The 72089-nt window shown below is 40.0% G+C and overlaps 4 protein-coding genes across 4 annotated transcripts; 2 read left to right on the top strand and 2 right to left on the bottom strand.

Moving 5' to 3' along the window:
* The first annotated feature begins 21319 nt into the window (after positions 1-21319).
* Positions 21320-24282, top strand: LOC147857834 (5'-AMP-activated protein kinase beta-2 subunit protein). The gene is made up of 2 exons (XM_087327770.1): positions 21320-21455; positions 23894-24282. Exon 2 carries the CDS (start codon positions 23903-23905, stop codon positions 24215-24217), a length of 315 nt encoding a protein of 104 aa, XP_087183896.1. The 5' UTR covers positions 21320-21455; positions 23894-23902; the 3' UTR covers positions 24218-24282.
* A 1473-nt stretch (positions 24283-25755) lies between these two features.
* LOC147857833 (protein MEI2-like 5) lies at positions 25756-33129 on the bottom strand. The gene is made up of 14 exons (XM_087327933.1): positions 32849-33129; positions 32083-32427; positions 30815-31098; positions 30305-30723; positions 30051-30209; positions 29835-29951; positions 29604-29755; positions 29137-29228; positions 28610-28996; positions 27440-28109; positions 27246-27330; positions 27001-27069; positions 26620-26799; positions 25756-26439 (listed from the first exon to the last, which is right to left on the bottom strand). The coding sequence occupies exons 3-14, from the start codon at positions 31062-31064 to the stop codon at positions 26317-26319; spliced, it is 2703 nt and encodes a 900-aa protein (XP_087184059.1). The 5' UTR covers positions 31065-31098; positions 32083-32427; positions 32849-33129; the 3' UTR covers positions 25756-26316.
* A 10804-nt stretch (positions 33130-43933) lies between these two features.
* Positions 43934-51047, bottom strand: LOC147857832 (phosphatidylinositol-3-phosphatase SAC1-like). The gene is made up of 15 exons (XM_087326794.1): positions 50695-51047; positions 50187-50391; positions 49852-50017; positions 48794-49016; positions 48641-48720; positions 47954-48138; positions 47754-47848; positions 47079-47212; positions 46871-46999; positions 46336-46618; positions 46121-46242; positions 45929-46039; positions 45544-45765; positions 44317-44404; positions 43934-44183 (listed from the first exon to the last, which is right to left on the bottom strand). The coding sequence occupies exons 1-15, from the start codon at positions 50818-50820 to the stop codon at positions 44067-44069; spliced, it is 2286 nt and encodes a 761-aa protein (XP_087182920.1). The 5' UTR covers positions 50821-51047; the 3' UTR covers positions 43934-44066.
* Positions 51048-65885: 14838 nt separating this feature from the next.
* Positions 65886-68522, top strand: LOC147857831 (pentatricopeptide repeat-containing protein At3g09040, mitochondrial-like). Its single transcript, XM_087327567.1, has one exon. It carries the CDS (start codon positions 65886-65888, stop codon positions 68520-68522), a length of 2637 nt encoding a protein of 878 aa, XP_087183693.1.
* The last annotated feature ends 3567 nt before the right edge of the window (positions 68523-72089 follow it).

The following is a 72089-nucleotide window of genomic DNA, read 5'->3' as shown; positions in this document are numbered from 1 at the left end:
AGGCTGAAAAGGAGGATATGATGAAAGTGCCGTATGCCTCAGCCGTCGGGAGCTTGATGTACGCCATGGTGTGTACGAGACCGGACATCGGATATGCAGTCGGAGTGGTGAGCCGGTACATGAGCAATCCCGGCAAAGAGCATTGGAACGCGGTCAAATGGATACTCCGCTACCTGAAGGGCACAGCAAACCTGTGCCTCCGATTCGGCTCCGGTAAGCCCGAACTCGATGGATTTACCGATTCGGATATGTCGGCTGATGCAGACACCAGCCCGTCCACATCAGGGTATGTGATGACGTATGCAGGGGGAGCTGTTTCATGGCAGTCGAGGCTGCAGAAGACGGTTGCACTGTCAACCACGGAGGCGGAGTACATGGCGGCTGTTGAAGCCGGCAAGGAAATAATATGGATGAAGGACTTCATTAGAGAGCTCGGTATCCGGCAGGAGGAGTACCGACTCTACTGCGACAGTCAGAGTGCCATCCACCTTGCGAAGAACGCGGCCTATCACTCCCGGACGAAGCACATCCAGCGAAGATATCACTGGATCCGGGAAAGGATAGAAGACAAGGAGTTCGTGCTTACGAAGATCCACACGGACGAGAACGGGTCGGATATGCTGACTAAAGTACTTACACCCGACAAGCTGGAAGCATGCCGGAAGAGGATCGGATTGGAGAGACATCCCATGCCGAAGTGAAGGGGGAGTTTGTTGGGATTTACGGTCCCTCCGGATGGGATGTCCGGAGATGAATGACGGCAAGCCCGGTTGCGGTTACGGAACCGGAGGATGAAGAGTACCCGGCATGAAGCCGGATGAAGAGTACCCGGCATGAAGCCGGATGAAGAGTACCCGGCTACGGAGCCGGATGACGAAGACCCGGCTACGGAGCCGGATGATGTATGTACCCGGAGAGAGATCCGGATGCGGGGACATATTTGTGAATATGTTTGCCAAGGGCCCTTGTGGCTATATTTGTAAATAGCCGGAAAGTCATATGTGTATAAATATGACTTAGGGCAAACAGTTTTATGTTGCTGCTCATGTGTTCTGTTTTCACCGAGAGAGAGTGAAGAGAGCAGCCGAGAGAGAGAGAGAGAGACGAAGAGGTCGTTGCCTCTGTGTATTACCGCCGCCTGTGGCTAAGACAGTGAGCTCAAGGTTGTTGCCTTGTAGCTTCACCATTGTACATCTCTGTTCATAGTTTCAGTTGGAGTTTTGAGGACTCCCGTGGTTTTTTCCCATTTAGGGTTTTCCACGTAAAACATCCTGTGCACTCTTCTCTCTATTGCCTTCGTGCATTGTGTATTTCCTGTTTTCTGTGAGTTGATCCTATTCCTCGGTTGTGGCCGAGCACGGTTTTTTTTCAACACTACTGTCGGCGGAGGAGGACAAGTTTCGGAGAATGCTCGGAAGGCATGGGAAAGCCTTCACGTTCTCGCGGGACGAGATCGGGTGCGTGGACCCGACGATCGTCGAACCGATGGTGATCTCAAACCGATTCCGGTGCCGAGAGCTCACATCCCAAAGTTGATGGAGCTTCTGAAGCAAAAGGTGGAGATGGGCATCCTTGAACCGTCGAGTGCCCCATATTCGAGTCGGTGGTTTACGGTGCCGAAGAAGAACGGCACGTTGCGCTTCATTCAGGACCTGCAACCGGTCAACAAGGTGACCATCCGTAATGCAGGAATCGGACCGACTGTAGACGAGTTCGCGGAGGCCTTCGCTGGAAGGTCGATCTATTCGGTCGGTGACTTATACTCGGGGTATGACCAGTTCCAGCTAGCCGTGGAGAGCAGGGATATCACGACGATGCGAACTCCTCTCGGCCTAGTACGGATGTGTAGCCTACCACAAGGCGGGACGAATTTGGTGGCGAATATGGTGAACACAATGAACAAGGTGCTCAGGGATTGCATCCCGGACATCACCATGTCATTCGTGGATGACATCCCGATAAAGGGGTGTCCAGTGGAAGATGCGGACGAGACTATCGGGCCAGACGGATGCCGGAGGTTCGTCATGAACCACATTAACGACTGCGAGAAAGTGCTGCAGAGGCTCGAGAGCGCACGACTCACCTTCTCCGGAGAAAAATCAGCGTTCGGGAAGTCGGAGATCCTGGTGGTCGGACACCTATGCGGGCCTTACGGTAGGAAACCGTCTCCGGCAAAGGTAGAGGCCATCTCCGCGATGAGGAACGATTGCGGGTCGGTTACGGAGGTCCGCAGATTCTTGGGTACATGCGCGTTCTACCACATCTGGATCCCGCACTACGCACATGTCGCGGAACCCCTCTACAGACAATTGAAAGGGGGGCATAACTTTGAGTGGAGGACGGAGCACACAAAGTCGGTCTGGAGACTAAAGGAGGCGCTTACGGTAGCGCCAGCTCTCCGTAAAGCGGTTTACGGAAAGGGAGTCCCCATCTACATGACGGTGGACACGAGCCCGACCGGGATCGGGTGGGTGATCAACCAGGAGGACGAGGACGACGCACGGTTCCTGATCCGGTTCGGGGCGAAGGTATTGAGCGAGCGGCAACGAGGATATGCCCAAGTCAAGCGCGAACTATGGGGTATCGTTTCGGCAGTCAAGGCCGACAGGGACTACCTGATCGGGATGGAGGTAATAATCGAGACAGACTGCTTGCCGATACTCAGCATGGTTTCCGGATGCGCGATGCCGGACCTAGCAATGCTCCGGTGGATAGCATACATAAAGTCCCTGAACCCGGAGATATGGCACATCTCCGGAAAGGATAACGCCATGGCCGACATGCTTTCGAGAGCGAGGTTCAACGAAGAAGATGGCATGGTTTCAGATGACGAAGAAGTCGGTGAGGACTTCTTCGGTTCGGCTAACATGACGACGAAGAAAGGGGACACTCCGACGCTTAACGAATTCGACGAAAGCAGGTATGACGGGGAGTGGCTCCAAATCGGGAGGTTCCTACGGGCGATGACGTTGGACGCAGTGTGGACGAGAGAAGAGGGGAGCCGGGTACGGAAGAAGGCGTACCGATTCTTCCTACTAGACGGGCGCATATGGAGGCACCCAAAGAAAAGAAATGGCATCCCGCTCCGAGTAGTGGCAAAGAAAGAAGAACAAGAGGAATTACTGGCGGCATTTCACGAGAGTCCCTAGGCCGGGCACCGCGGAACGTGAGCCACATTTGAGAAGTTGAAGGAGAAGTACGGGTGGTTGGGGCTGTACCGGGACGTGCATCGGCTCGTAACGACTTGCGAAAGCTGTCAGATGCACTCCGTAGTCCGACATCGGGACGAGCTACACCCGACCTACACGCCTACGGTCCATTTCAAGTGGATGGTGGACTTGGTGACGATGTTGATGGCAGTAGGGTAGATGCGGTGGAAGGTCATGCACTGTAGAACAAGAAAACCGCGGCGGTATGCCGGTTCCTGATCGAAGAGGTAGTGTGTCGGTACGGGTGCGTCGGGAGGATCGTGGCGGACCGGGGAGAGCTGGATGCGCAGGAAGCTGAGGAGTTGTTCGACCGGCTAGGGGTCAAACTCTCCCTCACTACGGCGTACAATCCGGAAGCGAACGGGAAGGTAGAACGTGGGCATGGGCCGATTGTAAAGGCGTTGGTACGTGCATGCAGAGGGGAGGTCGGTAATTGGTCGCAGCTCCTTCCTTACGCACTATGGCTGGACCGAACTACATGTTAGGAAACAGGTCCCTCCGGATGGTGAAGACCCGGTGAGAACCGGATGAAGAGTACCCGGCTATGGAGAGCCAGATGGTGCAGACCCGGTGAGAACCGGATGACGAGTACCCAGCTACAAAGAACCGTATGATGAAGACCTGGTTAGAACCGGATGAGGAGTACCCAGCTAGCGCCGGATGATGCAGGCCCGGTGAAGAGTGCTCACCGGATAAAGGGACATATACGTAAATATGTTTCCTCAGAGACCATCCGGGCTATATTTGTAAATAGCCGAAAAGTCATATTAGTATAAATATGACTTAGGGCAAACTTAATCTGTGTGAGGTTGTTCTTATTGTTGGCGCAAGATTAGAGCGCGCAACTGTGTACACAGAGAGTGAGAGAGAGGAAGAGGTTGTTGCCTCTATTGTAACCGCCACCTGTGGCAAAGATAGAAAGCTCGAGGTCGTTGCCTCGGTGCTTTACCATTTTTGTACATTTTGACATAGTGATTGTTTGCAGTCTGTGGGCTGCTGTGGTTTTACCCGTATTTGGGTTTTCCACGTAAACATCCTGTGTAATTTTTCTCCTCACTGTGTCGTGCCTTCTTTCCCCGTTTTTTTGTGATTTATGATTCTAAGCTCGGTTGTGGCCGAGCGTTGTTCATCGGGAGCGTGTGTTCCTGTCAAAGTGGTATCAAAGCGAAACGACACAGAAAATGGATGATTCGTTGGGAGGCATGTTCAAGCTCACCGGCTCCAACTATTCGGTGTGGAAGTCGAAGATGAGGGACATGCTCGTGGTTAAAGATCTTTGGTTGCCGGTTCAGTTCCAGGACAAGAGACCGAACAAAATCGACGCCACGATATGGGAGGTGATGCACATGAAGACAACGGCGTACATACGGCGTACATCGACATGAGCCTATACAACAACTTCAATGAAGAGAGCAAGGCTCATGAGCTCTGGGAGAAGATCGGCATTATGTTTCGAAACAAAAATGTTGTTAATCAAGTTTCGGTATTCCGGAAGCTAGTAAGACTCTGGTACCAAGATGGCTCCAGCATGGCGGAGCACATGAATGCCTTCCAGGGGCTGATACACCAGGCAACATCATTGGAAGTACCTCTCGCCGATGAGGTACTAGCGCTACTCCTGCTCGGTTCCCTCCCGGATAGTTGGGAGACGTTGGTTGTCACCTTGGGCAACGCTGGGCCGGAAGGGAAACGGTTATCCCTAGCAAGAGTGAAGTCGAGCTTGCTAGATGAGGTGGCGTGTTGGAAAGATAAGGATACGAGCTCTGACACCAAAGCGCTCCTTACCGAATCGGAAGGCAGAAGACATAGAAACCGTAGTCCCCAGAACCGGGAAAAGTCGGGGACACGGTCAAAGTCAAGGGGGAAGCCTACTTGCTTCTATTGCGGCAAGCTGGGACACTTCCAGAAGAACTGTCGGCATTTCCGGAAAGACAAGGAAACCGACGGTACCGATTCGAAGCGGACACCGGACCGGAACGGTAAAGACTGGAGGGGGCCAGACCGGAAGGGATCGACGGCAATCGTGGCAAGTGAAGAAGAGTTGATGCTTGTTGAGAGACAAGCTCAACATGTTGAGAACACGACGTTCCTTATGTCTGACGCTCGGCCACAACCGAGATTCTTTTCATACACAGAAAAAACAGGTAATGAAACGCGACACAAAGGGGAGAAATGGTACACAGGAGGTTTACGTGGAAAACCCCAAAATAAGGGAAAAACCACGGCAGCCCACAGGCTGCAAACTGTCACTATGTAGGAATATACAACAGTGAGTTCACTGAGGCAACGACCTCGTGCTCACAGATCTTCGCCACAGGCGGCAGTTACAACAGAGGCAACGACCTCGTCTCTCTCTCTCTCTCTCTGTACAGTTACGCGCTCTCTCTTCTTCTTGCACCAACAAGGAAGAATAACAACAACAAAAAATAACAACACCCTAAGAGTTTGCCCTAAGTCATATTTATACTAATATGACTTTTCGGCTATTTACAAATGTAGCCTCGATGGGCTCTCAAAAACATATTTACGAATATGTCTCTTCCTCCGATTCATACCGGGCCTACACCATCCGGCTCTCCGCAGTCGGGTACTCCCCATCCGGTTCATACCGGGCCTACACCATCCGGCTCTCCGCAGTCGGGTACTCCCCATCCGGTTCATACCGGGCCTACACCATCCGGCTCTCCGCAGTCGGGTACTCCCCATCCGGTTCATACCGGGCCTACACCATCCGTCTCTCCGCAGTCGGGTACTCCCCATTCGGTTCATACCGGGCCTGCACCATCCGGCTCTCCGCAGTCGGGTACTCCCCATCCGGAGGGACCTGTCTCCCAACACTAGACGCAAAGGCCGAGAAATGCATCTTGGTCGGTTACTCAGACGAGCAGAAGGGTTATAAGTGCTATAACCCTTGCACCAAACAAGCACGTGTCAGTCGCGACGTTGTGTTTGACGAGTCCGCGTCCTGGTACTAGCCCCCGACTCCAATCCGAGCTCTGATGATGAGGTCAGAGAGGCCGAGATGCCTCCGGATGAGCCCGAAATCGAGACCCGCGAAGAGAGTCCGATTTCACTCCGTTTAAGTGGACCGATTGGACGACTGAGTCAGTAGACCAGTCCGATGAAGAGCCGGCGAGTAGTGGGGACTCAGCCGTGCATTCCCCGCGCAGGAAGCCGAGGAGACGGCTTACGCGCAAAGAGAAAGGGAAGAAGAAGGTGTCGAATTCCGGCACGGATAGGAACGAGTCAGACCGACGCGAGTCCGACTCCGAGGGAACCCGTGACGGGTCTTTAAAGGTGAAGCCTGCGTCGACCGAGAAGGCCTCGACATCGGCTAATGCTAGATTACGCCGATCTACCTGCTAGAAGAACCCTGTTTTGCGGTTCAGATACAACGAGTACATGGCGCATCATTATGCGTACATGATTTGTGTAGCGGAAGTGTGTGAGCCGGAGAGCTACGCAGAAGCGGCCAAAGACGCGAATTGGCGTGCCGCGATGGAGGAAGAGATGCACGCATTGGCGGAGAACGAGACTTGGGACCTAGTTGATGCCCCAAGAGGGGTAAAACCGATCGGGTGTAGATGGGTGTACAAAGTCAAGTACAACACTGATGGCTCGGTCAACCGGTACAAGGCTCGTCTAGTGGCAAAGGGCTACGCACAGAAACACAGCATTGACTACGATGAGACGTTTGCGCCGGTCGCGAAAATGACGATCGTCCGTGTTTTGCTCGCTGTAGCCGCGGCCAAGGGGTGGCACCTACATTAGATGGATGTAAAGAATGCGTTCCTGCAAGGTGACCTTGAGGAACAAGTGTACATGGTACAGCCCCCCGGATTTCACTCCGGAACGAACTCCTCAGCAGTATGTCGACTAAAGAAGTCCCTTTATGGACTGAAGCAAGCCCCACGTGCCTGGAACGCGAAGATCACGCAACAACTGCGTCGGATGGGCTTCGTCACGTCAAAATCGGACTCTTCCCTGTTCATCCGGAAAGGTCAACTCGGACCGGTTAGTATTTTACTATATGTTGATGACTTGGTCATCACAGGCGCCGACCTAGGTGAAATCGACCGCGTGAAGCTCCAGCTTGCGGCATCGTTCGACATGAAGGATCTGGGGGACCTTCATTACTTCCTCGGGATCGAAGTGATCCGTACCCCCGAAGGCATATTGATCAGCCAACGTCATTACGTGTTGAGTATGCTCTTCAAATTCGGGATGGCCGATTGTAAGTCCGTCTCGACTCCTCTGGACAGAACCGTCAAGCTTCGTCCTGATACGGGAAAGGTATGCGACCCGACGAGGTTCTGACAAATTGTCGGAAGCCTCATATACTTGACCATCACCCGACCCGACCTCAGTTATCCGGTTGGAGTGATCAGTCAGTTCATGGCGCGACCTACCGAGGAGCACCTTCAGTGTGCGCAACGCATACTTTAGTATGTCAACGGCACTAAGGACCGGGGGCTGCTATATCGGACCGGTGCAGCCGCGCAGTTAGTCGGCTACACCGATGCTGATTGGGTTGGCAACGCCGCCGATCGCCGATCCACGTCTGGATACGCGTTCTCCCTCGGGAGTGCCACGATCGCGTGGAGCAGTAAGAAGCAGCGGACAGTTGCACTGTCGAGCACCGAAGCTGAGTACCGAGGAGCGGCTGTCGCGACATGCGAAGCCATATGGTTGAAGCGGCTACTTAAGGACCTGCAAGAGGAGGTGTCCGATCCAACAACGATCTACTGCGACAACCTCAGCAGCATCCAACTCACGAAGAACCTCGTCTTCCACGCACGGACCAAGCACATTGAGGTGCACTACCATTTCGTCCGTGAGCGTGTCCTTTCCGGTGAAGTCGAACTTCAGTACGTTCCGACGGATCGGCAGACTGCCGACATCTTCACCAAGCCTCTTGGTCTGGACAAGTTGCGGCAATTCTCAGGTGCGCTCGGATTGCGTCACCTAGACGTGCCAAACTTGAGGGGGAGAACAGTCCCAAGGCAGCAGGAAAGGAGTAGAGACCACGACACCACCGAGTCGGTTGACGAGTTCGACTTCGGATCGGCTGAAGAAGCTGAGGGCGGACCCGCGGAAAAGTTCGGAAGAGGACAGAAGGGGAGCAACCGAAGGAGAGAGCCGAAGCCAACCACGCATGGGGAAGATGACGCCATCGAGGGCGAGAAGACCGAAGACGAGTTGGAGACAGCCAACTCGGACGGGAGCGAAAACCAATCGGAGGTAGCCGAGTCGGTTCGGATGTTTGATTCAGATACGCTAAATCAACCGAGGCCCAAGCGGAGGAAAAGGCAGCAGGAGAAGCGTCAACACCGCAACAGCAGAAGAGCTGATAAGGGCCGCATGAGCAGACAAGCCGACCGGAAGGGTCGAAGCGTGCGGAGTCGAACAGGTCGAGGAGCCCGAGCGAGGCGTGAAGCCAGGAGGAACCGGAGTTGTGAGCCCCAGGATCCCGAAGAGCCTCGAGTTGAGCTTGAGGGGGAGTGTTGAGAGACAAGCTCAACATCGGCCGGATCGGCTGAAGAAGCCGAGGACCGGATTGGTTGGGACCGATCGGTTAGGCCGAGTGCGTAAACCAGGAGGCCGTTAGGAAAGATATTCCATGAGGAATATATTTGGGAGTTAGTGTAGGAGCTCTTAAAGAGCATTGAAGTACGGTCAGTACTTCGGTCAGTCCTTTGAGGACTTGTATAAAAGTGTTCATAAAACACACATATGTATAGAGTGTGGTGAATAGAGTCTTTAATATAGTTCTTGTGTTTTCTCTCTCACTCTCTCTGTCTCTCCCGTGTATACTGCGTAAGCTCAAGCTCTCCATTAAACCTGATTGTTCTTCCTTCTGTTCTGTCTTCATACTTGCTTCCGCACGTTACTTTTTACAATGCTCATCACCGAGGAGAGTGAGATAAACCTTGCCGGCGACGAGATGACCTGGGTGGTCGACTCCAGAGCGTCGTTCCACCTTACCCCAGACAGGAAATGCTTCTCATCCTACTCAGTCGGTGATCACGGTTGTGTCCGGATGGGGAATGAAGGTACATGCCGAATTGTCGGCATAGGAGACGTGTGGTTGACAACACCAACCAGATGCAAGATGTTGTTGAAGGATGTCTGACACGTTCCGGAGGTTCGTCTAAACCTGATATCAGCCGGTCGGCTAGATGATGAAGGCTACACGGGTAGCATCTGGAACGGTGTTATGAAGTTCAGCAAAGGGAGCCTGATTGTGGCTCGGGCCCAGAAGGTAAACACATTGTACCTGATGAATGCCCAGTTATGTCCGGAGGAAGTGAACGTGGCATCTGACACTGCCGGTGAGCTGTGGCACAAGAGGCTGTGTCACATGAGCAAGAAGGGGATGAAGAGGCTTGCAGACGACAACCTCATTCCAGTGAAGAACGTGCACGTGGAGAAGTGCACTGATTGTCTGGCCGGAAAGCAAAACCGGACCTCCTTTCGACCAAGGCTACCGATGAGACGTAATGCACCACTAGAGTTGGTGCATTCTGATGTGTGTCAATTGGACACGAAGTCACATGCAGGATCGCAGTACTTCGTGACGTTCATAGATGACCACAACTGGAAGCTGTGGGCCACACCATTGAACACGAAGGATCAGGTGTTATCCTTCTTCAAAGAGTTCCACGCGAGAGTGGAAAGAGAAACCGGCCGGAAGCTGAAGGCGGTTCAAGCAAATAACAGAGTTGAATACCGAGGGTAGTTCGAGGAGTACTGTCGCACGAAGGGAATCCGGCTCGAATTTACCGTGCCGAAGACGCCGAAACTAAACGGGCTGGCCGAGAGGATGAACCGAACCATAATGGAGAGGGTCCGGAGTATATGCTAGCGCATGCAAAACTACCCAAGAAGTTTTGGGCTGAGGCACTATCAATGGCGACATATGTGATAAACAGATCACCCTCAGTACCCTTGAACAGAGACATGCCACAGAGAGTATGGACCAGTAAGGAAGTGTCCTACCGGCATCTGAAGGTGTTCGGGTGTCTCGCATACGTGCATGTAGCTAAGGACCGGAGAGGAAAGTTAGATCCAAAGACCCGGCCATGCATATTCCTCGGTTACGGAGACGATGAGTTCGGCTACCGAGTGTGGGACCCGGTCGACAAGAAGGTATTCCGGAGTCGAGATATTATCTTCATGGAGGACAAGACGCTCGCCGATTGGGAGTCGGAGAAGAAGATAATGAACTCCGAGTCGACCGGTAAGGATCGATTCTATGATGAGCAGACCCAACCGGCAAGAGACCGGTTAGCACTCGAGGAACCAGCCGGTTACGGTGAGGATACCGAACCGGCAGAAGAAGAAGTAGAGGAAGCTGAAACCGGAACCAGCCAAGACCTCGAATCGGATTCAGATGAAAAGCAAATGGAGGAGCCGGTTACCGAAGCCCAGAGACGGAGATATCATCTCAGAGAGAGAAGGCCCCCCCGGAGATTTTCGGATGCAGAGCATGTGCTGCTAACCGATGAGGGGGAGCCAGAAAGCTTCGAAGAAGCGAAGGATGACACCCACAGCCGAAAATGGTTAAGTGCCATGCAGGATGAGATGGATTCCCTGCATGAGAACCATACGTACGAATTGGTGGAGTTGCCGAAAGGAAAGCGGGCACTCCGAAACAAGTGGATGTACAAGATGAAATCGGGAGATGCCGGCAACCCCCTGAGATACAAAGCCAGGATCGTGGTGAAGGGGTTCCAACAGAAGAAGGGCGTGGACTTCGACGAGATATTTGCCTCGGTAGTAAAGATGACCTCCATCCGGACGGTGCTGAGTATAGCAGCAAGCATGGACCTCGAGGTAGAACAGCTGGACGTGAAGACGACATTCCTTCACGGTGACCTCGAAGAGGAGATCTAAATGCAGCAACCGGAAGGATTCGTGGAGAAAGGGAAGGAGCACCTGGTATGCCGGTTGAAGAAGAGCTTGTACAGACTGAAGCAAGCTCCCTGACAATGGTACCGGAAGTTCGACTCCTTCATGACCGATCAAGGGTACCACAAGACGCAGGCCGATCACTGCGTGTTGTGAAGAAGTTCGAAGGAGGCGACTTCCTGATACTCCTTCTATATGTGGACGACATGTTGATCGTCGGACGGGACCAAGCCAAAATACGGATGCTGAAGAAGACTCTCGACCGGACCTTCTCAATGAAAGACTTGGGTTCGGCAAGACAGATGTTGGGGATGCATATCATCCGGAACCGGCCAACGAAGCAACTGTGGTTGTCACAGGAGAAGTACGTGACAAAGGTACTTCATCGGTTCAACATGTCATATGCGAAACCGGTCGGATCGACACTTCTAGAAAGCTGCAGGTTATCCGGTATGCAAAGCCCGAAGACGAAAGCAGAGAAGGCGGATATGATGAAGGTTCCATATGCCTCTGCTGTCGGGAGCTTAATGTACGCAATGGTGTGTACCCGACCAGATATAGGATACGCAGTCGGAGTGGTGAGCCGGTTTATGAGCAATCCCGGCAAGGAGCACTGGAACGCAGTCAAATGGATACTCTGGTACTTGAAGGGCACTTCGAACATGTGTCTCCGATTCGGCTCCGGAAAACCTCAACTTGACGGTTTTACCGATTCAGACATGTCAGTTGATGTGGATACCAGCCAGTCTACATCCGGGTATGTTATGACATATGCAGGGGGAGTTGTTTCGTGGCAGTCGAGGCTGTAGAAGACAGTTGCGTTGTCAACCACGAAGGCAGAGTACATGGCGGTTGTGGAAGCCGGCAAGGAAATATTATGGATGAAGGACTTCATCGGAGAGCTCGGTATCCGGCAAGATGAATACCGGCTCTATTGCGACAGTCAAAGTGCCATCCACCTTGCTAAGAATGCGGCCTACCATTCCCGGACGAAGCATATCCAGCGAAGGTATCACTGGATTCGGGAAAGAGTAGATGACTAGGAGTTCGCACTGACAAAGATCCACACGGCCGAGAACGGGTCAAATATGCTGACCAAAGTACTGACACCTAACAAGTTGGATGCATGTCGGAAGCGGGTCGGACTAGTAAGACATCCCATGCCGGAGTGAAAGGGGAGTTTGTTAGGAAACAGGTCCCTCCGGATGGTGAAGACCCGATGAGAACCGGATGAAGAGTACCCAGCTACAGAGAGCCGGATGGTGCAGACCCAGTGAGAACCGGATGAAGAGTACCCTGCTACAGAGAGCCGGATGGTGCAGACCCGGTGAGAACCAGATGAAGAGTACCCGGCTACAGAGAACCGGATGATGAAGACCCGGTTAGAACCGGATGAAGAGTACCCGGCTACAGAGAACCGGATGATGAAGACCCGGTTAGAACCGGATGAGGAGTACCCGGCTACGGATGACCCGGTGAGAACCGGATGACGAGTACCCGGCATTCGCCGGATGATGCAGGCCCGGTGAAGAGTGCTCACCGGATGAATGGACATATTCATAAATATGTTTTTGAGAGTCCATCGGGGCTATATTTGTAAATAGCCGAAAAGTCATTTTAGTATAAATATGACTTAGGGCAAACTGTTGTTTATGTCTGTGATGTTGTTGTTATTGTTGGCGCAAGATTAGAGCGTGCAACTGTGTACAGAGAAACTGAGAGAGAGGAAGAGGTTGTTGCCTCTGTTGTAACCGCCGCCTATGGCGAAGATAGAAAGCTCGAGGTCGTTGCCTCGGTGCTTTACCATTTTGTACATTCTGACATAGTGATAGTTTGCAGTCTGTGGGCTGCCGTGGTTTTTCCCGTATTTGGGTTTTCCATGTAAACATCCTATGTACTCTTCTCCTCACTGTGTCATACCTTCTTTCCCCGTTTTTCTGTGTTTTATGATTCTAAGCTCGGTTGTGGCCGAGCGTTGTTCATCGGGAGCGTGTTTTCCTGTCAGTACGCATGTGATTTTCTTCGACCAATAGCATTGATTGGAGCTCGAAGAAGAAGGGAGATTTCTCCCGTGCTAGAACGGCGGTTCGCATCGCGCTGAACCGTGGTGCGAGGCCACCGAGGCATATTTGAACCATTTCATCATCATCGATATTTACGCTTATTGAGCCAAGCGAATCGCAAAGCTTCTTGATCTTCGAGGTGTATGTCGTGATGGACATGTCCCTTTATTGAATGTTGTTCAACTCTTGGCGGAGTTGAAGCCTTCTTGCGGTTGTGTTCGCCGCGAAAATCTTTCGTAGATTTTCCCATGCCTCCTTCGGCGTCTTGACTTCGTGAATGTAGCCGAGCATGTGATCGTGAACACATGTCGCCAAGCAATATATCACGCGGCTTGCAGCTTGCTCCCATGTTGCGTATCCGGGAGCTGCTTCGGCGGGTCGGTCTTCATGCGCTCCTTTGATGTAGCTCCAATAGCCTTGTCCGACAAGGTATTGGTGCATCTTGTACTCCCAAGATGCGAAGTTGTTTCGATCTAACTTCTCGGTAGGGAGAGCGCTCCCCATTTGAGTATTCATTATGTCGATTCTTCTTCTTCTTCTTCTCTCTTCGAATGCGAGCTATGTAGCGAAGCTATGATAGCGATGAGCCGGTTCTTGGTCGTTAGCATGGAGCACAACACACGATCACGATGAGGCGAATGGGCTAGATCGAGCTACCAAATCGCTCTAATACCATGTAAAGAATCGGGTATGATTCTTGTGAAGCGGAAGAGATGTGAGTTATGTGTGTGTATGAGAGAGAGAGTGAGAGAGAGAGTGAGACGAGGAGTAAGACACAGAGTATACGAAAGGTAGATTGTATTAACAAAGGAGAAAGACTCAACACAATACAAGGTGGGAGGAGGGTGCTTTATATAGTCACCCTCTCTCTTCATTAACTACAAGGCTCATGGAGCATGGGGAATGTGAAAGCTCATAAGTTATGTGTCATAGAATATGATTCTATGACTCATACTAAATGTTAGAATACAAAGAGGTGACTTAAAGGTGACTCTTGACCGTTGGAGTGTCTTTTCACTCTCAAGGTGAGTTCACACACTAGACCAAGTTGAGCTTGATCCTCAACATTGTACGATAATTTGATGCTTGATTCTTTTCTCCTACTTTAAAATTTGGCTTAATCCAATTCATAAGACAATCATTTGGCAAACATTGTTCAATAGTTTGATCTATGATACTCATGATCCAATAAAGTGTACTCGGCATTTGTCCATTTTAATAGCTCACTTATAATGAGAGCTATATCAATTGCTTTCCCATTAGCCATTTTCTTTGTTCCTTTATTAACATTTTCAAGATCATGGAGTTGCAAAGATAGCTAAGATAATCAATCATAACTTATCAACACAGTATCAAAATGATTTTTCTAAACATTAATTAGAAAGCTCTCTGAAAAATATTTTTGATAAGCTAAAGAATGCAAACGGGGAAAAATAACGTCTAAAATAGTGAAAGAGTGAATGTGTAACATATGTAGAGAGAGAGAGAGAGAGAGAGAGAGATTATGATATCCCTAAACATGAAGATGGGCATCAACACCATAAACAACTAGTGGTGACTAATGATGTGTAAATGTAATCTATATTGGATGTACATTAGACAATTGTTCTCATTCATGGAGTTTATTACTTGACTACCTTTGCTTCCCACATTCATTGGGTGTTGTATTGGAGCCTAGGTCAACTTATGTGTCGTTGGTTCCCATGTTTAGAGGTGAGATTGTATTGGCTCAATGACTAAAAGGTGATTCATTATTCCACCTTTACCTTATCTATGCATATTAAACATTGTGTGATATATTATGTGTGCACGTTATGTTAGATCTCATGAGGGATATAAAAAAGACCATATGGATGTAGGTCAATTGGGAAAGTTGTTTGACATAGGCTGAATAAACATGCATCAAATCCCTACATTTTGTAATTTCATTACATTTCATCACCCTAAGATATGGGTTAACAAGGATATGGCTTTCCTCCAAGTACATCCCCAAAATGGAAAAGAATGAATTAATGGAACTTTTGAAAAAATCAACATCTTTGTCGTTCTCAACTTTGATTGTGAAGATATTGGGTTCAAAACAGATAATTGTTTTTATATTGTCATCTTAGACATTATTAGATTATTAGTGAGCTTGTTGGGGCTCATGGACTTGGGTTACTTATTTAATGTAGATCTCGTGTGGCTTGATGAAGCTTGGGAACACCATTTCATTGATGAAAGCTACGATTTACGGTAAGTGTTTGTGTAATAATCTTCTGATGACCTAGTGCAGGAGAGACTACATCCAATTAAGCAATGAGAAGACATATTGTGATGTACCCCAAAATCTGATACTTTCCATCCATCCAATATGTTATTTAAGCGTGATACAGTTACCCAACCTAACCTTGGTTGGTGATTGCTTAACCATGGTAGGGGAGTTTACCCTAGCCCAGATTAGTTTCCTCTTGTTAGGATAGGTGTTCTTGTGATGATGTGGAATTGTGGAGTTGTCGCTCCTTACATGTGCCGCGTAGGGCCTACGTGGTTCTTGTGATGATGTGGAGTTGTGGCTCCTTGCATGATGTGCCACATGGGGCCTACGTGGAGGCGGGTCCATGGCCATGCCACAATATTTTGAAATTTTGTGATAAATTATTTTTCCCTTTTCAACGTGAAATGGAGAAATGGGCATGCATCTTATCAAAAGTTTAAAATTTTCATGAGTATTTCATGTCAAGTTGGATGGATATATGAAGTGAAGTCGTCCACATGAGGCAGACATTCAAATTAGGATGCAAAAAAATGGTTACTGAATCCACGAACCTGAAAAAGATTACTTGTTCTCAAATTTCAAGTTTCCGCATCATGTCAAATTATCCTCTCAACTAGAAATTCTTGTTTTGTCTTGCGAACATTTGTGTGGAAGGTAAATCCAAATCAATTTTAGGTGATGGCCACAAAGTATTTTCCCTTCCATGTACCTAAGATCATTTACATTGATAGTATTCATTGAATTTAAACATGTCATTGTTCTAATGATCAGGTTGCATTCAAGCTTGAGAGTTTGAAAACAAACATTTTGATTGAATGTTATCTTATTCAATTTTGATTTCCTTCCACAGAAAGCAACTACTTTAGTTGTCCTCCATGACGACTAATTGTTGATTTCATCAAAGTGCAATGGCTCTCTATTATTGTCAATTGGTGAGATAGAATGATAATATTCTAAACGTAACTTTGAGGGATTAGTTTGTGTGAAGATGGAAGAGTAAAGGAACCCTTGTGTAGGATGAAGTTGAGACTTCATATTCCAAACTAGAGAATATGTATATTTGTAGTTATACGAGTTTCAATTCCAGAAGGAAAAACATTGAATAAGCAAGCACAAGAAACAAGAAGACGAGAGGGCAAACAAGAATTAATATTGAATTCCACAAATCAACATACTTCCCATTTGTCACATAAAAGAGCAACCAATCAATACACACAAAGAGTGATCGGCAATCACCAATAGGTATCTATGTATCATGCAACACTATCTACATGTATTTGAATATAATAACAAACACTATATTGTGCGCTAAAGCACAATGTGATAAAACCGTCTTTATACATCATATGCAATATTCTAGATGTCCCGATTCTCCACCTCGAACAAATTATTGCTTGTAGATTCACGACCTTATTATATTCAAAGCCTTCAATTTTAAATATAAATCCACGAGCTCGCCTTATTAAAATAAATATGGATTCATGAGCTCACCTTATTAAACTTCTTCGATTTAAAGTTAGTGTTTTGGAACTCGAGGTTGTGGATTCAAATCTCAAGCAATGGGTTTGATTATGTGTTCATTATAATAATGTTTGCGATCATGCAAAGTCGCAATTTTCTACTAAAAAATACCTTGCCAATAAAGAATGTACCCCATAAAAAATTGCAAATGCATCAAAAGAGGAATCACTTTCTTTTCGAGACTCACCAACACCTAAAACCCGAGTGTAGTTAGGTAGTCTGCAATTCTCCTTAGTGAGATTTAAGAAACTATAGTTTCCTTTTCCCACGTCGCAATACTCAATGTAATGATCAATCATTTCATTCTCTCTCTCTCTCTCTCTCTCTCTCTCTCTCTCTCTCTCGTTATTGATCTATTGTTACTTCTATTGGCATCCGATTAGGTGTCTCATCCTTCAGCTTCACTTGTGCGAAGCTTTGTTTCACCTTAGGAGGTTTGGAAATGAGAATATCATAATACAAATCACATTCCCCATTCAATTACCATGATGTCATGTGATATTTATATCCATTTTCACACACATACAAGCACTCTCCCATAAATTTACATTATACACCATGAAATCAATATCTAAACCATACACTCAGTACGGAAAATAATCGTACTATAAATATGAGTAAAATTGGTGTTCTCCTTCCATCTTATGGAAACCATAATTATACCCAAATAAGTATTTATGATAGATGACCTAGGCAAGCTCAATCGAATAGAGTTCAAGGGTGATTTTTGTTATGTAAAACACTATTAGCATACTAAAGCAATAAATTGTGGCTGAAAAAACCAAACAAGTTAGCAAGTCTCTAATGATGGCCATGGTGCAATGATCAATAACAATGATGACCCCACTTATGTTTGGAGGCCTTAGAACTAAACAAGGCAAGACAAACCAAGACAATCATCGCTTGTAAAATATCATACCTAGCTAGACATTTGAACTTGTATTGACAAACAAGTTGAGCAACATTCATGAGGCCATTCCTAGTGCAAGTTGAGAAGCTAGCCACCACCCCCACTACTTCATACCACATACTCCTAGGCACTCAATGTAATCCAATGTTCAAGAGCATGTGGTTATTAGCATAGTGTTGGGGGTTAGTGCATGCGATAATTGATGTTTGGCAGCATTGTCTAGTGCTTTTGAGTGCTTGACATCATAGTGTGATATGCTCCTCATCCTCACCCTCTTGACAATGTGGGTTTCTATAGTTTTCCATCTACAAGCTCCATTTTCAATTTCAAGATCACAAATACGAGTGTGAAGGTTGATTGTTTTTCTCACACTATGTGGTATAGTGTGAGATATGGTTGGATGCATGTTGGCATTAGCTTGGTGATGTCCCAACATTTTGGGTTTTGTGAATGTAATAGTATTTCAATTTGCTACTTTGGGCATTTTCATTTCATGTCATTCCGTTTCAATCGCAAAGCCTTGACAACTAGTCGAACATAGGCATAAAGCCACTTCCCTTAGCCAATGATAGACCTTTGCCAATTTCATTTGTCCAAAATAGTAACCTTAAAATTATATGTTCAAGTCTTAACTTATGAGTCTAATAGCATTGCTTGTAAAGAGGCTTGTACCGCTCTATTCGTAAATATATGGATTTATAAAATCACCGAACGGTTGAAAACGATAGCATTTCATTAAGGCATTGTTGACACGACATCATTGTTGGTGTGTCGATTGATACTTATTTGCTCATCCATTTAGTTTTGCTTTCTAATTTCGAACACTTTGGTCTATGATCATGAACTAACCTTTATTCTTGAAAATATGGCTTTACAACCTCGCTTTCCACAACCCAAGGGTTGCAACCATAACACTACCTTACAAAAGGCAATGCTAACAACACTGACATGATGTTGTTAAATTTATGTCAATCGATACTCATTTACTTATTCCTTTCATTGTTTTGTTTTCAAATACCTATGATATAGGGTTTAGCTAGAGCACTAGGCCTTGGGTGGAGCTCTATCATGTAAAAATTATCCAAATTTTAGGGTGCCAGGTATGCTAAAAAATGCAATCATGCACATTGTTTGCGTATATTTTTTTAATTATGTATACAAGCATGAGATGATTGCACATCACAACATATGCTTGAGTGTCTCGTATATATATATATAATTCTGTTGAGCATATGTAGGTATTGTGAGTGTGTCAGGAATTAAACGTGTGCAAAAGCCAAAATTAAATGCTAAAGTTTGGAGAAGGCGTGAAATTAGAAAAGTTACTACCAAAAATTTCAGAATTAAATCTGTCTTTTATGTAACCAAAGTTTGTAATAAAAACAATGTGTGCCATGATAGCTTAGTCCATGATGCTAGTGTCATACTCATCAAGCCTCCTCGTTATATTTGTTGATTCTTGCTAGTTATGGTACCTAATAAGTTAGAAAAGCTTTATGCAATATCCAGACAAGAGAACACGTCATTATACTTTACATTACACTTTAGTCAAGTGGTGAGGTCGACAAACTGCACAAGTGTATATGGTAGAGGATTACCATTTTATGGGAAATGCTATCTAATGTTAGGACAAATAGTCTTTGTGACATTACTAACAAAGGGTTCAAGGGCAACATTAGTGTGGTCACCGCTATAGGTAATAACCTAATAAAGCTAAAAAGCGAGAGAGGCAATAAAGCCAATAAAGCAAGGGCTCTTCTATTGTTGGCATAGGGCATGCTATAAAGGTTGATGGCTGGGGGGTTAACCATAATACCTTTTTGGCGATCTTGTTGATCAATGAGCCACTTCTTTATTATTGTGTAGTTTTATTATGACTTTATTATTCTTTTAAGGCCTAAGCATATTCGCGTGGTTTCTCTTTTTTCCTTTCTATATGTAGATGATAGATTAATATGATCGAGGTCTCTTGTCGAAGTAAATAACAATAAAAACATCCCATTTAGTTCCATGTTGCTGATCATCGAATGCGCTAACGAGCTATATAGAAGAGAAATAACAATAAACATCCATTAGTTTCAATGAATAGAAAACTTCAACCTACATCAATACTAATAAGCACGAAAAACATCTTGAAATACAAAATCTTTTTTATATGAACTTCTCAAATAATATCTTTTTGATAGGTGGTGGTGCTAAATGCCAATAGAAGCTTTTATGGTACAATACCGTAAAAGTTCAAGTTGTGCATGCAATGAATATATAAATACATATATATATATATTCTTTGAGTGGCCAAACTCTATACATCAATGCATTATGCCACCGTAGTTCCGTGTATACGAAAAACAATATGTTGCACAAGTTTAAGGTTCCTCCACATACCGCAATTAGACAGGACATGATATGCACAAGCGTCGATTGCGGAAGCTGATACCACGAAAGAGAGAACCCTCTAAAGAAAAGCAGGAGCATACATGGTTGTTTTTTCTTTTATGTTTTGAGTGATACATGGCTGATACCATGAGTGTGTCGCTGGGCATGAAGGGAGGCTTTAACTATACATGCACGACGAACAATGATCGCTCAACACACCGCAACTAGGTAGGGCGTTTGGGAGAAATGTCCCAAAAGTCGCGCGTGGATCAACTTCGATTAGCTCATGGGGGGACATACATGGGGTTGATTGTTTGTGCCTTTACGTGTGTTTGACTCTATACAATAGTCTCTCGCGGTCTCTCCGCAACATGCATGCAAACATACATATGTACGTACGTGCATACATACATAGACACACACACACACATGCATACATAGACACACATGCATACATACATACACACACACATGCATACACACATGCATGCATGCATGCATGCATGCATGCATGCATACATACATACACACATACACACACACACACATACATACATACATACATACATACATACATACATACATACATACATACATACATACATACATACATACACACATACATACATACATACATACACACATACACACATACACACACACCTACACACCTACATACACACACAACCCCTACATAATACATACATGCATGCATACATACATACTTACATATACATACTTACATATGTACATACATACATACACACACCTACATACACACACACAACCCCTACATAATACATGCATGCATACATACGTACATACACATACTTACATATGTACATACATACATACATACATACATACAACACACACACACACATACATACATACATACACACACATACTCCTACATACATACACACACACACACACGTACATACATACATACATACATAACATACAGAGAGAGAGAGAGAGAGAGAAAAGAGAGAGACAAAAGAGTACCCTGTTCTCTCTCTCTCTCTCTCTCTCTTCCTCTTCTCTTCTCTACACACTACACACTACCACTTTCCTCTCCTCTCTGTGTCCCTCTCGGAAGAAAGAAAGAAAGAAAGAAAGAAAGAAAGAAAGAAAAGCTTCTCCTCCGCAGGCTATGGCGTTCTCTCCCCTCAAATGAACCTTCTTGGCTCCTTTCATTTTTTACGGTAAACGCTCTCTGTCCCTCTCTCCCCCTTTCTAATGGATCTTTCTCCGTCCTCCCTTTTACCCATGTTTTTAATACTACTTCCTTCATCCAGCCCCTTCCTACTTTTAGACACATTTTTTAGCACCGCCTTTCACCTGTTTGGTACCTTCCTGCTACAATTTATGGTCTATCTATTTCTTATATGCAAGTTAGTCGTTCGTTTCTTCATTCATTCCCTCAAGCTACCATTACATCCTTCCTTCATTGTGATGTTATCTTGTTGGAAATGATTGATGTTCTTCTTCCATTTTGATTTCAATTTGTAGGACATGGATGGATTTCTTCTATCATCCCTATGTTAACATCTTGTCTTCTTCGTCATCTTGCTCTTAATTTTGCAGGAAATGGATTAATCCTTTCCTTGGTCTTTACTTTAATTTATCGGATATAGATGCTTTTTATTCTTCTTCATTCTACGTTTAACTTGTTGAAAAACGGATGATTTTTCATCTTCTTCATTCTGATGCGAACTTGTTGCAAATATATGCGTTTTTCATCATTTAGTGTCTAATTGCTGGATACGGATGGTTTTCTTTCTGGTTAAATTTTCTTCGTTTTGCTTTTCATATTTCTAAACTCGAATGTTTTTTTATTGTTAAATTGTTAAAAATGGACCTCTTTCCCCCTTCATTCTGATGTTAACCTGTAGGAAATGGATAGCTTTTTCTTCATATTGCTGTTGATTAGCTGGAATTGGATGGTTTTTGTCTTTGTTTTGCTGTTGATTTGTCTGTACTGAATGATAATCTAGGCTGCCTCATTGTTGTACTTGCATCCTATAGAATATTGTCGTCTATATATATGTATGTATGTATGTATGTGTGTAATGTGGTGTAGATGAACGATTGACATATGTTTGGTACCCATGTTTGCATCCTATAGAATATTCTTGCTTATTTATACATACATACATATATATACATACATACATACATACATATATATACATACATACATACATACATACATATATATATATATATGTCTATGTATCATGGGGTCTACCTGATAGAATGTATTGATCGATCTGTTCAAGGACTTGGATGAGAACTTCAAAGTTTGAGATATGATTCCGTCCCATGGACCCATGAATCTTAAGGTATTGCCCTCGAACTTGAGCAGAAGTGTTCAAGTTTACATTTCAATATAAGATGGTCTGTTTCAACTTTGACGGTTGATCCCAATAGAAGATATATCCTAGTTTGCATTTCAAGATAAGATTAATCCCAATATTCAAGATAAGCTGGAGAGTAAGCTCACAATTGAAACTGGTTTAAAGATTTACCTTCTCAAAGCAACCATGACAATAAGAAAATAAACTTCTACATTCTGCTGTGTCATCTAGAAAAATTATTGCAACTATAAGATTTGAACCCTGGTGCACAGGTTAATAAGAAGGAAAAAACTCTGAAATACTTCCGAGTTTCTCTTTCTTTCCCCAAATGCCCTAGTTCAACCCTGAAGGAGCAACCATATATACTAGAGCAATTATAGGTTCACCGTTCAATTCATCCCTTATTTCCTATTATATTTTCTATTTTGAATTATAGGTCAATTCGTCCCTGTTTTCTCTCTTTCAGGGTTTAACCTAGGGTGTGGAAATAACAAAAAATTAGGGGTATTTGGGAGTGTTTCCGTAATAAAATTATGTCTTGTCACCAGAGTAACTGAATGCAAAACCAAAATATAGACAAAAAGATAGTAAACTCAACTGAAGCAGAAATTCTTTGTGAAAGCTAAAAAAGAATTTAAATGATGTGCATATACTAGTGCAGAAGTATGAAGGCAAAACAAATAGGCAAAGAATGCTGCAAAGATGATGGTGGAGACTGCTGCCAATATAGTATATCATGGCTGGCCATTAGAATCACCACTTCTGCTTCGCATTTAGAGTTGCTGCATATGCACTTATGTCTTGCATCCAAACAAGGTTAAGCATTTGATATTAGCTTCATTTGCCTCCTTAGGTGTATGTGTATTTGATTGAAATTGGCTTCACTAAGTCTCCCTCTAGGCTCTTTTGGTAATAACGATGAAGTGCATGCATTGTGAAATGTGCGATCCTAGTGTTTGTGTCTGTCATTTTCAATCTGGTTATGTTATTTTCCACTTCACTGACCCCTGATATTAGAATTTGTGATTGCGGACCTCATATATGCGTCTCAAAGTTGATTAATATATAGCTTCGTTTATGGACCTATATACAGGCCTTCAATTTGAAGGCCAAGGCTAAGGTTTCATTAAAAAACAAATCTGAAACCTGGGACGACTTTAGGGTTTGTGTTGTAAATGATGCATATTAAGACAATGCTTTCACAATTGTGCTTTAGCATATAATGTCTTGTTTTGTAATACAATTTGGCCTATAGTTATCTCAAGATGCTATTTTATTAACAGGAGCCTGTTATGGAGAGTATAAATGCCGCTGCAGGATTTGAAGTTCCCGGTTCTCCAGATGATACATATGATAATCCCTTCCCTGGAATAGACGATGAGTCTAAGGAGCCTCCATCCATTCCTCCTCATCTTCAGCAACGATCATTGCTAAATGTACAACATGATGATTATGGCAATACAACGTCAAAGCCTCCACATGTTCTTCTAAACCATCTTTACATTGAGAATGGAGAAATTGCTAAATCTGTCCTTGCTCTTGGTTTAACTCATCGTTATCGAGCGAAATATGTCACTGTTGTATTATATAAACCTATTCCAAGGTAGTTGGTGATGGTGCCTCTGTCTTTGTTCATACATTTTACAACCAATTCCATGTATTTTGAGAAGTCTATTTTGGGCATCTTTACTTTTGCTTATTTTCCTATCTTCCTGGAGTACGTGGCTCTTCGGCATATACTAATGTATGATCTCCAAACTCTACTTATAAATTATATGTGAGAGGAATACAGTTGGAGATGTAAGTAGCTAAAATATCGTTTTAACAGTCCAATAAAAATGGAAATCTTAAAAAGGTAATGCTGCCGTTGTTTTTATTTAATGTTGGAAATGTGAAATTAATTCGTTACTAACCGGGTTTGATCAATTATTTGATTATTTTGTTCCAATTCCATTGTGATGCAATTTTGGAAAAGCTATTGGTTATTATGGTTGTCTGTTATCAGTAAAATGAGTGAACTAGGATAGTATCTGACATTGTAATCTTCTCGAACAATGTGTGGCATGTAGAATTGCTGAAATCTGTATTGTTGTTGATAAGCTTCACTTGAATTAGAGCGCATAAGTAATATTATTTTCTCTAGAATTGTCTAAATCTGCTGAAAATATGGTTGTGCGAAAACTAACCATTATCCTTTTTACAGGCATATGATTCTTTGAGGTGGTATATGGAATGTTTGTTTTTATTTATTTATCCCCAAAGCTAATTCCTTGTAGAAATGTATGTGCTGGCTTATGAAAATTCAAATAAGCAAGAAAAGTGAAACGACATTCTAGAATTGAACAATGCAAGCTGGAAGTCATATACTTAGTCTTGAGAAGTATACATTTTTGAAGTGTCATTTTAGTTTAGCCATGAGTCTGGTCCATCCTCAAAAGAAAAAATATTGCCATATATTAATGTTTAATATCATAATGACATGCACCTAATTCATATGCCAAGTTGTTGAAAAAGTGGAGCGTTCTGTATTATTGTTTAAGGCATATATCTAAAAGTCTATTATTGGTTGTTTTAAGTCTACATCAAGAAATTGTAAGTGGCACAACCAATTTTATTAATTTATTTCTCCAGTCATGGGATTTCAATACAATAAGCTCAACTATAAATGGATTCTAATGTCATCTATGGATTTCAAATGTGACCTAGTAATTCAAAAAACTTAACTTTGCTATTTAAAGTTATGTTCGATGCAAAGTACATAAAAGAACTCCAAACACATTAATCTTGAAGGCTAGATGAATAGTCTGGATGTATATATATTTGAAATACAGCACATCCTTAACTTCCCTTCCAAATGAGCACACATTTCATCAGGGATTTGCAAAATAGAAATTAAAATAAAAAAGAAAACATAAACGTGACTCAGAGAGGAATTGGTAACATCACAATAGCAACTCATCATGTGGTCCAGAATACAATGTAATGTATGCTGTTTTTCCACTAGATTGTAATGGCTATTTATTATTTTAGAGACATTTTTAAAACATCCATTAGGAAACAAGGCCAGATATTTCTAAGAAACAATAGTCATATTACCCATGACGAATACTACAGCATCTAAAAACACTATTACATTGCAAGTCTGGTCTGAAAGGAGAAATGTTTTTTCCCGTTAAAACAAAACCAAATACAACAAAAAAGACAAGCTTTTTCCTTAGAAGCCTTTTTTTAAAAATGGCATGGCAATGTTTTTACCATCAAGAACTAAAAACCCCAAGTTCAATGACAACAAAAGTCACTCCTCAAATGCAGCTGTACAATTCAAAGAGAGTTCCCGAGCCTCAATCTATACACATATTAAAGGTGCGCCTTTTCAAAACCTTTTGATGATGCCTCAAGCTCGAATCCACGTCCACCTCTTTACATACAAAAGCTGGTTTCCACTTGATAAATTAACCGTTATATACTTTTCCCATACACTCATACATATGTATGTATGGTCATAGAATGTTGTTATTTTCGTATTACTACAAAAGGTTGTCAAAAAAGGGGGCCTTCTTGTGTTGACAAGCGAGAGCCCACTATATATACCACCTTGTAATTTTTTTTTACACATCTACAAAGCAAGAAATAGAACTGATGACGTCGGACGTAAATGGAAATGACCCAAAAATCCTTGGGCAATTTAGTTGATTAATCAATCAAATTATTTGTCGGGAGAATTCGAACTCAATGTTGAGTTAGAACCACCCTCATCTTGAATATCGATTATATCTGCCGCATCACCCACCACCAATGGCTTCGTGCCAATTTCGAGGTATATCAGTTCCTGGTAAAATCCAAAAAACCAAGATACAACATTGCAGAAAAGAGGGAAAAAAAGAAAATAGGAAGAAAGCACAAGCAATAAATAAGGAAACAATAGAGAATACGAATCTGCAGCTCTCCTAAGAATGAACATGCTGTTTGAATAGATGTAGCTATTTGATTTCAGTATACAGATCCTTACCTGCTCATTGTTCTCAGAGCACTCGGAATTGAGGAGAATGGGTCGGCATCTCTTATCCTCATTCATGAGGCTCGAGTTTTGGAAATGTGCAACCAACGCCATTTTTCCTTGTATTCGAGCATATGCCAATGACGCCACCTTCTCGCTATTGAATTTCTCCCACTTTTTCCCATTGAAAGACTGACATTTAAAGAAAGCAAAAAAGACAAAACACAGAAGGATATTTAATTCATGTAGAACCTCTTATTGAAAAACAGAAATCACTGTCTTGTCTCATCTTTAATCAACATTTAAATCCCTTTGTCAATTATATTTATTTTTTACTGAGACTTTTGAATATTTCATCAGCAATTGTTATGTTTCTTTTTCCAATATTTATACCTGATAAAGGGGAATTATGTGTTGCGGAGAAGTCATGTTTATAAAAGCATACCCTACATTGCACTTGTTCTGAAAAAGAGAAGTAACTTCATGTTAACGGAAATATATAAATACACCACAAACAGAACTAGTACAAAGATGGTGCATACAATCGTTCATCGCAATTGGGATGTAAAAGATACAGAAAAACAATTAACTATTATATCAATATTGACCATACGCCATGTTTGCATCAGTAGATTTACCTTGAAATCAATAGGTAGATACAAGAAATCGTACATGCCTTTGTGATTCTCGTCTATGGCAGCTAAGAGCATCTTTGAAGTGTATCTGGTCAGAACACCACTCAATTCATCAAAAAAAAATATGAATTCAATTAAAGCATATGAAAATGAAAGCAAGCATATAGAAAAACAAATCATGGGTTTCGTTTTTTTACTTATTTGGTATGTTCTTTATCATGAGAGTTGTCCGATTATCTTCACCCCGTAAGATGCGATCAATATCAAGTTGAAATTGCTTCTTGTTGTCAGCCTGAGAGACACTGTTGTCGATACGTCGAATACGTCCACGATCACCAAGCATGTCAAAAGGACTTCCTATGACTATCCCATTCGGTGGGAACATGGGTCCTCTACGATGAGGTGGCATCGCACTCAGGTTCGGAGAAGTGCCGCTCTCAAAAAACCCATTAGATGTTATTGTACTGTGAGATCCTAACAAACTCATCATTCCACCTCCAGCAGTGTTCATGGAACTCGTTGGACCAGGAGCAAAAAAGGTGGCATCAGGAGATTCACGCACATAAGCGAATTGTCTTTCAAGAAAAGAAGGATCGCCTGATGGAGCAGATCCACCATGATGTCTATGGGAATGAAATCCGCTATTGACATAATGTGGATGATTCCTTGCATATCCAAAAGGTTGTGATCGTGCATGTCCCACATGGTTGAAGTTGGGTCCCATGGAGGAAGAGTTTGACCAGACCATTGGTGAAGAGTCCTGCTGGAAGGTGGTGCTAGAATTACCCCAGAGAAACTGTGGTCCTGATAATGATGCACTTCCAACAGATCCTGAATGCAGTCCTTGACCATTTGACATCCCCGGGCCTGTATTCAAACATAACCAATCAAGCAGATTAGGCCAATAAGTCGCACATCAGTTTAGTACCCTGGTTTCATCTATAAGCACATTATTTTGATATCATATTTCATCTATGCGCAGATTAGTTTAGTACTCTGTTTTTATCTACGAGCACACTAGTTTAGTACCCTGATTTTATCTATATAGTATAAACACAGTAGTTGAGTACCCTGTTTTATCTGTGAGCACATTATTTTACCACCCTCTTTTCATCTATGAGCACATTATTTTCGTACCCAATTTCTATCCAGCGGGAGATTAGTATGCTGTTTATATTATTTTTCTATAAGCATATTTCTACCCTATTTTTCATCCATATAGAATAAGCACATTTGTACCCTGTTATAATCTATAAGTGCATTTGTACTTGGTACCTGTTATAATCTATAAGAACACCTAGCACTGTGTTTTTTATTATCTATCTCACTAAGGTCTCTGCATTTTCATATAGAAGCACCAATATTACCTCCGGGGGCATGTTCAAATAAAGAAAGTTCACTACTTGTCCTCGGAAGCCTCAAGCTTTCATTCTCAGGTCCATTAGGTGGAACCCTTATGGCAGTCGATGTTGAAGGATTAAAGAAGGGCATTACGGCATTACTGTACTCGGGCAGAGAGTGAGCATGATGGGACAGAACTCCTTTCACTCCAAGAGAACCAGGCTGAAGAGAAGCTAAACCTACATCAATCTGAGTACTCCGCCCCAAGTGACTACCAATTGTCCCAACTCGAGGAATTGGTAAATTCGGAAGGTTTTTGTTTGTGGGTACAGAAGTGCCGAGTGGATGATGAAGAGGTCGGTGGGAACCACTCTCAAGAGAACTTCCAAAATGTCCCCAAGAAGAAAAATGACCTGTATATAATCATTAATGACTTGATCAAAACTGAAACAACTGGAATCAAACTCATAGACGTAATTTTCTACAACAAATTTTTATCCTGTAGAGTAATTTGTATTCAATGATAAATATATATGCAGAGAGAGAGAGAGACCTGGAGGAGAGTTTGTTATAGGCGAACTTGACTGCTGCCGATACAATCGTATATCATCTTGATCAGTGTCCTGATTTAGTTGCTGCATCAAACTGAGTAGAAAACAAATGCTTATTACATGTGCCAGTGCAGAAAAGCTACACAACATGCATTGATGCACAGAGAAATAGGTATATGATGCATACGAGCATAGGCATGCATAAACAATGGATGAAATGGTGATCCATGTGGGATGCAAGTTGGTTTTCAATATACAAAGAAATAACACCTGCATGGATGTTCATGTAATCAAATCCTACAGTCTTAAAACCTCCAATGGATACATGAAAGGCTCTCCATCACTCAAAACAATAGCATCACTTGGTCAAGTAGAAACCATGCTCTAAAATACTATATAACTATATTATATACATACTGAAAAGCATGTATACACTTTTAGATTAATATTAAAAACTAGAATTGTTTACCTCCTCCTTGCACCACCAGGGCGACTTGGCTCTAGCTTAATTCGTTTTCCTGCAATATCACTCCTATTCAATGCTCTTAAAGCTCCTTCTGCTGCTCTGACATCATAAAACTCGATGAACTTGTGGTGACGCTTGTGAGGAGTCTCGCGGATCTGTAGATGCAAAGGAACTCCATAAGCTTTAAAATGTCTTTGGTATTTGAAATGCAATATAAGCTTAAAATGTGCATACCTCTTTTACTTCGCCATAATGCCCAAATATTTGACGAACCTCCTCATTTGAGACAGATGCATCTAGATTAAATACTACAAGAGTCCCCTGATTGATATCCTTATCAGATGGGTTATCCTGTGTCACAGACGATATCAAACTGTCATTACCATTTTCTGAAATGTTTAATTCACAAAAATCCAAAACAAAATGAAAACAATTTCAATACCTCCATACCTTTGGAATTGAAAAATGTATATCAAGTTTCCTACGCCTCAATGGTTTATTTTGTAGTGCACGCATGGCACTACGAGCTGCTCGAATGTCGTAGTATGAGATCATGACAAAGCCACGATGCTTGCATGCCGTATAAAGAGTTCGAATGTCACCGTATTGCTATCCCAACCAAATCAAGAACATATTTAGTTTCTCGCTCTAAAAGGATTATGCATGGCATAGGTTCACACAAATGGTTTGAAGTAGTTGAATACCTCGAATAAACTTCGGAGTTCAGCATCCTCAACATTACTATTGATGTTCCGGACAAAGAGGGTTCTTGAGGGATGCTCTCCATAAGGATGCTCACCAACAACGGATCCAGGCCCCGTTGGTGAGGGGCTGTGAAAATTTGCTAACCCATAAAATCCGTCTAATCTGCTCATGTACATACCAAAACTTTCGTGGGATTCACCATCCATCTCCAGGCCACCACCACTACTGAACAAGTCATCCTCATTCTCGTCAATCATATATTTCGCAAAACCGGAAGTTAGTCCAGCAAGAAGCTCATCGTCGTTTGGCAGAATGTCTCCAATAGCCCTTGATATCATCTCTTGATCAAGAGGCTCCTCAGCATCCCCTAGCTCTACTTGTAGATCATCTGACTGGTCGATACTTGAACTGATTGTTACTGTTCACAACATAGCTTACGGTTTAAAACTAATCAAATCAATGCATACAATCACAGAGCTTCTGATTATAAGTTTTTTTTCTGCACTCACATTTCTCATTAAGAAGTGCTGGTAATGAGCTCGAGAAACCTTTCAATTCAACATGTTCTTCCAGGAGAGAACTCAACATATCATCAGAAGAATCAATATCACCTTGGTTCTGAGCCATATCTCTTGCTTTACTCCAATCAACAGAAGACAGACTTGACTTCCTTTCTGGGCCAACAAACCATTTTGATGTACTACTTGAACTTCCATTCGGAAGATTTGAATCCACCACAAAACTATCTTTGTCTGTCATTCTAGAGATTTAAAAGAAATGTGGCAATGAATTTCTGCAACAAATGCAACCAACAGAAGGTAATCAGAATTTTAACTCCCACTTACACAAGAAAGGAGATCCTAAGACAATTAACAACATAATATGCAAGTTTGGTAAGGGTTTCAATAATTGCTACATGTTTGTGTTTTAAGGTTTTACCACTGTATACATGCATATCTATGGTTTCAAACCTTGTCATAATTAAAGGATTTTATTAGATATGTTGATGAACTCGGCACTGCATATCACTTTGTTGATGGTTTCAAACCTTGTCATAATTAATGGATTTTTTTAGATATGTTGATGAACTCGGCACTGCATATCACTTTGTTGATGGTTTCAAACCTTGTCATAATTAATGGATTTTTTTAGATATGTTGATGAACTCGGCACTTCTTATCACTTTGTTGATGGTTTCAAACCTTGTTAATGGATTTTATTAGATATGTTGATGAACTCAGCACTACATATCACTTTGTTAGAAACTGACCTCAATCACACATCTCTCACATTCAATTCTACAGTTAATAACAAATTCTTTATTAGTTGAAAATCAGATTACTCCATCCAGTCACTCAAAAATTTGATTAACCCTGACTTATCAGAGCCATAATGATTCGGTCTATCTTTGGACAAAGGATCAAGATGACAATCAAACATGCTACAACACCAGCCAAATGGCTGCCTTTCTCAATCCTGACCACTACATACATTCATAGAATTAGGGATTAGTCCATAATGGAATCATACAGATTGTCACATGCTAATGGGTCCCAAGGAAATAACCTCATTTTCAAATGGGCTCTTTCAAATTAGAGTCCTGATTGTAATTGAAATATATTGAGCTTTAAAAACGCACAGAAGACAATTTGGATTTCCTTCGCAATAGGGTTGTGATTACAATTGAGATTATTTCAACTTCAACAAAAAGAGAAACATACACAAGATATTTAATCTTCATCAAATAGACACTATCGAATTAAATATGAAATCTGACCTGAGAAGATAGTATGTAGCTGATATCAGAAAATGTGCACGCTGACCTTCCATCAAAGAGCTCCTAGGCCTTTGACCCCTTAACATAATTTTCATCCATGTCCTCTCATCTTTTGCTGACTTCATGAACACCATGTGATCTTCAACTCCATTCAACGGTGAGAAAATCCTGATTCTTTTACATCCCTTTAAAGCAAACGTGACCTTGATAGATGTATATTTAATCAAAATGTTGATATTACTGATGACCAATTATTATAAATTTTGTATATGCCCTAAGCTTGATGACGAAGACCAGTTATTATTATGGATTTTCATATAAACCAATCATCTTCTTTCCTGATTCCTGAAGAAACAACATACACCCAAAACAATTAGCAAACAAAATATGTATGCATTGTTAGGGTTAAATTTTAATCAATATATGTATATAATTTCTTCTTCGGTGATCTATGAGGAAATTGGGGGGGAAAGGGGTAAAAATAGCACACTTGTTATGCATTGCTTGAGGTTGGATTAAAAGCATCTTAAAAAACTACACCTTAACATTAAGGTAGAAATCATGTGCTCTGTTGTGGGAACAGATAGATCATGATTAAATTGAAGGTTAGAAAATGATTGAAAAGAATTTATAGGGTGAGGCAAAAGAGTAACATAGGATTGAATCAAATAGTAGTGAGAAAAAGGAATGGAATACAGCAAGAATTTAATAAATGAGCACTGATATCAGACGAACGAGGAGAAGAAGAAAAGGTAAGGTCACTTACGTTATAATCGACGCCCCTGAGAATCATCAGAAAACAAAATCTGTTCTCAGATATGGAAATCAATTAACGCCATTTGAAATCACGGTAATAAAAATAACATTTTTCAAAATTAATGGAAAATCGCATTAGAAAGGCATTGAACATCGAGAATCCGAAATCAAATATCAGAAAAAAGGAGCACAAGATCTAACGGATGAAATGGGTGCAACCTGGTGAGGAACAGAGAGAAATTGAGGACATCTGGGCGAATGGGATAGGGTAGATCAATGAGGAATTTAAGAAGGGAGGGAGGGAGGGAGGGAGGGAGGGAGGGAGGAAGAAAGAAAGACAAGGAAGGAAGGAAAAGGATACGTAAGAAGAAGCTTAAATTAGACTGATACGGCACGAGAAGGGTGAGGAGCCCACCATAGCTAGAAGCTAGCAATGGGAGATTGGAAGGCAGGGGTAGAAGAAGAGGGGAAAACCCACAAAGGAGATGGTCTCTGATCTCTAATCCGAGCTATGGTGAGATGGAGGTGAGGGGGGGGGGGGGAATCAGAGAAGAAGAAGAAAAAGAAGAAGAAAAGGGATGGGTGTGTTCTTTTTGTTTTTGTTTTTGTTTTGGGTTAATTTACATAATAGCAGAAAACAGGGGATGAGCTCTTCTCTGAGTTTTCTTTAATTCCAGAGGGTACCCCTGGAAGAGAGGAAAAAGGCTGGTGGACACCCACCCACCACCAGCGCGATTGTTTCCCTGGGAACTCTCTCGTGGACACGGGAGACTCCCTCAGGCTCCCCCCCCCCGTGTGCTTCATTGTGCCAACGATTGGATTTCAATCTTCGTGCTCGATAACTTTAACAACACTGGAACATGTAGATTGCTAAGATAACCCTTGGGCGATTTGTCGTGAACATATATAGATCTGTGTGTTTCACACATAAAAGGCAGGTTCGTAAGTATATATGTTCGCACTCGGACATATTTGCATGATCAACTTATCACGAGAGAGAGGGAGAGAGAATGTGTGTGTGTTGGTGTATGTGGGGTGCGTGAGATAGGGTACACAGGTTGCTATCATTTTGCTGAGGTCAAATTTATGCATGTGTGCTCGCATATCGGCTCAACTCTTACCGTGAAAGACACACGCACATAAGAAGAGTATTTCACTTGATCTTTAAGCTAGCATGTGTAGTTCTTACCTGGCCACAAAGCATGTGCGTTTCAAATTTGATTCTTCGTTCTCAAATATCACCAAAGAAGACAGAAGAGGGAGGGGGGGGGGGAGCAATGCAACTTGCAAGCGCAAGTGAGGAAATTGCATATCATTGACGTGTCTTGTAAAGTAATAGTTGGTGTGAATTTCTTATGACTCTTCATCCTTCTGCACACCTTACCTACGTTACTTGCTCCTTACCTTTTGGAGCATCCAACAAGAAACATACATTTTCATATGCTTAGCTTTTCCTTAACCAACTTGTTTTGTCCATATTTGCATAAGGACATGTCCTCCTCAAAAATCACAACGCACTTCTACCTATGACATTCCCATCATTTCGTCTCTCTCTCTCTCTCTGGGTGGGCCTTCTTCCCCCCACGATTCGCTTAGCCAAATTTAAGATTGTTGCCTTTCTTAATTTGTCGCTTCATTGTTTTAACTGATGTGTATGAATCCTCCACTATGTTCTCCTTATTCGAGGGATAAAGGCTTCCAATTTTTGAACCTTGTGAATTTCATAACTAAAATGCCCATACATACATATTACATGTATTATACATAATATAGTATTTATTGTGTATGGAGAGAGAGAGAGCGAGAGAGAGAGAGAGAGAGAGAGATGAGAGAATGTCACATACTATGCATAAAGTAACATTGAAAGAAAAAACAAACATATATCCATGTGTATGCACATAATTCTACATCCTTGATAACCGACGAGGTATTTTGTTGATCAATGTGCATTCTATAATCAGTTGTGCAATGCGTGTTGGTGGACTTTTTTGGTCTTTTTTGTCATTACTATGAAGAAGTACCAATACTCTTTCCTACATTTCCCCTTGACCTCCATAGTTTGTTCTCTTGTGCATATTATCGTGAGTATATAGAATGCCTTGTATATTATCAGCGGTCGTGATCTCCTTCTACTCAAATGTGTAATATTAAATGGATTAATATAAGCATTACCGAACTCACTCCCTCATAGTCTCTCACTTATCACAAAACCTACAATGGTTCACATCTAGATCTAGAACATCTAAGAGTTATTCTCTTCTTACCAAGATCATTATTGTTGTTTGTGATCAGCATGTTTGTCGCTCTCTATGTTGTTGAGACATCTACCATGGAGATATATTTATATATTGTTAATAGGATAGAATATATGTATGTGAGACATGTGGACTATTATAAAAAGAGAGTAATGTTTTTTAGGTTTATTATACATGTGGGCTTGAGTAAAGAAGCTATATCAAGTTTCATTTAAACCATCGCTCTCTTAGTAAAGCATGTTCCACAAGCATCCATGTGACAACAACCATTTCCACCTATTACATGTGGCCCACGCATATTTTTCTTACTCGATCATTTATTATTCCCAAGCAAAATGAATGCAAGGACAACTACACACTTTAAATTATCATGTGATTTCCATCTATTATTGATCTCCCCATTGTGCGCACCCTTCTTTTCCTTCTTCACTTAACTCAATAAATAGGAAGGGACAAATTAGACTCTCCCTTTTCTTCTTTACCAACGAGTCATCTAACGAAAACAATGTGCGTTACCTAGTTACGTTGGAAGGTTGTCTAGAGATGAGCTAGTGTTCATGGTACATGAATTGGATCGATAATGGATCATATACTTGTTGGTCAGGACACTTGGGATGAGAGGGATGTTTTGCCCAAATTTATGTATGATGATATATCAAGTTCACTTTTGAGGTGAAAGCATGCAACTGGTTGCCATGAGCCTGCTTAAAGACATTACCACATATCCAACGACCATAGAAATGAGATATAAACCAATGGAAGCACACCAAATGATTAACTAAGAAATGTCACATCTTTTTAAGCGATTATAAAAATTCAGCACACACTGAAATATGTTAAGATTCTTGATGACTGAAAAGTTTTTCTAGTTTAGAGTGTAGTAGAAGCATCATTTCGCTTTTAGACTAGCCTACGGCAAGATTAATATAATATATATGTGTCATAATGTAGTTTTATGTGAGGAATTGACTTTCACAAACGAACAAATACTCGGTATGTTTTACAACTATATCCCAAATTGCATGCCCTTTTAAAGCAATAACTTTATACGAAAGAGTTGCCCACCTTACACTATGATGCCCTTCTCTAGAGCCTTAACTTTCTTCAAAAACCATGCAAAGTGCCTCATGAAAGAAAGTCCCTCACAAGTTGCACCATGAAAGAGATAAAAAAGCATTCAAATGTAATCTAGAACTGGAGACAATCATTAATTCATCTCAAAAGGTCTCAAATGCTTTTTTTATTACTTCATAAAGGAATCACTTCTACCACAATTCTTGAACAATGCATAACGTATAAACAATGGCTTTGTAATCTTATGATATTTGTCAACGCGCCATGATTCACTATACTAATTCTAATGATCATGTTATATATCGATGGATACACAAGCAAGCTTTGGTTCCTTGATATGTCATATCAATTTTTTTTTACTTGATATGCAAAGTAATTATGTCCCGTGAAATGCCTTACTTTGCCCCATAGCACCTTTGGATTTTTTATTTTATGACCAACTCAAGTTATTTCATAAGATTCGTTGCTTTACAAGTACACACATACACGAATGTAAAGATCTCATTCTCTCTATCACATTTGTGTGTATATTACATGCAAGTGATATTCTTTGTCAAATTTAGAGCCTCGTACCATGGTGCTATATGATATACTCAAATAACAAAGTATGCAAAATCTTCTTGTTGTACAAATAAGAATGAGAATATGACACTACATATAGAATATGTACATTTACCGGTTCAAAACTAGTGTGTACATATCTTACATGCATTATCAATCAATCACATGGCAAGTGTAAACTCTTTTCTTGCTACATGCATGGATTAAAATTTTGGTTTAAAATGCTCAAAACACATGAACGATGATATTATTGATGTTTTTGATATGATTGTTGATACTTTGGATTTTACTGTTGTAGACATGTCAGTGATTTTATATATTTAAATCTCCTTGCCTCCACCTTGTTTGGTAAATAGAGAAGCATTGTATATGAATATTTCTATTTTAGGCAAGTTCAATCATGATCAATAATCCTCTTATTTACATATGAGAATTTATCTAAGGAGTTTTATAACACCACCTAATGTTATCTCCAAAACGATTTCGTAATAACTTTTATAACTAGGATTCTAAAAACAATAGATTTCTTCATTATCAAGCACCAAGAGAGATTATTGGCACAACTTATGTGTATTATGACAAGGCATGTGAAGCAAAATATGAATGAGTAATTGAGGAAACCTTGCATGTTAGGAGGCTAAATTCTAAATAAAGCCATTGAATTCCATAAATATACAAAACTAAGCTTTCTTGGCATAAATGCCTATGAATTGTTCTCCATAAAGAGTTGCCTAACTATCATACACCTTATCGAAGAGAATAAGATGAAACAAAAAAGTTTCACTAACGATTAGCATGAAAAGAGAGAGAGAGAGAGAGAGAAATCAATGAAGGATAAACATGTCATACGTGGGAAAGGAGAGGAGATAAGAACAAATCAATAAGTTATAGGAACTGTTACACATTGGTCGAGAAGAGAGAAGGTACACATCATCAATTTATTGAAGAGATCATTACTTGATTAGAATGGAAGGAAAATAGAACTCTATATTTTTCAATGACAATCTAATACGGCACCAACTTATGGCCCCACCCATTGGACTAATAACTACTAATAACCCACTCTTCATTACCAACGACGTTGATAAACCTATTCTTCGAATGTAAATCTTTGTTTTGTCTTTTCAACAATCTAAACTTGTATTGCGAGATAGAAGCATGTACTTACAAATATATTTTTTTTATAGTTACAAGTTCACAATAAGAGACTTAATCCTTAACCTCAATATGTTAGATTAGCCATCCACTTGTGATTTGGACACTCTCCAATTGAGAATCTAACTATCAAGCTCTCTTTCCATTTGCATGTTTATATAAGGCACGTGGCCCAACGAGATGAGATGACACGTTCCATAAGAGTTGTCCATGAGATGTGCCATGTCATAATGGTACTGAAGGAGTGTGCTCCCAACTACATGGGAGTGAATAAAGAAGTATTGTGAGATATGAAAGGGCCATGAGGATAATGCGTAATCAATCTTATAATGGGAAAATGTCTAATCTGGCTATGAAGGAATCCCACTCTAGCATCATCAACCGATGAACCTATTGACCTTACAACTTTCTTTGCCAAAGACCTTGCCTAATCTTTGTAGTCCACATCAGAATACCCTCAACTCCTTGCAATTTGAGAAATTCTTATGCAAGTTTAGTCTTTTTGTTTTCATAGCTTTTTCCCTTTCATTTTTTTTCCCAAGACACTTTGCCCAAAAAAGATCCAAATCTTATTAGAATTAAATAGGTTATACTCGGAGAAACCAAATTATAAAATAGGTATACTGGTGCTTAATCAACAAAATTTTAAACTAAATAATATGAATTATGAATATCGACTTTTATGACGAATTCATACATAATCTGATAGAAGATCTATTCAAATTCATATATAATAACATTAAGCCCAATATGAATAAAAATAAAAAGCATATGAATTGCACAACCAATTTTTAAAACAAGCAACAATATAATATTATCCCCATCAAACAAACATATTATATATTTATAAACATCACCACATCATATTTCGTAAAAAATATATCACACAACATAGCTAGCATCCCATTCAACGAGCTCTTGTTCTAGCATTTCTATTATTCAATTGGACACATACGAGATGATTCAATGATCAACTTTGTCAAAATATGACTTTGTGACCATGCCAATTTACAAGGTTTTGGCACAAAGAGACTCGATGCACTCCTTAGATTGATGTATAATACATGTTATGGCCTTCTAATACATGGGCCTAAGAATGTGGTGTCTCGTGCACAAGCAAAACTCAATTATGTGTGGAAAGCATGTTGCCTAAAGGTCTTCCAAGCTTTGGTATGCTCCCCGGAGGAATTGATCATGGATATTTGGTTCGTGATTATCAGTTGCCTACAAGGGCAGTTGGACGAGGTTTGTAACCACACTAACGATGTGGTCACTAACCACTTACGCATCAAGTAGAAATGGAGGAACTACCAAGCCCCATGCTAGCTATTTCTACACACCTCCCACCCTCCCTCTATTGAAGGGAAGAGGATCGGGCCCGTGCTCGTGCTAGCTGGCGATGATTGCCTCTAGTTTATAACTCTAGGTACCTACTTACATTAAGTAGAAAGTAGAAGAGGATATGTACGCAGTCTCATATTCTCAAACTCGGTCAGGGGGTGATTCCACGATTTATATATAAACCATCTTGTATAGTTTTCCTGTAAAAATCTCTCTTAACTAATGGGAAAGTAGCCCTTTTTTGGAAAAAATAATCAAATGGCCACTTGCACAAAAGAACTTGCGTTAAGTGTTTATGGAAGCCTTGTGGAATATGTTTGGTAAACTACTTCCTATGAAGACGTGTAAATACATTTCTTTGGTGGTGTCATGAGGGTGGAACTTCAGTGTTCTTGTATGACTAAGACATTTGGAGATGCTTTATTACTGGGGAGGGGGGGGGGGGGGGGGTCCTTTTGAAATGGAGCGGTTCTCCGATGATGCAGATGGTGGATGGCAAAGCGAAGTGGAATTATCAACCACCACGATGGTTGTTCCCTCCGAGTGTGCCTAACATATAGATGGGTGTTGCCATTAGAAGAGAGTGGAGGATGTCTATGCTGAATTCGGGTTGTATGAGGCTCACGTGGAGGGTAAGCAGTCGAGTAATGCTATGCTCATCGAATGATGTGGTGTTTTTGAGTTTTTTTTGTTGTTTCCTTTACACATGTTTTCTTTTCGACATGCAAGTTGACCTATAAGATATGAGTTGTATATTATCCTATGTACATTGCCTTAACTAATGGAAGTAGTTTTTTTTTGGAAAAAGAGAGTATATGTGCTCATGTATCTTTGTGAGTTAAAACTAAGGACAAAACCAACAAAAACGTGTGCCTCAAACTACAAAATAAAACGCAACTAACAGAAAATAGTTTGTGGGGTTTATAAAGCCGTTGAAGGATAACTAATTGGGAATGAGGAAAAAAAATTAAGAAGAAATATAATTGATGCTTAAATATTTACAACACACATTTCATACTTCCACCATGATGATTCTATAGAAGGTAACCTGAATTTGAATCCTAAAAGCTATGCAAAATACATAGTGCAACCTAATTGGTTAATCTTATCCTTTTGTGGAACTACGGAATTACTTAGCATATTTTGACGTGTATTTGAGCTATTATACACGTCAAAGTAAAATTTCTTAGTGTATACAACTCTTCACATAATTTGAGAATTGAAGTATAATTTCTCCATTATAACTTTTACACTTTAATTTTTTATCAAACCAATGTGAAGCATTTATCTTTTGAATGAAAGTGGATTGTTTTTATAACATGTTATACCAAGTTTTATTTTTTGTTGAGGTGGATTTAAACATGTAGGAAAATGTTTGGTCAATTTCAAACATTTGCATGGTATCAATAGGAAGTCAGATATGTTGATAATATGTCTCTAACTTTTATAGGTCTTAACTCATTGTTCCAGATTGGTATGATCCATTCCAAATGACTAAACAAGTGGAATACCAAACCGGGATTACTTCCTTTTTGAGATGCATGCATAGATAAAAAAATGACTCAAATGATTTGTTTTGGTTATACATGAAATTGACATTAGATTACCATGATATTGAAAAAGGAATGAATTAGTTTATAGGCGATGGATCTAGTTTCGAGGATATTTGGTATAACATGCACAAATTTAATTCAGTACACTTTGCAAATCCATAGACTCAATACTTCTTTTTGTACGTGTTGCGAGTATGATTGAAGAGTAAAATACTATCTAATTAGAATGTGGAATCCAGTGATTATGACAATTAGATTAGGTCATATAATATATTTATTCTACCCTTAACTAATAACTCTAGCCATAATTCTCTACATTTTCATCGCATTTTAATTCAAACTTTATGACGGAACTTGTAAATCTTCACACTATGACCCAAACTCAAACGTGACGAGGGAGACATGGCTAAATAGGATAAGAATAAGAAACAATAATTTGAAAAAAGTTGATTTGATTTAATGTCAAGCACTACTAAACTCGATACTCAAATGTGATGAGGGAGACATCGCTAAATAGGATTAGAATAAGAAACAATCATTTGAAGAAAGATAACTTGATTTAATGTCAAGCACCGCTAAACTCGATATAGACATTAATATACTAGAAGGTTACCGAAAGAAGGTTGGAGGAATGATATTGATCACATTTGGCAATTGGTCAAAATACTCCTTGAATGGACAATTTATTATTTGCCTTGTTACTAATATCCACTACATGTTTGAAGGGCATCAAAGTTTGGTGGATTTCACACTTCCATTTTGTAACAATGGTCAAGCCTTCTTTAAATCATTCCATCTATTGCCAAACGTTCTTGCCACCTCCCTAAGACCAAATCTCAAAAGATGTGGGGAGTATTACACTCCGGTTTAATGTTGTATGAGGCAAACGATGTTCATGAGGCAATGGCAATACATAATAGAAGTTTGATATTAGTTAGTCCCTTCCAGCAATCTCGAAAGCAGGTGCGATCTGTCCAAATTTGGAAAACTGTGTCCACAATAACATTATGGATATTATGGAAATATTGATGTAACCGACTTTATGATGGGGTTGCCATTCATCTCTCAGATGTGTTGTTTGAGTTATGGGAGAACTTGCTGGCTGTAGTCCGTGGTCAGTATGACAATATGCAGGGTTCCCTAGATACTGTGAACAAGAAAAGGAAAAAGCTTCTTCACTTATGGAAAAAGGTGCCCCTATTTACAATGGTAGCTCAAGAGCCTCAATGGCAATATCGACTTCCATGGACTCTTTGAATATCAACAAATGTAAACATCCTCGTATTTTATATCATTGTATAAAGAAACTTGTAACCTTCTTGGTAGCTAGGTTCAAGTTGTAGCCTTCAGGCGTTTTGTTCTTAATACTATTGAAGAAAATCTTTTATATATAAAAAAAAAAGACCAGATCTCAAAAATAGAGGTAAATGATGATCGTTTACGACTTTGCCAATTGATTTTGCATGATATTAAAAAATGGCTAAAAATCTTCCCATATCTTTAGATATGACTCTAGAACAACATATTAATATGGCACGTTGTAGAAGAGATCCATGTAGATAGGCATCTTCATGTCATACTCACCAAATATTTATATATATCAAATCTTGACATTAGCACTTATGCGTTAACATCTACAAAATCTGAATTGCATGTATGTCAAATGTAACTATTTAGTACATATGCCAAGTACTAGATAAACAAAACAATGCACAATATTTTATGATAGACTTGTACTTCAACTAATGTTAGGACCTCTTCTTATTCTTTTATTTCGATCCCCATTGGCTCTCTTTTAATAGCTTTTGGAAGCCCTTATTTGCATGCACGCACACGCACATGTGCGCGCGTGCACACACACACACACACACACACGAACATGAACATGAACACATTGGCATGCACGTTTAGGGTACCCTAAATACGACAATAATCCACTAACTTGAAGGACAAAAAAACACAGAAATTGACTCTATGACTCAACAAAAAAATGCATATGTATTTACTTATGTCCTCTCGGAGAGACAAAGTTCTAAACATATTCAGATACATTTCATTGTATGACACCAACACCAAGATGCAAAGCAAACTCATCACTACTAAAGCATTATGCATCTGGCAATCCAATGTTTCCTCTCAAATCTCCGCCACAAAGAGCTTGCATCTCCAAATCATACGACATTCTGATCAGCGACACTTCACAAGAAATACGATTAGATTTCCAAAAGTTCCTTCCACGAAGTTTGCTGTAATCTGACGGAAAAGCCGGAACAATGTTTTCGAGTAGACAATCGAGGGGCTCTGTAGCGCCATGGCTTAATGAGAGAGGCCGAAATGCAATCCGAAAGTTGTTCGAGAGAGCCACGTTGAGAGCCTCCGGTCGATCGATCGGAGAGGCACCAGGCACCCACCCATAGTTTATACAAGTGTTCACAATAAAAAGCTAAAAAACAGAGGACCATAGCTAAAAACAGAGGATCATAACTAAAAACAGACTCCAGAGTATGTATCATAGCTAAGAACAGAGTATCACACCTAAAAAAAAAAACAGAGTATATGGGTTCCAACACTTGGCCTTCCCCAACTGAATATAACCAACCGCCATGGCTATGAAGAAGCTGCAGCTATTCCCAGCTACTACCACCTCTTTGCTGATGTGTCAAGGATTTAGCTTGCTTCCTTCTCCTCCAAGATTTTTCTGCAGACACGAGAGTATGAACATATATAGGTATGCGTATATTCATCCTTCATTTGTCCATCCATGGCCACGGCTTTTTCTGATGCTTCTTGCACTTCATTTGTTTTCCCTGATGATGTTTTTCTCAGCATTTCTAGCCTGTCCTGATCTGAGGTTTCCGACACTCTTTTTGCAGAAAATGCCATTTATATGCGTACATTAAGATACATACATATTTTTTTTGTTAAGAATACAGGAATACATACGTGTAGAAGTACCAAGTACAAGTGTATATACATGTATAGATATATACATACGTACATACATTCACACATACACATACATACGGACGAACCCGCATAGATAGACGTAGATGTAGGCGTAGATGTTGACATATACATACGTACATGTACATATGCACATACAGATAGATCTCCATTTCTATAAGGCTATGCAGTTTGAGTCGTAATAATGGGATAATAGCTCATAAGTTGCATCACAGAAGCATGTTTATTCCTTTGGGTTTTTTCATGTGTGGCTTCTTTTTGGCCTCTTGCCGGTGAAGACGTTATCAGTGCAGTTTTTATTCAAACCACTGGTACCATACTTCCTTTAGTATGCAAAAGCATAACTGCTATGTACCCATTGTAGGAATCTCTCCGGATAGCCTAGGTCATGATCCTCACTCTTATTGCTTGTTGTTGATGCTTCTTTCTTCTTTGAGAAATCCTGTTGTAACAAAAACGTTATGTAGTGAATGATTTCTAAGAGATATCTTGTATAAAATCCAAGAGAAACTTAAACTAGGTGAGATATATTTAGCTTATTTTAGTCACCGAAATAACAGTAAAAGGTCAGACACCTCATTGGAATGATTGTTGTCGACTTCCTCTACTGTGTTGAAGACAATCCTCCTAGGCAAATCTTCAACTGATGCAAGTTTTATCGTTCTGCAAAAAGGTGCACCAAACGTTGTATCAGTTAAACTCAACTCCTCATGTATATTTACTAAGGAAGAACACCTTGTTGGTTAAATGACAAAGTCAGATTACATTACTACATATGGAATTGGATATGCCAAATTTGGAAAACGATTCAATGTTGACTGTACTTATTGCATAAACCTTAGGATAGAGATTCAAGGGTTGATAGTGATTTTATATTCAGTAATTGGTTTCCTAAGTTAGAGATAAACAAAATAGGGTCTCGGGCATTGGCTAAGTAGCTGGGAGGTATTGCCACATTCTAACAGTTAAGAAATGCTCAATGAAAAGCATACACATTAACATACAATGTATCATGTTTTGGTTAGAATACGCCAGAGATTACAATTATACTATTTGTTTGTGTATATGTGCTTTCCTGTCAGTTTCCAAGTTTGATAAGCATTGCATTTTAATTCTCCTTTTGTCTTTCTTTTTGTTTCCCCTTTTCAAGGTTTCTCTCCACTTTATAATCTGTAAGTTCAAACATATAGTTGGTGGACACTAATTTTCGCCATTGAAGAGTTCTTTGATATCAAAGAAGTTTTTGATGTCCTGTCCTGTCTATAACTGTGCATAGTTCCTTCTCTTATGGTGGTTTTACAGAAACCCAAAACAGATTTTGGATATTGATAAATGACCTTTCTTTTTCAAAGATGTTTGCAGAATTGTGGATGTGGTTTGAGGTTTGAGAACCATCGGAAAACCGAAAAAGAATTTAGGGGCACATCCTCTGAGAGTGTGTTTTCTGAAAGTGACCATGAAGTTCGAGAATAAAAAAAAAGCATAACACAAGCTGAACATGAAGCGAAATAAATAAAATCTCCAAAGAGTAAAAAACTAATGGAGTGTCTTTATTTAAATATCTACATGCAAAAGGATACAAGCTGCAGATGAAGCAAAAGAAACAAAAAAAGCGTTCTTGATAATTTGTATAAATATCGTAGTATGTATTTCTAGTAGCTAACAATCTTTAGTTACTGGTGTTTTGCACATTTATAAAACTCTAGATACGATTCAATTATAATCTGAAAAAATTGACACATTCAATTATAGATCCAGTATCTAATAAGCTTTAAGATTTTTATTATATCTAGCATTAGTACCTTAAAGCAGTTTCCAACTCGTCATCATTGGGAGTTGAAATCTTTACAATTGGACATGTAGATGGAGTGTTTCCTCCAGTTTTGTTGATTGTAGCATCTTTACTATTTTCCAAAAGTGAATCCAAATTTGGATGATTTAGCCGGAAGTCTAGAGTTGGTGATAACACAAATTCACAGACTCCGAGAATGCCTTCAGCAGACAGAGACCTCTTCATGGTGGGCCTACAAATAAAAAACAAACCAGTGTATTTTTCTTATTCTTTTTGACTTGTTTCAATAAAAACAAAGAACTCTGCTAATTGGTAACACAATGTATAGAGTTTGACGCCTTCCTGGTGCTGGGAGATTAAAAGGAGAAATCATAGATTTATCTTTCATCACTTACTTGCAGTTGCCAAATAGATTTAATTCAGAATGTCTAACTTGCAGATGATTGTCGGAATCGAGCTGCCAAAGTGGTGGTTTTCCTAGCTCAGGACGGTAATGCCCTAAAAATCTGATAGGGATATTAACATGACCCCTTAGTTTGATGATGCTAAAGTATTCTATAAATTCTTTTGTTAACTAAGTAACATACATATTAATGGCATCTTGTTTTAAGCCATCTGTATATGCATTACTATAGTGTCGCTTAATTGCCCTAAGAAAGTCAAGCGATTGGGTGGCAGCCTTCCATTTTCCTTGCCTATTTGAAAGAACCTGAGAATCCAGTCATAAAGTATTAGTACTCTTTTAATTCAGGATGACACTGATATATTAGTGATAAAGAAATCTAAAATTCTATTAACCTACAGTGTTATGGGCAGTTGAGCCTCCATATTGTAATGCGAGAACATCACCCATGTTTTCATACATCTCCATTAGCAGACAACCATAAATGCTGTCTACAGCAACTTGTACATTATCACGAAGACCTAGAGCATGTAATTGCTGGCCAAGTGCTGCTAATCCAAATGAAAATTGTGCTACATTTGTTCGGTCAAGGCAGTCAATACAATTTGTCCGTAGCACACCATGCTGCAATTTGCGTAGCTTTTTTGAGTAATTATGTATCTTATATTCATTTTCTAGTGACCTGTGAAAGTTACCGACAAGTCAGAAGTGTAAGAAAATCATTGAACTTGTGGGTTTGGAAATATTTATAAAGTAAAATCTGACAGAAATATATGAAATTTCAAGCAATTTCCTTATAAAACCATGGTATTTCCTGAAAACGTTTTATTAATTCAGTCATGAATGGAAATTGCTGATTAGTAAAGAAGCAATTTCCTGGAAAATCCGATTGCTACCATAGTTATCAGAATTCAGTTCATTGTTGCATGCCTACATTGATGTTTCTGATGAGTCGTTGTCATGTGGGTTGTGATGCTTGAGATTGCTATCATAGTAGAAACCAACTCGATTTAAAGCATCAGTTGTTATATTGCCAAGCACCTCCAATACATTGGTAGAAGCACTGCACATGCAAGTATGAAGTTATGCACACTAGGAATTCTAAAAATCCCTTTTGTTGGAGGATTGAGATATATATTTACCAATGAGCAAATTTATGAAGATCCCACTGTCTGAACACAATTTGGTCTTCCTTAGGAAGGCTTTTATTCAGGTACTCTACTGCCCGGAAAAATTCATGGCAAAGAATAGCTTCACGAGGTTTCTGTTCTGTTGTCTGTAAGTAAATAAAAGTGCTTTTCATGTAAAACTTCATTGTTACATAACTTTGAATTCTTCTTTAAATTATGTACATCTGATAAGTAATTTTCAAGGGTCAATAGTTTAGAGAATAGCAAATGCTCCCGTGTAAAAAAAGAGTTAATACAGTGAATTTCTCTGTAGACTAAATAGTGTTTCATGCCAAATCTGATGCATTTGCCACTACATGTTAGGTTACCTACCTGGCTCTAGAGTTAAGTTTAGACTGTGAAAATAGTCTGAACATCTGTGATGTGAGCACTCTACTTTTTGAAGAACACAGTCTTATACATAATGCTTTTGGCAGTAACACCGGATCAATTATCTAATGTATGTGCTAATTCGGTTATTTTTGAGAGAATGTCTATCAAGGAATCACATAAAATATTGTTTCTTAGAGGGTAGTTACCTTCACTAAATTTTAACTAAACCAGCTAAAATATTGTTTCTTAGATGGTAGTTACCTTCACTAAAATTTAACTAAATTAGCTAAAATATTGTTTTTAGAGGGTACTTACCTTCACTAAATTTAGCACAACGATTGGATTGCCGTATCTTGAAGTCAAATTCTTAAAATGGAGGTTAGTTGCTTTGTAGTTGGAATCAACCTTTACTGTAGGATATATAAAACATAAAACACTTGAAGATGCGGTTTATATGCTTAGAATGTCTTTTCATGTTGGAAAATCATCTCTAGGATTCAACTTTGAACACTTACATTTGATATCTGGCTTAGGACTAAGCACTGATGTGGCTTGGGACCAAAAAAGAGGTATCGATCCTCGATGTTGAACAACGGAGCTAATTTGTTGGGACTTTGCAGACAATTCTTCATGAACTATCTGCTCTGTTTCTACATCATTTGCGACTCGACCTCTCTCATTTACTCCTCTCTTTAGATATCTGAAAAAAATGTATTTTGAAACCAGTTAAATGTCTTTATCTGATAAAATCAAGCATTTCGATGTCTAATAGGCAGGAGCAGATATCTATCCATAAGGCTACAACAATTAATATAAACCTTGTAACGTAGATTCGGGTATTTTGTTTCTTGTAATGGTATACTGTTTTGGCATAAGTTCAAGGCTTTTGAAGGGTAGCATTTTCTTGACATAATAACCTTCATTGAGTTTAGATGACACATTCTTTGCATGATGCATTTACACGAGTTTTCAGGAAAATGTGCCCTTGTTCATGAAAATGTGGTTGAAAATTTGAACTCACCAGTTGGGAATATTGAAATATCCCCACACTAGAAATTTATACAATTTCTACTATAGTGGTATAAGTTTTTAGTCTTTTCTCCTAATTTCCTATTATATCATGCATAGGAAAACTTGGTTGATTGGTAAAAGAATTTTTTTTGGGGTAGTGATTGATACAGCCATTGGAGGCAGATAGCTACCTTGTACCAGCAAAATGTCTCGAGCGCCTTGCAAGCAATGTAATCTTATATAACAACTTGTCTTGTTCAAACAGGTTCTTCTGTAAAACAAAAGTAATCACTATGGCATTCCTATGGTGTTAAATATATATTTGAAATCTGCAACATTAATACCTGTTTAAAATATCCATGTATTAATGGCACTACCCATTGAGGATTGTGCACTTGTTCACGAAATGCATACATTAGGTATGAATTCCAGATGAACATATCATCGTGAGGTGTTTCCTTTGTTCCATCATTTAGCACATTCTTTTGTAGACTCCACATGATTCGGTAAGTATAGCTGAAGTAAAAATCTGTGGTAAGATCAATTGCGTTGAAGAGCTTCTTGTACCTGTGGATATATATCATGAACACGTGTTTCCGAAAATGCTGCAAGAATCATGAAGAAAGTAGTAACAAATTTACTGAGAAAGTTGTAAAATACAAGCAGAATGCACATTGGTAGCATATTTCCACGTTTATTTTCAACCCATGGGTAACTGGGTTGTGGATAGCTCATTTGTAAAACGATTCTTTTAGTAGCACAACATGATCTCAATCCAAGAATATGATAATTTTTTTATATTGAATGCAACATCAGACACATTGCTCAAGAATTAAATTGAGAACCTTATGCTTGCAAAGCGCAAGCTTTACCAGTACACCTTAAGGTTAGATTCATAGCATTGGTTTAAATGAGGCATATGTAGGTAGGTACTGGGATCTATTGATCTTGATATCTTAATACTCATAATAAGATTAATACCATTGTACAGCATTCACTGTTTTAAACTTGTGTACACACAATTCGTTGTTAACATTTGGCAGCACTACATAATGCTGGTAAAGTTTAGTTCATTAATTTTGAGATTAGCAGGGACAACTTTTTGATATAAGAAGATTTTGGGCCTGTTTATTTAAAAATTTCCATACATAAAAATAGTGTATGTATTTATGTAAGCAACCAAATCTCAAGGAAACTGATCTAGATCTCAAGAAAACTTAATGTATGATTTATTGCATGTAGGTTTTTAAATCTTTAGACAATTGACCTAAAAATAGTTTCTGATTTATTGCATATAGGTTCTAAATCTCTAGACAACTGACCTAAGATAGTTTCTGATTTGTTGCATAACATGTATAACACATATATGATCATGTTTACATTTATTGCTATAGAGCCTAACCTGTTTTCAGCTCGGGAAGACGCAACAATTGTTTGGAATGATGGATGAGGGACACTCAGCAATTTGCTTTCAGCAATACCATATATTGAATGCCCATTCACACTACCGAGCAACCGGCGCTTCGTAACGAGAATCATATAGTAAGGCTCTAAGAACTTGATAAATCCTGGAAACATGTGGATTGAATAGGAATTACACATGTATGCCTGGTATAATTCATAATGGGCTGGTAAACTGTTGGTATGTGATTTGGTCATGGAAACAAATTCTTGAGCTAGAGTATGGTTGTAGCTAATAGATAGTGAACATGAGAAATTTAAGTCTTATGAACTCACCAACTATGCCATAAGCTTTAGTGACAAACTTGAGGCCGCCTGTTGATTGATTGCTAGCATCCAATCTATTCAGAAGGTCATTGCAATCATGTGCTGAATAAATAGTTGGGTCTTCAAAGATCTCGAGCTGTGTCGTCTGATATCGGTCGATTTTAAGGACTTTCCAGAGCTTCTTGCTCTTATCTGTCCCAAATAGGTAAAATCTCTACAAGGCGACACAAAAAAACCAAAAACACATCAATTTAGCCTTGACCCATGGCATTGTTGCTTAACTAACCTATGCTATTGTTTAGTCAATTTGGAGTGAATGACCATCAACATTTTGGCTAAATTACTTTATAAATGAGTAATTAATTCATTGCGTCTAATCTTGCAATGATTCTCAAGGTTTTGGTTTAATACTTCAGATATGATTGCTCTTTATCTTGCAAGGATTCTTAAAACTAATGACATCAAAATTTGGGTTACATTACTTTATATATGGGTGATTCATAGCTCTTAATCTTACTGTATTGGTCTCATAAAGATCGAATTCTGAGAGGAAGTATGGGTTAGTTGATCCCTCATTGGTAGCTCTTGGGATGAGGATGGTCTTTGGTTGAATATTATGTGCAGGTGCCATCATGGATGCCATATTGCTCCTCAACTCATACGAGAACCTTTCTGGAATACACTACATCAGGGTAACCATATAACATGATTCTTTGAATGGTGCCATTATAGGGAGATTGAAATGCAAGGCTCAGAAAGATTTGTTGGTATATATGACTCAATGAATTGAATTAGCTGAAAGAGAGATGCAAACAACATTAGGATCGAGAAGAGAACCAAAAAACAGGCAAGAAGCTTTGCTTAATGCAAGCTTCTTCAAAAATGAGGATTTCTAGGTCTACTAAGTAATGATGATTGTCTTACAAACCCCCTCTTTTTTTTTTAGCACTAATAAATGATGGTTTGGGCATATTGATCTGGTGATGATTGAGATTGATGAATTTCATGAGGATTTTTCTAGGTTCAAATCATTCATTGAGAGCCTCTGTGAAACCATCAGTGTAAAAAAGAAAAAAAGAAAAAGTCTCTAAATTGATAGGAATGGATGTCAATAATGGAGGGAAAGAGTAGTAGTGATAAATTTATCATAAAGAGCAAGAATGGGGTCCTCCCTCCCTCACATTATCTCTTATCACACAGAAATTTAGAAATTACACATATACTTTACTCTGGCCATTCAAAACTCAAATTGGATCCACACCCCCTTGTGATTAATCCAATTGAAATTTCAACTTCACAATCACAGAGTTAGGATTAGCTTCATCAAAATACATAGCGCGCACATACACACATGTGTGGGTTAATCATTAGTGATATGGATTAAGATGCACGATTAGCCTTAGAATTAAGTGCACCATGTGGATGAAGTGGGAGAAAATCAGATGGGTTTGATTGAATTAGGCCATTTTAATCAAGCTTGGGATAGGAAGAGCGTATGGGAATTAAGGAAATCTGGATGAGTTCAAAGGTTTTGATGATAAAGTAGTGACAAATATGTGGACAATCAAATCACCTTTTTAGGTGTGCTGAACCTAAAAGTTGGATTCACATTGTGTATCTCAAACAATGCAAAGAGAAGAAGAAAGACCCAAACTTTTTTATGTTTTCCACGATTTCCGAGTATATATGTACACTCTCTTCTCCACGATCTGGAGAGTACCAATGATCTCGTTGATATTCTTATACACTCTCTCCTCTCTTGCCATGTTGGTTTTGTGATGCATAGATACCTGATGTGTCTCTATGTGCATGGACAATCGGCCCCTTCACACACAAGACAATGTCATACCATCCTCACTCTTTTTATCGTCTTACTTTCTCTCTCTTCTATCTCTCTGTCTACATTCATTAGGCATAGGAAGGACACATCATTTGTCTCTCATCTCCTTTATCTTCTTACACACACACACACACACACACACACACACACGCACAATCTCTCTCTCTCTCTCTCTCACTACATCTTGGGTTCGAACCCCAATTTTCTCATCTCTCTATCACTCCAAAGTCAATAGATATCTCTTATTTCACTAGATGCCACTAAGGAATGTATCTCTCTCTCTCTCTCTTGCTATTGTGCCTTTATGAACACAAACATAAAAATAAAGGCCCAATAGCTTTCTCTCTCTCTCTCTCTCTCTCTTGCTATTGTGCCTTTATTTCTGTGTTCATTGAGAACCAATCCATGTGGACACATGGATTCGTGTGACAATCTTCTTTCAGCTTTCTTTATCTTCTTCTCCCCCCCCCCCCTCCCCCCCCTTCTCACATCTTGGTCTGTCTTTATCTTCTAAGACTTACTCTTCCTCTCTTGTCAAGGTATTCAGCTTTTAACACAAGGTCATGGGTTCAAATCCTCGCTTGCACGTGCCTTTCTTGCACCATATTTTTTATTTCTCTTAGACTATGTGCCCCATTGGTGTATTGGAAGAATGGCATTGCACTCTGAAAACAGTTGACATGACCATTGCAATTATGGCTTGATTGGCATATACTTTTCTCACAATTTAGATTGTTAATTTATAATCTCTCTTTGTCTTATAAGGCTTAAAACTTCTTCTCTCAACACTGTATTTTATAGATGTGTAGAGAACTTATACTTTCATGTACCCTCCCCACAATGGGTGACATTCTTCTCGTAATGTCTCATGCACAAATGGAGGATTGTCGGTGGTAAGAGGTCATAGAGAGACAAGGAGATAGTAGGGAGCATGAGGAGGAAGAGGCTTGCCATGACTTGTTTGGTTGATAGGAAGAGAACCAATAACAACAATGCTCGATTAATCTCTTTATTTAATTCTACATGCATATAGACAACTAATCCCTTTGTGTGGCTTTGAAGTGAACCCCACCTTTCGCCCACCTCCTTTTATTCGCTTACAGTTTTTGTCTCATTCTTCCATTTTTCTCCATTAAAAAATTAATGCCCCATATGTCCAAACAGAATATCATCTCTTTCCAACATAATGTGAACCAGAGTCTCTTTGAATACAATAAATTTAATAGGATGTGCACATTTTTTAATGATGCAGGTAGTGGCATGACCTAATAGTGTCTAGTTTGGGGGATAAACTACCTAGCCTACGTGTTTACCTTTGCTATAAACATGTCAAAGATAAAACATTTGTTAATCTTGGCCAATTTTGGTCGACTTAAAAAAACTCTATTGATAATCTACAAGGTCACACTTATTGCATCAATTTATTGAAGCTCATACAATGACAAAGCTAATTTCTCCATGGTTTTTTTTTTCCAAAAAAGGAAAAAAATATTAAGGAACCCAAAGGAACATTTCTTTCGAGATGGCATAGAAAAATGAATCAGATAGGAGATGAGTTCAACATGGATGTGAAGCATTGGGATAAGCCAAGAGAGTTAGATCCATGAAATGAACCCTATTTACATTTGATTGCATAAGGTTGTCCGGAACTTTGTTTTTCACATAGATACTTAGGCATCACCTTAAGAATTGAATCCTTTGAAAATGATTAATGTGTGAAGGATCTCGTATCCTCAAATGTATAGGGTCTACAAGCAAGCACATTCAATACGCGATGTCATCACTAACATATTTCGCATGGGAGCCACTCTCTTGCAAAGAACGAAAGTAGGAAGCAAGCTTAGTTTTTCATCTCATCTTTTAGGTTTTCTTTTTGTAGCCATTTAAAAATTCCCCATTGATACCATTGAGGAGCACATTTTGTTATGGTTTTTGGTTGCATGAGTCTGTTGCCTACCCTAGCACTAATTAATGTATCATCATCTCCAATTACAAACATGGGCTTTCGTTACCCATAGGCTCAAGTTTGTTTTTTTTTTCAAAATGAAGCTACTTTCCCATTAGTTAGGAAGGATTATTACATAGAGAGTCTACAAGGAGACTTATACACACATCGGGGAGTCTTCCTCCGATCAAGTAAAAGAAGATGAGCCTACTTACAATGCCTTGCGGCCTAACTTAATGTACGAAGCTACCTATATCCAAGGCGATGCCCTTCAATGTTGCCTAGTATGAGTCGGCTCTTGGGGCCTACAATGAAGAGAGGGTGGCAGGTGAGTAGGAAACAACCAACGTGGGGGCTGGTAGTTCCACCTCGGGTCACTCCCGCCTTGCATCACCATAGGTGTGTTCCGCCATTTCTGCCAAAAGTGCAAACTGGCAGTGACCACGTAATTGGAGTGCCTGCAAACCTCTTCCAGTTGCCCTCGTAGGCAGCTGATAAGCGCGAACCATATGTCCATGATCACTTCCTCCGGGGGCTGTACCGTACCTTGGAAAACCTTGAGGCAATGCGCTTTCCATATATACCACAAGGTGAAACCTGTGATCAACATCCAGATTTCCGAAAACCTAGGGGATGCGGGCTGCAAACCCCTTTCAAAATGGATCTTGATGATTTTGCCTCTTGTGTATACATAGCACCAACTATCCGCATTGACAACGCTCGTCCACCCTTCGACCGAGTGATCAATCCATGCTGCAACGCTCCACAAGGTTGTTCCTTCAACTTCACATGCTGCAAGGAGGCGAGTCACTCTATCCCATACCTTTTGAGCTTGAGGGCAATCCCACAGACAATGTTACTGTAACCCTTATGTTTATGTTTGAGTTCTTGAATTGATGTTCTTTCCCATTCTAACTTGTTAACCATGATTTTAAGGTTTGCATAGCTTGCCCAATAAACAATCACAGATGAAATGTTTTTCTTATCATAATTAAAGCAAACACACTGCATACAAATTTAAAGAACAAACTATGGTGCTCAATTTCCAATTGAAGTTCTTTCTCATTCAAACTTGTTATCCATGATTTTGCTCAAAAAGGAAGGGTGCCCCATTTGTCACACATACTTTAAATGTAAGGAGTAAAGCTTTGTACATGAAACATTTAGAGATACCTAATGATTGTAGTTGAAAAATCTTGTAAAATGTTTAACAAAGGGGTATATGTATACTAGAAAAGTTTAACATGATATCCTATTTGAGTGTTCATATATTAATATATCCAATGGCTTTATTAAATGGGATTCTAAAAGGACCTTCATATGACAATGAAATTTAAACTTGTTTAGACATTAACAAACATAGTATGCATAAGTATGAGTTTTGAAGCTACAATGTCGGTCTATACTTTCTAAGCATGAATGGTTTTTGTCCTCTCATGAGGCTTTCATTTTTGTGGTTTGCTAGCCCATGTGAGTGTGCGTTGTAGACATGATAAGAATTGATGTTCATATTGTTGCCATTTTTTTTGGTTTGATGTGGGGGAGAGGGGGATAGAACACTTTTTAATTGAAGTATATGCCAATGTTGGAGTAAATCTTAATGGATCGATGATATGAAAATTGTAAGGAGTGTTTTTTGATGGGGTGGAGACAAAGTATGTGTAGTTTGCCATTTTAGTAGAAACGTGCAAAAATCTGGGAAACTAGATATACAAGGTTTCAAAAAACCTTCAAAATATGAAAAACCGAGGTAGGGCGTAACCTCAAATAATGAATAAAAGTTGAATTGTAGGACATAACGTATCTTAACATGCTCTTGTTTTTATTCCATTAACTTGAATGATTACTTGGGTTGGAGCCTTGTGACAAGAACTTGATGATATTCGTGAACCATAATCACTTTGAAATAGCACACCCCCAATGATTTCCCGAGTCAATTGTAAAGCTTATTGAAGTATTTTGAGATCCACTACAATGATTCCGCAAATACAAAAGTTCTCACATTTGATGGATGGGCTTCGATTCCACCAAAAAGAAGAAAAAGTGTTCGCATTCTTCCGTTGAAGGAGGGGGAGGGGGGTTCTTGTGGAATATGATGATTATTTTTCTTTTGTTAGAAAATAACCACCACAAGTTGAGCGCCGTACCCATTGATGGTATGTCAACAATTGCACATAGATTTATGATGACACATACATTATTGTTGTTGCATTTTGGAACACTTTAAATAAAATACTGTTTATTTGCATGTGATAGATATATCCGTACCTTAGATTGGTCTACAAATAATGCATGCATCCATTACACCCTACTAAGCTAGGCCAATAACTAGAAAATATATTGAAACACAACTAAAATGCCTCAAAAAAAAAGTCAGCTCAAAACATCGTGGAAACCTCAAATTCGAGTATTTTGAAGTTTGCAATGCAAGAAGAGTTTGATCAATGCTAGTGCTTGTCATTATTATGGAAAAGAAGAATAATGGTCTAATCATACTTTAAAGGACCACGTTTACAATTACAAGGTTTAGAGTCAACCCTTCATCTAAGCTGAATTATGGTTTCTTATAGGTATGCTAATGTGTACCACCAATAGCAAGATCCAGAGGGTATTGAATCACATCAAAACAACAAAAAGCTCAAAAGCATTCTTCTGTTGCAAATGAAACAATATTTAAAAACAACTCCCTGCCCCTAGCCCCTCATTTTATTACTTGGTCAAATGACAATAAAGTACCTCCCAATTATCTCACATTAGCAATTCAAAGCATGCGATTGTTGAAATAGTGCACATCAAATCATGCTTGGATCATCCCTTTGTTTGTGGTTTAAGGCTCGATTTCGAGAGACATGTATTTAAGGCATTTACAACATGCAAACAAGAGTTGATTTCAATCTCACGAGTTTACATAACCGAAATGTACTTACTTTTTTGTGGTTTTTGGTTTTTAGTAGAGATTGAAATGAACGCATAAAAATCAAGGTACTAGGTTGCATCCATACACGATAACATTAAGATGATAAACAATAAGATGAAATGAACTCTAGATGTAAGATAATGCAATTATTAGGATTCTAAAATCTAAAAAGAGATGACATGGTCCAATTATTCTATGCAATGTTTGCTCTTTTTCGTATGTGGAGGGTCCCTATAAAGTTCTATGATAAAATGACGTCTCATTCATGTATTTGGAATCAAGCATTTAAAGAGCCTCATGAGATTCAACCTTCCTTGTTTTGAAAACAAGATAAGGTAGTGCTTACTATGATAGAAAGATTGATTCCAACTTTTGTCAATACAAATGTGCTACATAATCAAGTTATATTTCATGTTTCCATATCTACATCATTGCCCAAATCATATTGTATTTCCTCACCGTTATGTGTAAAGATGGGGGGTGAGGGGTGCACGACGTGTCAAGTAATTTTAGCTTGACAAGTTTGTTAAATTGTTCGGGATCGTTAATTGCCAAAGAAAGTCTAAAAATTACCCATCATATTGGGTGATAAATTAAAAGCAAACTTACAACTATGCTTGTGGTAAGAAAGCGAGCGAAATAATCACTTAGATCTACGCTATTTAAATTGAAGGCTTTTTGCAATTAGTGTTTAAACAATGAGTATTGAGACGCAATTAGACACTAATAGCATTAATGTCTTTACTAATGATTCCCATTGGAATCACAATTTACTACTCTATGAACTATTTGTTTCATATTCTTCAAAGATAAATGACCATGAACCACTTAGCCCATACCGGCAACAAGTATCTAATAATAAGGGAATTCTCGGCTTTTGGTATTTCATCATTAAACTTCGAATTGGCTTGAAGCAACATGGAAGAATGCAAAGTGTGGCTCAGATATCGAGATCATTTTTTCTAAAATAGTCGATGACTATCCATCATTGTATTTGAAGGGCGAGATGCTCTTGCTTCAACATTAGTGAAAAAAAATATGTTTTTTGACTGTGTGCTTGCTCAAATGGACATGAACAAGGGCATGTGAACACGTGAACATATGGACGTACATATTTCTATCCATCCATCCGTACATAGGCATACATAGATACATAAAATTTTATAGCAACACATTCATTATATTACTGATGGAAAACCTCAAAGTTAGGTTAAACACATGCAATGAACATTTATGTGTAACTAGAGTCTAGAGACATTGAACATAAATGTATACGACAATGTTTTAATTTTAATTTTATAAAAGACATCCATTCATTAGTATAAAGACATATACATAGAGATATAATTCTCAAGCAATTCATGGAGGGAACAACCATCTTGGTAGCTGAAAATGCAAAAAAGGGCCACCATCGTTGAAGGACAAAAGCGGAACATCTTTCTAGAGAGTAATAAACTAGAGATCTTGAGCAATTTTAATATCCAAACCCCCAATAAAGCCATCCCACTGTCCTTTTAACGTATGGACCATGTCTAGCCAAATGTTACATGCCACTTCAACTGGTAAGATCCTAACTTCATGAAAAGGGGAAGCATAGAGCCTTCCAAATGTAGCATACGATGGTACTAAGTAATTTCCATATTGGTTACATTTCCTTCATTCCTCCTAAAAACCACACAATCACTAAAGGAACTACATGAACCGTTCCGAACCAAGTGTTGAAAGCATGGTCTAAAGACTCAATATCATAATAGAACATAGAACGGACAAATAATGTCCAAACCACCATTTCCATGTGAAAAATGAATCATGGTGGAAGATAGTTGGCAAAGGTTCTTACCAGATGTTTCTATATCATGTGAGACTCAAGACAATCCCATAAATAATGTTTCTATGATTCTTCTTGCAAGTAGCATTGACTGTAGTTAGAGGATGCATGTTACGGGCATGACCATATAATATCCCGTGGTGAGAATTTACCGTAGTATTCTATACACGTGGATAAGTGTGAGGGTTAAACGAGAGTGTAAAGAAGGGGAAGATTACTTTTAACCCTCGGGATTGAGACAACCCATTAGGCCAAGTGTGAACTTGCCTAGGGGCCTTGGGTATGGCTATAAATATGAGGCCTAGCTACCCTCATTTCATCATCTTTTGACTACGTTGAGACTCTGATGTTGTGGTGGGTCAACTCTTGTAGCGAGCGTGTGGTCACGTGTATACGTATTTGAACGTATATGTGTGATAAATATATGTATGTGTATATTAGTTATTACGTGATTTATATATCAAATGTTGTCCTTTTCAGGGAACGGATCTTGGTGTCTGTCCTCACATTTTTGTGAGAATGGCATAGTCACCATTCTTTTTTTCAACAATTTTTTTTGTTGACATCCTCGTTGGTCTCTTCGATTTCGTTACGTAACAAAATGCTCTTAGCCACAATGATATTGAGAATGTAGGGCTTGACCCACTTCATGTGAGGTCGCTCCTATGAGACACATATCCAACATCCCTCCCTCATTACATGGATACGATGCCACCATGAGATCATTCTTACGAAAGGCATTCGTAATGACGTAACCATGTGATGGGCCACATGGGCCTACTATGAAAAGAGGGCTCATTTGGCTTGACCATTAGGTTGCACTTTGGCATATGCCATTGTAATTATGAGACTTGAGGTTAGGTAACGTACCAACATAGTTTGTGGTAAATGAGAGGGAAATAACGACTCTTGACATATATGTTTCTTTTAAAAAAACATATACGGGCAAATGCCTCATATAAATCGTTAACCATTCAACACGAGCAACCTATTTGGTTAGCTCAAGTGGTTAATGAATTTGTTCTCGAGGTCTCGAGTTCAAATATGACCAAGCCCATACAACATTGTTGATACACATGACTATAATACATGTTTAAACTTTAGGTCTAAGTGCACTTTGGGGTCCTCGTAAGAGGGACTTAAAGAGCTAAAATCATATATCTGGGCACAAAAACATAGTTTATTGTTAACATTTTTTTCGAGTACAAACTATTCATGACACGAACATACATGGTTGAGCCTCGGGGAGCCCCCATGAAAAATCGATATAGAGATCAGGGAAAGACATTCATTTGTCACCCCCATGGTTTTTAAAACACCTTTGTGTTACCATAGTAACTTGATCTTGAACTTTATCTCATACATCTAGAGGGGTATTGACGTGAGATCATGATATCGATTAATGTTGGCCCATGATATGTTGACATCACGACATGATGTTATGACTATTTGTCTAACCTTATCCTAATTTTTTGCCAGAAATAATCATTCAATGGCTCAAAATAACGACCTGATATCATCCGCTCAAGCGGAAGGAACTCAAGGAAATCCTCCTAGGCCAATGTCCATCGAGTCATATTTTTTACAAATACAACATTTCCTTAGTTCAACCACTCATCAGATGTCCGAACTTCGGCAATCTCAAAGTGCTCTTGAGGCACGTGTCATTAGTTTACAATGTGACACTAATAGACCCGATGAGCGTTAGGGTGAACCATCATTTGTCGTAAAGCCATTTACGGGAGAAAAAAAGGAAAGAACCGAAGAAGCAATCTGCACGTGCCTGGGCCGATGGGAGTCTCATTTTGAGATCTATCCCATGCCAGATAGTACAAAGATTGCATATGTCGGCTGAGAACTAGGGGGTAAGGCCGCCGCCTGGTGGCGTGGGCTCTGAACTTTGGGGAAGTTGCCTGATACTTGGACAGATTTTGTCATAGTTTTCAAGGGCCAATTTCTGCAACCTCCCTCTTGAACCGAGGCAACACAAGCTTTAATGAACCTCTCTAGTAGGAAGTTTTCTTCTCTAGAAGACTATGTTCACCATGTTAGAGCCCAAATCCAAAAATAGGGTCTTGAAGGGGACAATTGGTTAATACCTTGTTTTGTCAATGGCATCCCCAATTCGAACTATCACTGGATAGTGCACGATAAGGATCCAAAATCCTTTGAAGAGGCCGTTGAAATAGTTCTTCGCTATAAATGCACTTCGAAGAAGGACCATAACAAACCCAACAAAGCGCCCGCGACTACGCGATCGCAATTAGTTGGGAAACGCAAGACACCCAACGAATTCATGGATCGCGATTGTAAGCGACAACATCCTTTTTGCATATTCTGCAAAAAGAAGGGTCATACCAAAGAACAATGTCAAAAGCTCCAACGGAAAGAGCACGACAACAAAGCAAAAGTTGCAGACCATAAAGGTCAGATTCCTAATGTCCTTGAGGTCTATACACATCATTTAAGTAATTGTCAATGTTCTTTCCCTCACTATGTATTGGGACCCAATGATTTACTATGTGCAAACGGGTATATCAATGGATCTCTCATACAATTTTTATTTGATTGGGGAAGCTCACACAACTTTTTGAATAATTGTTTGGTTCGGCTATGGGGAATCCAACCCACCGTAAGTGATCACACCTATAAGGTGCACTTGGCTGATGGAAGAGTACAATACATCAACGGGGCAATTCATTCATTAGGAATTTCTATTGATACTTATGTAGAGGAAGTAGACTTCCATGTAAGGAATCTTTGTACAACTGATGTAATACTGGGTTATCCCTGGTTTTATAATAAAAACTCGTCTTTGTCTATTGATTGGGTTCGTCATTCCATTTCCTTTGTACTAAACGATTGTACACATTTTATTCAATGTGTAAATAAACAATCCCTTTCAATTGTTTCCTCTCCATCAATATCTGAGTTGTCTTGTTCTTCTTTATTTTATTGTGTACTTGATTTGAACATTCACGCTTATAATATTGATAACGTCTCGGGTCAATTGACATATGTTGAACAACAACAACTCGATAAAATCTTAAATGATTTTCATGACGTTTTTCCGAGTGAACTACCACATGGGTTACCTCCTAAACGTAATATAGACCATCGTATAGATATTGTACCTGGCGTTGCACCAATAAGTATACCTCCTTATCGCTTAAGTCGATCTGAAGAGGATGAGGTATCTAAGTAACTCAAGGACTATTTACGAATGGGTTATATACGTTATCGTAAATCTCCATGGGGTGCGCATGTTCTCTTGGTAAATAAGAAAGAGGGCACATGGTGTATGTGTATTAATTACAAACGCTTGAAAAAAGTGACGATCAAGAATTCATATCCATTGCCTTGGGCTAATGATCTAATTGACCGTTTCTAGGGAGCACGATACTTTACGAAACTTGATCTATGTACGAGCTACTATCAAATTCGTATAAGTGAGTACGATGTTCCTAAAACGTTATTCCGTACACGTTATGACCATTATGAGTTTTTGGTTATGCCTTTTGGTTTGACCAATGCTCCGGCCACATTTCAACAAGAAATGAATGACATTTTCTGAGAACAACTTGGAAAATTCGTCGTTATTTTCTTGGATGATATTTTAGTTTATAGTCAAACATTAGAAGAACATGCTAAACATGTCTGCTTTGTTTTACAAACATTGCGCGACAAGCAATTCTATGCGAAGATCTCAAAATGTGAGTTCTTCAAGAAATCAATTACTTATCTTGGACATCTCATAACCGAATGAGGAGTTGAAATTGATAGAAAATCAAACTTTGGCCCACTCTTTGGAATATTCGAGAAATTCGATCATTCCTTGGTTTCGTCGGGTTTTTGTGAAAATCCCTTCGTAATTACTCCCAATTGACGACGCCGTTTACTAATCTTCAAAAAGGTCTAACACATAAGTCTACAAAACCTATCATGTGGAATGTTACACTAGACCTCGCTTTTAAGGAACTCAAGGACCTGGTGTGCAAGGCTCCTTCGCTTCTTTTACTCGATCCTTCAAAACACTTTGAAGTTGAAACCGATGCAAGCGATTATGCTATAACTGTTGTCTTAAATCAAGATGGTAAACCAATAACATTCGAGAGAAAGAAACTTGATTCTACTCAATGTCGGCATTCGGTTTAAGAAAAGGAATTATTTGCAGTTATACATGCGCTCAAAACATGACACCATTATCTTTATGGAAATTGTTTTGTGGTAACTACGGACCATGAGTCCTTGAAATATTTTTATGACCAACAAGACCTGAAAGGTCGTAAGGCACAATAGGTTGATCTCATCCAGGACTTTGATTTTTCCATACGATATCGTAAAGGTTCCATGAATAATGTCGCTGATGCACTAAGTCGCATCCGTGAAGTTAACATGATTAGCTTCACTGAAATAACATCAAATCTTTATGATCACCTTCGAGGAAAGTATCCTGATGACAGTTATTTTGCGAAATACTGGGCAAGAGTTGAGTCTAGAACAAACACTACCACATCCTCGAAGGAATCCTTCCACATTGCTAACAATCTGCTCTACTGTAATGGGAAGGTTTGTGTTCCAGATTTGCCTGAGGTCAAAAAGAGAATTCTTTTTGAATGCCATGATGCACCCTCAACAGGGCACCTTGGAATACATCGTACACTTGTTCTCATCTCCACTCAATTCTATTGGCCTAAGATGCGTCCTGACATACATAGCTATGTGACTAAATGTCACCACTGTCAGGTTAACAAAGCCGAATGACTTAAAGCCACTCGACTTTTACATCCCTTGGAAATTCCCAATTATAAATGAGAAAGTATATCCATGGATTTTATTGTTAGCCTTCCTCGCACCCAAAAAGGTCATGATGTCATCTAGTTTGTGGTTGATAGACAAACTAAAATGACCATATTTATTGCTATTAAAACCACGGTAACAGCTCCTGAATTGGCTTACCAATTCGTTGACGAGTTATTTCGTTTTTATGGGTTACCGATGGATATCGTGAGTGATCGAGATCCAAAGTTTACTAGTGACTTTTGGATGCAAGTCTTTAAGAAGTTAGAAACTACGTTGAGCATTGGCTCCATGGATCATCCTCAATCCGATGGATAGACAGAACGAGTAAATCAAATTATTGAGGACATGCTTCGAGCATACATTGGTGCAAAACCAACAAAATGGGAATGTTATCTCCCAATTTTGGCGTTTGCTTATAACAACTCCAAGCATACGTCGAAGGGATATAACCCTTTTATGTTGATGTATGGTTTTCAGCCACGAGCCCCGATTGATGTTAATATACATCATGCACGAGATAATATAAAAATAGCTCAAGATAGAGCGCGTTTTTGTGCCGATCATAATAGGCAACCTTGTGTATTCAACTCTAGACATAATGTATTTTTACGTGTACCTCACAATTCTACGACATTGTCTACGGGTAAGTGCGCTAAGTTAGCCCCACGGTTTTGTGGACCTTTTTAAGTCCTCAAACACATTGGTTCATCACCCTATCATTTCGCTCTTCCCGATGGCGTTGAAATTCATCTAGTTTTTCATGTAAGTTGTCTAAAAGAACTTCTAGGTTTTGGTGACAATACAATTACAACTGAAACTTTGGTTACTTCTGAAGAATTATCTTCTAAACCACATGTACCAGAAAGAATTCTCGATGTTAAAACAAAAAATCTACGTACTAAAATAATCCAAGAATTTAAAATTTAAATGGATGGATAAATCTATCAAAGATGCCACATGGGAACGTGAAAATACTCTTAGAACTAACCTCCCTAACTTTCCATTATAAGAGTGCAATGTTTTAAAGAAGGGGAATATGTTACGTGCATGACCATAGAATATCCCGTGGTGAGAATTTACTATAATATATACACGTGGATAAGTGTGAGGGTTAAACGAGAGTGTAAAGAAGGGGAGGATTACTTTTAATCCTCGAGATTGAGATAACTCATTAGGCCAAGTGTGAACTTGCCTGGTGGCCTTGGGTATCGCTATAAATATGAGGCCTAGCTACCCTCATTTCATCATCTTTTGACTACGTTGAGACTCTAACGTTGTGGTGGGTCAACTCTTGTGGTGAGCGCGCCAGCACTAGGTACGACTCAATGCCACAGCGGTGGTATGGGACGTTGATCGAGGCTCGAGTCCGTCTCGATCCCTTCGCTCGGGGGTGGTCGGGTGGATCAACACCCTTCTTTCTCTCTCTCCTTTCTTATGTTTATCTATATTTTATCCTTATCATATGCTTATGTTAGACCATAACTCTAACAATGCACCCATTGTGTGCAACCACGTACGAATAGGCAAGGCTCAATGCACAAGCAATCACTAGACATGATTGTTTCCTTTCCCATAGTTTGGAGTAAGACCTTGTTTGACTCTAATATTGAAATGCCATTCATGAAATGTTCTTTGAACTAGACATACGTGTCTATCTAACTGCACAGGATATTAGAATTTAGGGAAAAGTACGAGGATACCCCTGGAAATTCGTCTATTTACGAGAATGCCCCTAGAAGTTCCAAATTGACCAAACTACCCCTATGTCCAAAAAAATACACTTTATAAAGTAAGTACAAAGGACCCAAAGAATCGCTTAAGTAAAGAAATTTGTGTTTGAAGGGTATTCTGGTAAATAGGGCTTGTAGATTTGAGTGTATAATTACTTTATAAAGTGTATTTTTTTGGACATAGGGGTAGTTTGGTAAATTTAGAACTTTTAGGGGCATTCTGGTAAATAGACGAACTTCCAAGGGTATCCTGGTACTTTTCCCTAGAATTTATTGCCTAATAAATGGATCTATCCCTGAATAGTTAGTTAGGTTCCATGCCAGCCTAAACAAAAGCTGCTTACCATACACCCACAACTTCCTTTACGTCAACAAAGTCTTGATTGAGTTAGTAGGACCTTTGGCCATTTTGGCCCCACTCCAACCAAAACCTAGAACCTAGCCCTATCCCATCAACTGCTATAAATAAGGATCCCAGATTTACCTTTGTCTTAATGTCAGAATGGATTCCTGTGTAAGGAGACCATCAATGATCATATCAGAAGAAGGCAACCCAAACACAGAGAGACTAATGGAGACTGAAATACTCGAGGCACGACATCAAGGGAGGTTGGAACAGGGATATGGCTAAAGGGAGGTGTTGCCATGAGAAGCAGAGTTAGTACTAGTGTCCATGGAAAAAACACCATAGCTTTGCTCAAGAATTGTGCCCAAAAGAAGGATTTGTCTCAAGGCAGTAGAATACATGCTCACCTTCTTAGAAGAGGTTTTCTTCTTGAGAAGAGCCCTCACTTAACTACTACTTTGATCCATATGTATGCCAAATGTGGCGACCTTAGCAATGCACATCGAGTACATGATGAGGTTCAGATCCGAAATGTAGTCTCCTGGAATGCATTGATTTCAGGCTATTCTCGACAAATGCGAGGCCACGAAGCTCGGAATTGTTTTGATCGAATGCTAATTGAGGGTTTATTGCCCGATTCAGTCACTTTAATATGTGTTTTGAAAGGTTGTGGAGGTATAAAAGATATACGGAAGGGAAGTCAAATACATTGTGAGGCTATCTTCAGGGATTTCTTAGAGAAGAATGTGATGATGGGCACTGCTTTGGTGGATATGTATGCTAATTGTGGTATGCTAGAGAAAGCACACAAAGTTCTTGAAGATCTTTTTGTTCGAGATGCTGTTACTTGGAATGCACTTATTGGGGGGTACATCCAACATGGAAGGGATCATGAAGGTCTCCATTGCTTCAGAGAGATGCAAAGTGAGGGCTTCTCTCCAGATGTAATCACATATGTTTATGTCTTGAAAGCTTGTGGCCATATAGGAAATATTGAGAAGGGAAAATGGATTCATAAAGAGATTATAGATCAGGGTCTTCTTCAGAAGAATGTGATGCTTAGCAATGCTTTGGTGGATATGTATGTGAAATGTGGTATGTTGGAGAACGCAAAGGAAGTGTTGGAAGAGATTCCTTTGTCTAGGAGTGTAGTCTCCTGGTCAGCACTCATTGCTGGTTATGCCAAACATGGGCATGGTTTAGAAGCATTGAAGTGTTTTGATCAAATGATCAATGAGGGATTCTCTCCCGATGAAGTTACCTTTGTTTGTATCTTGAAAGCTTGTGCTAGCACAAGAGCTGTTGACAAAGGTATACAAGTTCATGATGAGATTGTGAATAGAGGGGTTTTGAGCAAGAATATCGTGCTTGGCACCGCTTTGGTGGATATGTACGTGAAATGTGGCTTGCTTGTAAAAGCACGGCAGGTTCTAGAACAACTTGTTGTTCGGGATGTTGTCTTGTGGTCAGTGCTCATTGCAGGATATAGTCAATACGAGCAATTTAACGATGCATTAAATTGTTTCGAACAAATGCGAAGTGAGGGTTTTTATCCTGATGCAATAACCTTTGTTTTTGTCTTGAAGGCATGTGGTAACATTGGAGCAATTGGCAAGGGCCGATTAATTCATGATGAGATCATGAGTATGGGTTTTCTAGAGGATAATGTTGAACTTGGCACAGCTCTTGTAGACATGTATGCCAAGTGTGGTGTGCTTGTAAAAGCATACCAAGTTCTAAAAGAGCTTCCTCACCAGGACGTGGTCTCTTGGAATGCATTAATTGCAGGATGTAACCAATACGGAAAAGCTCACGATGCACTAGAATGTTTTGGAAAGATGCAAGGTGACGGAGTCTCTCCTGATTCTGTTACTTTCACATGCATCTTAAAGGCATGTAAGACCATAGAGGCTATTGATAACGGTGAGAAAATTTATGATGAGATTGTCGCTAGAGGCTTGTTGGACAAAAATGTTGTTCTTGGTACTGCGTTAGTGGATATGTTTGCCAAATGTGGTCTACTTGTAAAAGCACAGAGTTTGCATGATAGTGTTTGTGCTCAAAGTGTTGCCTCTTGGAATGCACTAATTTCTGGGTATGTTCAAGGAGGGCAAGATGTCAAAGCATTTAACTGTTTCAAAATGATGCAATGTAAGGGGTTTGTCCCAGATTTAGTCACATTCATTTGCATTTTGAAGGCATGTGGCAATACAGGGGCAATTGAGAAGGGCAAAGAAATTCACAATGAGATTCACAATATGGGCTTGTTAGAAAAAAGCAATGTGATCAGCAGCGCATTGGTAGATATGTATACAAAATGCAACAATCTCTCAAAGGCACAGCAAGTGCTCGAAGAACTTCCTTTCCAAGAGATAGCCTCTTGGAACATATTAATTGCAGGGTATGTCAAAAACGGGAAAAGTTATGAAGCGCTTAACTTGTTCAGGAAAATACAAAGAGAGAATATTATGACTCCCAATGCTATCACGTTCCTGTCAGTTTTATGTGCATGTTGTCACTTAGGGCACTGGCAAGAGGCTGAAATGCATTTCAGGGAAATGACTAGAGAATATGGCATAGCGCCTGAGTTAGAGCACCATAGTTGTATGGTAGTTGTTTACGGATTGGCCGGACATTTGAACAAGGCAACGTCTGTGATCGAAGCAATGCCTTGTCGGGATTATCCAACAGTTTGGCTTGCATTGTTGGGTGCTTGTAGGAAATGGGGAGATGTGAACATTGGGAGAATGGCATTTCATGAGGTAATACGACTAGATAGTAGTTGTGCTCCGGCTTATTCCCTGATGGCTGACCTTTTCACAGCTAATGGCATGCTGAGTAATACTTTAAAGGTTGAATTCATACAACTGGATGCAGGAATTATTGACAGTAATTCAAAAAATATCTCATGTCTTTGTTCAACGCACCATGTTTAGTCACATGATCCAATGTTAATGTTTGCATGTTTTGTTGAACATATATTATTCAATCCCCAAAAAACATCCAGACCTGTTCTATGTGAAAAAAATCATCTATGTATATAATACATGCACTGTGAATAACGACTCATATTTTATTGTGTGCCTGCCCATTATATGACATGTGTTAGATGCCCATGTATGGCCAAGCATTCAGCAAATTAACATATGCTCCGGCCTATTTGGTGATGTGGGTGATTCCGGGTAGTTAAAATCCCTAAGAAAACTGTCCAATTTTTGGAACACTCTCCTGAAATGGATATTTTTGTTCCTTCTAACAATGATGATGACTTTGTAGCCCATACGGTTGAAATTTGTTTTCCTCGAAAGCATTGTTAAGTTGGCTATCATAAACAATCATGTTCATGGTATGCCAAACCAAGCTACATTGTCAATCTATCAGTACTGCAACCCATAAAAGATCAATATTGTATTATTTGTTAAAGTTTTGCATTTATTGTGTCATCTTCCAGTGCGCAATGTTGGAGTTGCATAGGACTGCATGATTTGGTTACTCCATGTATCCCCGAGTTCTCTTTTATGTTGAGATAATGTGGTTATGAGGCTGAAAACATTAGGTTTTGGTGAAAATGGTGGTGTCTGTGGGCTAATTTCACCTTTCTATGCAACTGTTAAGTATTTGTCATATGTATCATGGCCCATGAAGACATCGACATTGACAAAGATACTAAATCAAATGCAAGATGAAGAAAAACGGGGGATAGAACAAAAATGCCTCTAGAGCTTTAGGCCAAATAACCACCACAATGTGATAGGGGACAACATTTTTGTTAGTGAGCTGTAAAAAGTGACTTTTTAGCTCTTCTTCGTGATCTTTTGTCTTAAGGTCTCCCTTGAATCCAAACTATAGCTCTCTCCTTCTCTTTCCCTCACATTTGTTGCAAGTTGCATGATTAGGGTTTAAGTGTTGCTTACCAAAACCCTAATTACTCCTTATTGTATCTGTGTGGCATATGGTTTTACTAATTAAGGCATCATGGTAATTTCTGTTTGTAATCTCTTCATGAGTGTTTACTATCATAAGTATTTAATGCTAAAGCTCCTTAGGGTATTAGTGAGATTAACATTACTAAGAGATGTGAGTGGAACTTCCCAAGATTTGGATTAATTAAACTAGCGGTTCGAGAGTGCTTGACAACCAATCTCACTTGGTTTACACTAACACAGTATATGACCATCCAAACCCCTTGGCCAACAATATTGTCTAGGAGATCAACTCCACTTGTTATGAAGTTGTGTGCTCGGCGTGAATGCCTAGATATAAGACAAGCGTGTATGAGAGTACATAGATTTGTTAAAACAAGAAGCACAATACAAAACCTGTGAGCATAACCTCGGGTTTGATCAACTTGAGGAATGGATTTTCTCTTTGGTAGAGGCTCGAGAGGCCAAGTCTCATCCCTTGACATGAAGTTGCCTAAAATAGAAAATGAGGACAATGTAGTTAATGTTGCATTATTTCGATAAAGTACAAGTCTCTGTGTGGGAAGTGTGTTCCCTATCTAAAGACAAAGATCTCATCATTGAGGAACTGTTAATGTTAAATCAAAGCGGTGGATGACGTGCTTTAGTGAGTCAAGAGTGAGCTTCATGTTGAGTATGGTGAACCTGTTATAACTACATTGATAGGCATCAAGGGGATCGATCAACATCAAGATAAGAGATTGATGCCTTAGGAGCACACTTCAAAAACGATGATACTAACATCATGCTCTTAGTAATGATGAACAACACGATTGTGTCAAATATAATCGACATTGAAACTAGAGTTAGTATATCATGTTGTGTTTGTATCCCTCCTCATGGGAGAAGGAAGAGCCGAAGGCTTGCTAAGAGTCGTAAGCTGGTTGAGAGTCGGTTAAGTGTTTGTGTCCCTCCTCATGGGAGAAGGAAGAACCGAAGGCCTGGTATTGGCCAAAGGGCTGAAAGGCATGACACAATCGTATATAAAAAAAACTATGTTAGGGCTGTAGAAAAGTGTGAGGTAAATAGAGGAAAAAACAGAGAGCGTAAGGGAGAGTAACGTGCGAAGACTTTGCAGGTGTAGTGGCACCGAAGTTCTTTGGTACCCCAAGGGTCCTGTGGTTTTTCCCATTTTAGGGTTTTCCACGTTAAAAATCTTGTGTCTTGTGCTATGTCTTTCATTAGTTTGTTTGTTGTTTCCGTCCTCATTCACATCAAACTGATATCAGAGCGAGATAAGTTTAGAGGAAGGGGAAGATGAATGGCTTTTTGGGAATGATTGTATTGGACTCCCATAACTATTATGATTGGAAAATCAAGATGAAGGATCTCCTAATAGTGAGGGACTGGTATGAGCCGATCTATAGGAAGGAAGTACCGAATGGGGTAGTTGAATGAGAGTGGAAAATCCTCCATGGAAAGGCCGTGGCATACTCCAACATACTCCAACAATTTGTAGGTGTGAGCATACTCCAACATGTGGCAATTGACACAAATGCCTATGAATTGTGGCATAAGCTTGCCAACATGTATGAGAGGAAGAATGCTCTTAACATGACATTGTGGTGCACACCAGTACATTCGTGGGTCTGGTAAACCAATTAACGTCAGCCAAGATGTCATTAGACGATGAGTTGTAGGATTTGTTGTTGCTTTCTTCCCTACCGATGTCGGGTTAGTTGTGGTTCATGCGGCGAAGTCACGAGGACTAAGGTTAAGGGGAGTATCAGTGTGGACTAGTTCTAATGTACATTCTTTTCTCTTTGGTGGTCTTGAGTGAAATGCAACTCTGTTTTGCTTTCCAACCAGACAGTAGACGCATTTCTCAAAGTGCACCCCTTTCACTTTTGGAAGGATTTTCTTGTCGGTTAGGATATGCATGCCTCTCTCGCTCATGTGACCAAGCCTCGTATGCCATAGCTCTGCATTTGAATCGATTGCCACATTTGCTTCATCCTTGACAACTTGGCATGCATTACATATAGTGTGCCCTGTTTCTGTGCTCGGGCCACTATGAGACTTCCTTTACAGAACTTCCACATACCACGTTGAAAGCCACCACTAAAGCCTTCATCATCCAATCTTCCAGTTGATATCAGATTCAGCCTGATATCGGGCACATGTCGAACATTCCTCAGGATCAATCTAGAACCAGTCGATGTTGTCAAACATACACTTCTGATGTTGGCTATCTTGCATGCTCATTATCTCCCATCTTTACCCAACCATAGTGATCGGATGTGTAAGATGAGAAACATTCTCTTGAGGGAGTTAAGTGGAACGATGCACCGGAGTTGATCACCCAAATGCACTCTTCATTTGAGAGGTTTACACTTGCTTGCTCACAAATGAACAAGAGTTATTCTTCACGAGTAGCCACGGCTAAAGTGCCCTTCTCCTCAGAAATCTTTTTGTGTTCGACATTGCTCGAAGTACCTTTGTCTTTCTTAAGGTGTCGACAATCTTTTTGGAAGTGTCCAGGTTTTCCATAGTAGAAGCATGTGAGCTTTCCTTTGGACTTGGATCTGGCATGAGACTTGT

Source organism: Azolla caroliniana, unplaced genomic scaffold, assembly GCF_043228905.1.
Source record: "Azolla caroliniana isolate FFs.n. ecotype wild unplaced genomic scaffold, voAzoCaro1.0.p SCAF_11, whole genome shotgun sequence".
In the NCBI taxonomy this organism is placed as follows: Eukaryota; Viridiplantae; Streptophyta; class Polypodiopsida; order Salviniales; family Salviniaceae; genus Azolla; species Azolla caroliniana.
The sequence above is the reverse complement of the archived record's forward strand: the minus strand, read 5'-3'. Positions and strand labels throughout refer to the sequence as shown.

Excerpts from the sequence above, each read along its gene's own strand:
- LOC147857834 (XM_087327770.1), top strand. The coding sequence starts at position 23,903 with ATGGAGAGTATAAATGCCGCTGCAGGATTTGAAGTTCCCGGTTCTCCA.
- LOC147857833 (XM_087327933.1), bottom strand. The coding sequence starts at position 31,064 with ATGACAGACAAAGATAGTTTTGTGGTGGATTCAAATCTTCCGAATGGA. Across the intron at positions 30,210-30,304 it reads AACTCCGAAGTTTATTCGAG|CAATACGGTGACATTCGAAC; the intron begins GTATTCAACTAC and ends TGGTTGGGATAG. Across the intron at positions 29,756-29,834 it reads ATTATGGCGAAGTAAAAGAG|ATCCGCGAGACTCCTCACAA; the intron begins GTATGCACATTT and ends TTGCATCTACAG.
- LOC147857832 (XM_087326794.1), bottom strand. The coding sequence starts at position 50,820 with ATGGCATCCATGATGGCACCTGCACATAATATTCAACCAAAGACCATC. Across the intron at positions 48,139-48,640 it reads AGACATTTTGCTGGTACAAG|ATATCTAAAGAGAGGAGTAA; the intron begins GTAGCTATCTGC and ends CATTTTTTTCAG. Across the intron at positions 46,040-46,120 it reads AAACAAGATGCCATTAATAT|ATTTTTAGGGCATTACCGTC; the intron begins GTATGTTACTTA and ends TATCCCTATCAG.
- LOC147857831 (XM_087327567.1), top strand. The coding sequence starts at position 65,886 with ATGAGAAGCAGAGTTAGTACTAGTGTCCATGGAAAAAACACCATAGCT.